Here is a 72,089-nt window from a genome sequence, read left to right as displayed (position 1 = left end):
TAAAAAAAATCATGATGCCGAGCGCATATCATTATGTCAAGATAATGGCACTAGCATTTACTTAATTTAAGAATATTTTTCAACATATTGAGCAAAAAGGTCTCCATTTTTTTCTACCAAGAAAAGTGCACTTGTTATTAGTGAGAATATACTTATTTTAAGGTATTTTTGGGTTCATTGAGGTTAGCTAATTTTACTTGTTTTGGAAAGTCTTGACAAGCCGAATTTTCTTGTTCTATTGGCAGATAATTTTGCTAAGTTCAAATAAAATACCCCTAATTTTTGTTTAGTTTTTTCTTGTTTTTGAACACTGACTTTTTGCAGTGTGTCAACCATCTCATTTTTGCTGGGAAATCCGATTTATGTCCTTCGTTCCAGGTCCCATTTTTTCCCCAGATTTTTCTCTCCATGAAAAAAAATCCTTACCAATGTCCGCTCGATGCAAGCTTCTGCAACACTCGGGGCAACACGTGTTCGGGACAGCAGCGCGCCGAATTGCATGTTATGTGATTCAATCAAATCAACAACGCGAGAGAGATGGATGCACATTAAAGGGGAACTGCACTTTTTGGGGAATTTTGCCTATTATTCACAATCTTTATGAGAAACAAGAACACTTATGTCTTTTCTCAGGATTCTGAAGACAAAAAAACAAACGCTTGCAAGATGTGGCTGATACGAGTCATGGTAGCCTTCAAAACCTTCCGTCAACTTTTTATATACACGCTGCAAATAAATATATAATGTAGTAACAGAAACCTTCATAACAACATGTGATATGTACAAACCCCGTTTCCATATGAGTTGAGGAATTGTGTTAGATGTATCTATTGTTATTACTATTATTATTATTATTTCACCTTTGGTTTATTTGTTACAAATTTTTTAATGTTATTTTAAACTATTTTTAAAGTCGAGTTTTGGTGGTAGAATAAATACTCATGTTTTCAAATTAATGAATAATCGTGTTATCAAAATAATAGTGATTATTATTTTTGCCATTATCGCCCAGCCCTACCTGATGTTGTGTATCATTTGCAAAGAAACACACATTTGTGCCAACATTATATGCTGTTAAAGTTATAATTCTGGAAATACTGCCAGATTTACACTATGGGTTCCTTGGCTCTGGCAAAGCTCTCTGGAACGTCTTGTAATTGCTGTTGTGTCTTGTCTGTGTTTGGAACGCTGGAAGCAACCGTGGAGAAAGACTGTAGCTTGGAAGCAGAACCATTTTCAAGTGGATTTTAGAAGTAGTTTGATCCTTTTTGAACTGCAAATATGCTTGGGTCGAGTTTTAATGGCAAAACCAGCATATGCAATGGACTGAATAAGACCACTCACATTTGAACATCAATCTACAGTATTTAATGAGCTTATTTCCATTAGGTAAACCACCACTCAGCTTTAGGCAAAGTTAAGTGGATTTGTACTAACTTGTTCATATTCATTACTTTAAAAAGTATCTTGAACATGTCTCAATCTGACAGATATGGTATCGCTTACCCTAACATTGACAACACCTGCATCATTGGTTGGACTGGACTGACCTTATGTTAGCTTCTTGGCTTTGTTGTAAAGCGAGTCCACCACCTTGCTCATGTTGTGAACGGTCTCCAGTGCTGCCTCGTACGTCTTGTCCACCACAGGTTCCTCAAAGACAATGAGCACGCCTTCACCTTGGTCTAAAATACCTGTCAACAGAAGCAAGGATAGTGAATATGAAAACTTGGGGTCAGGTGGCTGAAGTTGGCCTACAGCACAGGTTTTGAAAGTGTGAGGCACACTTTTCCCCCCTTGAGGGTCCCAGGGTACTTCAGGTGAGGTATGGGATGGAGTGGTGCTGTAAAATGACAGGAAAATGCAGATACGCCTTAACGCCACTAGGTGGCGACAAAGGACCAGATGACTCAGAGCCGTGTATGGAGAGAGTATGGCCAACATGTTTGAAAGTTGGCCTCAAAATGGCACTGTGTAGTCATAACTACAGACCGTGGGCCAAGTGCGGCCCACCCGCATCTTCAAATTGGCCCGCGAGACGTTGCAAGTTTAATAAAGATTTTGGCCTGTGAGATGATGCAAGTTTAATAAAGATTTGGGCCCGCGAGGTACCTCCAGCTTAATTTAAAATTTCTGTCTAAATGCCGCTAATTTGTCGCCATATTGTAGACAACGTGAGTAAATCAGGTCGATGACCAGGAAATGTACTTTGAAGCAACCACATAATTGACTTATATGACCCAATTCAAACAACTTTTCCCACTCATGGCGCAAATAAACTCCCCCCAAAAATTGGATCAAATAAAATAAAAAATCAACACACGGTCAGACATAACACACCCTGCTCACTGAACTTTGTGGATATTATGAAACAGGTTCAAAGACCACTCATACAATTCAAAATTACACCCATTTAAATTCAATGCAAAACACTTTCTCCACACTTATACTGTTTGCCGCATTTTAGCTGCTTGATATTTCTGACTGATTACAAAACTTTAGTAAACAAGGTAGGAGTCAAACTTTCACATACTCTTAATATCCACATATATATATTAGGGCTGCAACTAACGATTAATTTGATAATCGATTAATCTGTCGATTATTACTTCGATTAATCGATTAATAATCGGATAAAATAGACAAACTACATTTCTATCCTATCCAATATTTTATTGAGAAAAAAAACAGCATACCGGCACCATACTTATTTTTATTATTGTTTCTCAGCTGTTTGTAAATGTTGCAGTTTATAAATAAAGGTTTAGTAAAAAAAACAAAAAACAAACAAACAAACAAAAAAAATGTATTAAAAAAAAACAACAACAAAAAAAACCTCTGCGCATGCGCATAGCATAGATCCAACAAATCGATGACTAAATTAATCGGCAACTATTTTAATAATCGATTTTAATCGATTAGTTGTTGCAGCCCTAATATATATATATATATATATATATATATATATATATATATATATATATATATATATATATATATATATATATATATATATATATATATATATATATATATACACACTTTTGTGTTTATTATTGCAGCAATATGGTTATTAAAGTTAAGGATTTTTGTGATTTCTGGTCGTTTGTGAGCGCACCAATGTGACCTGTGTGTGTGTGCAGTGCAGTTCAGCTTCTTAATAAAGAGAAAGTTGTACCGATCTCCTCCTTGTTATGTTTGTTTCATATACAGTACTGTATAGCCGTGGTCCCCAACCACCGGTCCGGGGTCCGGCACCGGTCCTTGACGCATTTGCTACCGGGCCGCACAGAGACATTAAATAATTTACAACCGACCGCCTTTTCTCCTACATAACTTTAACCAGTCCCACCAGACACACCAATAAGCTTGATCATAGATGTATTATACAACTCCTGATAGGAAGTCGCCATTTGCTAAATGTGTTACATCTTTTTTACATGGGACAATGCACATTAATAAACAGACAAAATGTAAAGGTGCCAAATCATAGCCTAAAGCTAGGTTCCATCTGCAGTCTGCGGCAGGTTGATGACCTACAATGAGGGCAGGTCAGGAACAAAGTGACCACAGTAGTTAAATTGCATAAAGCAGATGGAGAAGTGCTAAACTGTTGCATATAATAATTTTACTGTAGGAATAAAATAAACATATCCTTTGGCCTAGTAAGTTAAAGTGCTGGTTTTACTGCACATAGTCATATTACACAATAGTTAGCGCAACAGTTAACAAATGTATTGAAGCATTGAAAATTGGACCAAAAAAAGCTAACATTGCTATAACTACATATAAAATATGGCACAATTTTGCTAACATTCAAAGATTAGCTTCCATACGAATGGCCCATCAAATCTTAAATAACACTGCACCAGCGCCACTTAAGCACTTTGTCCAGTTTACATCTGCTGTGACGAGTAAAAACACACAGGCCTCCACCAGGAGGCAGTGTAGCATACCGAGATTTAAAAACTATTTTGCACAATCAGACTTTTCATATAAAGCGATAAAGGAATGGAAGAACAACAACAAACTTGAAAAATCAAACAGATTACTCTTCATTCACTGTTGAACTTAAAAAGTGGCTTTGGGGCAATCAAAGCTGCTCACACGGTCACTGAGGTGGGCACTATGTTTGACCCACATGTCAACTTAATGTGTATTATATTTATGCATGAGAGCACTTTGTTGTAAGCTGTGAGTTGTGTCTGTTAAAATCGTGGTTGTTTTTACAAATGATGACAGATGCGAACAAGAGCATGTATTGTCTATGTGTAATGATGTAAATGTGGGGTGGTTGTAATGTATAAGTATGTGTCAATGAAAGGGCATTTTATGACTTTTCTTAATTTGATTACATGCTATAGTATAATTTTATTGTTATAAATTTATTTCATGTTTTTGTATATTTTTAATTTAGGTAACATGGGACTGCAGATGGAAATGAGCTATTTAGTTATAGTCTGGTGCAGAACATATCTGTCTTTGAGCTTAATGTCTCTGTGCATTGTCCCTTCAAATAAAGATTAAGCTAAACAAAATACCAATACATAACTTTTATAATGGAAATAGAAATGCACATAAATCTATTGGAACTAATGGCAAGTATTTCTAGCTTTATTTAATATCCATGCTCTTGTCCTTGAATGTGATGTATCACCTATAAAACCATCAGATACTAAAGCCAAAAAAAAAGCCTACTACTAGCAAAAATGAGTAAAAAACTAAAGTCAATGGAGAGCTTTTTTGCAAAGGGAAAAGGTCAGGGGTTTCCCACTAATTCAACGTTATTGTGACTTTTTTCATGCATTAATTTTTCATGCACAGCCCTTGATTGATTGATTGATGCACGAATTTACTATATCTATCTGCCACACGTGGAAGGCCGGTCCTTGAAAACAAAGCCTACATTAAACCGGTCCCTGGTGCAAAAAAGTTTGGGGACCTCTGCTGTTTAGCACATTATATTGCGTTCAAAGTGTACAACCCTTCACTAAAACATGAAATGTTGTTGAGGCTGGAACCCATAATCATATTTAAATTGTTGCTTATGGAGAAATTATACAAACTTTACGATTCACAAACCCCGTTGAAGAACCGTTCGTAAATCGAGGCTCCACTGTACAAAAATCTGAAACCTCGAAAATGTATCAGATAATTCCTATTATTCAAAAGAGAAGCTTCCGCCATTAAAGACAGGCAGTTACAGTAAAAGGGTTCTGCTTGTGTGTGTGTGGGGTAGTCATTTTTAATAAATAATTGGAGCTTTATCATTCCTAACTGGAAAGAGCCTCAGTAACATACCATGAAACTTTTCGTCCAGAATCATCTGTGATAATTTCTTCTCGACATCTCCCTAGAAGAAAGACCCTGTCAGATTCTGCTCATTTCACTGCACACACTAAAGGAAATTCTGCATATTAGTCATGATCAAGCATGTTACACACGTTAAAGGACAACTACCTTGGAGAGTTTAATGAGGGAGGAAATGTGTGCTATCTGGTAGAGAAAAGACAAAATAGATTTTAAATCCGGCTCATCAGATTGACTGAGATGATCAAATTATGCAAATGAAAACAAACAAAATGAAACTGAAAATGACTTTGATCTGTTGTGAAATGCTCACCTGCACCCTGGAGAAAGGTTCAATGACCCTGATGAGGTTCTGCTCCAGCAAGTTGTCGTAAAGTTTGGTGAGATGGGTTCGGATAATAGGATCCTCCCTCAGTTCTGCTTTGTAATCGGTGAGTGCCTGTGGAAGGACGGGGTCAGAATATTACACACATTATGTTCTCGACTGGCTCAGTAAGGTGCCCAAGCAGAGAATAAGCTAAACCAGGGGTCTGCAACCTGTGGCTCTTTCATGCCTCTGTCCTGGCTCCCTTTGGCTTGCCTTTGACACACAATTTCCATAAATAATGGTAATTTAATTTTAATTAATTATATTTTAATGTTACAGTTGTTATTTTGGAGACTTTTGTGATCTTGTAATATAAACAAAATGGAACGTATTTTAATATATGGTCGATTGAGATGTATGTCACAACCAACGTTCCCTGAAAGGTGCGCGCCTGTGCAATTGCGCACTGCTCAAGCGTCCTCTGCGCACGGCAAATCTATGCCACGCACAAAATGAAATAAAAAAATAAGCGCATAACAATTTTCGACACGACACGGACACAACAGAGAAAACAGTTTTCTTCATCATTGTTCAAATATTGTAACAACGTCTGTGGAGACGCTTTGAGGACATGAATTCCATCCATCACTTTACTGAGCAAAACTCTTTATTGTCGGCCATAAACACATCACCAAAACATTAGTAAAAAAAATTATATCTAGCAAAAGTGGTCACTTTCTGCAGTACAAACCAGACAAAAAGCAACTTTGTTATATCAACAGCAGCCGCTCGCTCTTTCTCACCTGCGCCAACACATGCACATATGGCACTTAGCCAGTGAAGCGTTTACAGCCACACAAAAAGTCGGACAACTCCAACACCACACATAAAGTGTAATTCCAGGTCGTTACACTATGATTTACCAATCAAATGTGTGCTTATTCTAGTGTCATTTATTAGGAATCTTAATTTATAAATAGTAATCATGAAATGCTGTTAGTATATTAAATAAATACTAATAAAAATATACTTTTTACAAACAGGAAGTTGCAAGAATGTACACATGATCCCCTGCTTACATCTCATTGTGCAACATGTGAATGTTTTAATGGGAACTAAATGCAATGTCAGAAAGGGGTACAAATTATTTCCAAAGCAGGACCTCCACCCAGACAAACAATACAAGTACACAGTTCATGAAAAACAATATTTTTTGTTATTGTCATTGTAAGTAGGCCTAAACAGTTATATTATAAAAAAAAAACTCATGGAAATGACTGCTGTCATTTGATTATAATAATAAGAGAATGTTGTCTGTCTATCTGTGTTGGCCCTGCGATGGGGTGGGGACTTGTCCAGGGTGTACCCCGCCCTCCGCCCGAATGCAGCTGAGATAGGCTCCAGCACCCCCCGCGACCCCGTAACGGACAAGCGGTAGAAAATGGATGGATGGATGGAGATTTAACTTGTTATTTAGTCAGGTTTGGGACAGGTGTGCTGCTGGTGTAGCCACAGTGTGCACGTCTGATGTTGCTCACATGGGCTCCACTGAATGCTCAGGGAGTTTTTGCGTTTGCTCACACACATGAAAAATTAGAGGGAACATTGGTCACAACCCCCACGTGTCATCTTTTGTTGCCAAGCCATTGTATTGTTTTTAGCGGTCAACATCCGGTAAGCTAGCAATTGACAGAAAATACAACATTTAATGCTTCATGGAAAGATACATTTGCCTTCATTGTTGACGAGGTTGGTTCATATGTGTGCTTAATATGTGTGTAGAAAATAGCAAACAACAAAAAAAACAAATGTTCCAAGACATTTCCAGAACAAACACACAGCATTTGCGAAAAAATACCCAACTGGAGATGACCGAAAAAGAGCAGTTTTGGAAAGCAGATCAGAGCAGAAAAATTTGTTGAGTCGTTTTCTGTCTAGTGTTTGATTTCATAAATGCTATTTCATATGTGTAGTGAAACTATAAGTGGCGTTATCGTCATTTTAGGGATCAAACGAGGTTTGCGGCTCTCGGTGGGTTTTATTTTGTGGGAAATAGGCTCAAATGGCTCTTTGAATGGCAAAAGTTGCCGCCCCTTGAGCTAAACGTTGTCTGTATGTGTATCTACTAACCTTTTCAAAGTCTGCAAGTGACCGATTCTTGCTAGCCAACGCCACACATTTCAGAGAATCTGTCTGTCGAAAAAGAATAAAGTTGCATACAGTGGATGAACTGAAATGAACAAAGTTAAGACCCTTTTAGTAACCCTGTATAAATCATTTCCCCCCCAATTTTTTTAATGATGGCACAGAAGTATTGAGGCATTATGAAACAAGGAGTGACACTGCCTCTTTCAATGTTTGTGTTACATTAACACAAAAACATGTGACCAATACTGCATATCAGGAAGCGTATCTTTCAGCTCACAGGTGACAGAAGAGTGACGTGCCACATTTGACCATCACCAATGGAACGAAGAAAAGGGGAATATTCCAAAGTGTAATTTTAATCTTACAGAACCTCCAAAGACATGCATCTGGGTTGATTGGCAACACAAAAAAATTGGCCCTAGTGTGTGAATGTGAGTGTGAATGTTGTCTGTCTATCTGTGTTGGCCCTGCGATGAGGTGGCGACTTGTAAAGGGTGTACCCCGCCTACCGCCCGTGTGCAGCTGAGATAGGCTCCAGCACCCCCCGCGACCCCAAAAGGGACAAGCGGTAGAAAATGGATGGATGGAACTAAATACGGTAAATGTTCTTTTTCTGGCTCATTGACCAGAGTTGCACGTTTCACATTCCTTTCTGCGCAGCGATTTGTTTGAAAAGAACATTTATAAAGTAACTTGGCTAACTATTACATTTATTTGCAGGTGGAATGTACTAACTTCTTTAATCTAGAAGATGACAACAACACAGTGTCAGTGCAGCATCAGCACAGGTAGTGAGTGTGCCTCACACTCACATTGGCGTCATTTATCTAACATGACTGAAATTCTTTAATACTTTAAAGGTTTTGATTTTTTTTTTTTTTCCTTTTACATTTGTAAGCCATTTTTTCCACAGTATTACATTTTACTATTTTAACAAAAAACTCATAAAGTATAAATTATGAAGTGCGTAGTAGAATGTTGCTATAACCAAAAAATATCAATAGCATTGGATAGTGATTTTGATGCATTTTGACTGTTTTATATTTATTTAATAAAAACTCACAATTAGGACAATTGGTACCAAAGCATGTCCCTTCAGAAAAATGTAAAGTATATTATTTTTTTCTCACTTTCAAAATATGTATATTTTACTTAGCTTCCGGCGTAATTGGAAAGATAAAGTTTTTATTAATTAAAAAAATTACTTTTTATTATTTTTGAGTATTTTTTCATAATAACAGTAAGCTTTTGGAGCTCTCCTGTCCCAAGCACAGGGTCAAAAAGACTGTCAAAAAGGGCATCCGATAATAAATATTTAAAATATAAATGAATAAGTTAAAAATAATAATTACATAAAATATGTAATACATAATATATAAATTTTGGTAGCAGCAAAGCTACAATAACTTTAACAACAACAAACATCAGGGAGGTGCCCAACCACAACAAACCACAAGTACCAAAATAAACATTGCAACATGTCTCTATGATAGAGTACTTGAAAATTGAGCATTATCTTTAGAGCAAGGGAACAATTAATACAGCTCTTGTACAGTATTGTATTACCGTAATAACAGGTTTTTCCTTTTTCGATGGCCGGGTCAAACTTATTCGGCTTCGTAGTCTGTCACGTGCAGTTCAACGTGCGGACGAAAAAAACAAATTTAACCAACTCAGAAGCGATGACGCGGTTTGGCCGGCAGGGATAGCACAGCCTGTCAGGTAAGTTGTGTCCGCATTTAAATTGTATTTAATAGTTGAAAAAGAGGGGAAATTACATTACTGGTGTCCCTAACACTGAAAAATGGCCTTGACGGAAGGAAAGATGTGCGAGGGAATTAAAGTTAAGTGTGGGTGCTCACTGGAAAAATCCATAAATGAGCCACAACTTGTACAAAGCACAAGGTTCAAAGCGTTGGAAAAAAGTAGGGGCTTATAGACGGGAAAATGTGGTCATTTGTGCAAGTGTATTTAATAATGTGGCTGATCTGAAATTATACCCCAACCTTGCTTAACCATAAACCGATAACAATTTAGCCAACATTAATTTAAATAAATATTAAATGTCTTCTCAGAAATGAAGAAAGGGTTACCTGTCTGCCAGCATACCGCAGAACAAGCTTGCCACTGATGAGAGCCTGGACATCCTCTGGTCTGAAACCAAAAACATTAGAATTGGAACGTGACCGTTTACAGTAGCAGTTGTTGTTTAACGACAGTGGCACCTCGATTTACAATCACCTCTATATGAAAACTTTTCGATTTACAAACTTTTCGATCAAGTCAAATATGGCTCTTTGTGCGAACCATGTCTCTGTGGACAAACGCTTCATTCAGGCGCCTGCAGGCAAGAAAACAGGGCGAAACATTGCTGTGTAGGAGAAATCACATCTCAACAATTCAGCATGTGTGCCTTTTGACCAGTTTAGTCCATTTTGTTAACTCAATAAGAATCCCAAAAACTCAACAGACCAGCGTGGAAAGCAGGAGGGAAGCGCTGTAGAGTTAAAAAAAAAAAAAAGACTATTTGGAAAAAGAGTACATTCATGGCACTCACAAGCATGACCGCGGCACAGAACAGAACGTAACCACATCAAGTCTTAATTGTGATGAAGGCGGACTTTTCTGGGAAAAGACACCAGAACAGAATTATATCACAGCAGAGGAGAAGACACAATCTCTTCTCTTGTTCCAGAACTGACCCTAGCACTTCCAAAGCACAAACACACTCCTACCCCTTCCCTTTCCCTCCCTCTGTCTGCTCCTTTCTTGTCAGTTCTCTGCCGTTGTTAATGTGTGTGCATTTTACTTTTTTGAATGTTTATTATTGTAGCAATATGGTTGTTGAAGTTAAGGATTTTTGTGATTTAGTTTTTGAGAGTGCGCCATAGTTTAGTTTAGTTTAGTCTTTATTTGAAGGGACAATGTACAGAAACATTAAGCTCAAAGACAGATATGTTCTGTACCAGATTATAGCTAAATAGCTAATTTCCATCTGCAGTCCCTGGCTACCTAAATTAAAGGGATACAAAAATCATGCAATAAAATTATGACAATAAAATCATACACAAGTATTAAGAAAAAAGTCATAAAATGCCCTTTCATGGACACATACTTAATATACAATACAACCACACCTCATTTACATCATCACACAAAGACAATACATGCTTTTGTTCACATCTGTCATTTGTAAAAACAACCATGATTTTAACAGACACACCTCACAATTTACAATAAAAAATGCTCTCATGGATAAATATAATACACATTAGGTTGATGTGTCAAACATAATGCCCATCTTAGTGACCGTGTGAGCAGCTTTGATTGCTCCAAAGCCACTTTTTAACTTCAATTGTGAATGAAGAGTAATCTGTTAGACTTTTCAAGTTTGTTGTGAGGTCGTTCCATTCCTTTATGGCTTTATATGAAAAGTAGTGACTTGTGTGTGTGTGTGCGCGTGTTGGCAGGGCAGAGCATACAGCAGCTTGTTGTTGTTTTTTGTTTTTGTTTTGTTTTTTCCATCCATCCATCCATCCATTTTTTCTTTTTTTAAATGAATTTATTAATCAATCCAACAAAACAACACGCAACAATACCACAACAATGCAATCCAATTCCAAAACCAAACCCGACCCAGCAACATTCAGAATAGCAATAAACAGAGCAATTGAGAGCAATTGAGGAGACACAAACATGACACGGAACAATCCAAAAGTAGTGAAACAAAAATGAATATTATCAACAACAGTATCAATATTAGTAACAATTTCAAAATAGCAGTGATTAAAAATCACTCATTTATATTATCATCAAAAACATTAATAAAAAAATTAAAAATGAACAATAGTGTCACAGTGGCTCACACTTGCATCGCATCTCATAAGCTTGACAACACACTGTGTCCAATAGTTTCCACAAAGATATAATAAGTCATATTTTGGTTAATTTAATAGTTAAAACAAATTTAAATAATGGATCCCATATTCCAATATATGACTCATTATTATCTAAACTAAATGCAGTTTTTTCTACTGATATCATCTCCATAGCTTGTGTGTACCAGTCAGAATGTGTTTGACTTTCAACATCTATCAATTTTTTTTTTTTTAATATTACCCTTTTTGTTATTATGCATATTGAAAGAAATGCATTTTTACTCTTTGATGTTGTTGTTTTGACCTTCTTTATTACTCAGAAAGTAGATTCATCACTACCTTGTTATGTTTGTTTGAAATAGAGTACTGTATAGCACGTCATATTGTGTTCATAGTGTAAAAACCTTCACTAAAAATGTGACTTTTGTCAAGGCTGTAACCCATTCTTCATATTTGTTTAAATTCAAAATTGTTTCATATGGTAACTTTGCTTCACTATACAAACTTCTCTATTACGGTAATGAACCATAGTTAAGAACCAATCAGGTTTGTAAATCAAGGTTCCACTGTACACTACTTTTAGCAGTTTCCCCACATACAGTACAGGCCAAAAATGTGGACACCTTCTCATTCAATGTGTTTTCTTTATTTTCATGACTATTTACATTGTAGATTGTCACTGAAGGCATCAAAACTATGAATGAACACATGTGGAGTTATGTACTTAACAAAAAACAGGTTAAAATAACTGAAAACATGTTTTATATTCTAGTTTCTTCAAAATAGCCACCCATTGCGCTGATTACTGCTTTGCACACACTTGGCATTCTCTCGATGAGCTTCAAGAGGTAGTCACCTGAAATGGTTTTCACTTCACAGGTGTGCTTGAAGCTCATCGAGAGAATGCCAAGAGTGTGCAAAGCAGTAATCAGAGCAAAGGGTGGCTATTTAGAATATAAAACATGTTTTCAGTTATTTCACCTTTTTTTGTGAAGTACATAACTCCACATGTGTTCATTCATAGTTGTGATGCCTTCAGTGACAATCTACAATGTAAATAGTCATGAAAATAAAGAAAATGCATTGAAATGAGAAGGTATGTCCAAACTTTTGGCCTGTACTGTACGTGAAGACAATATGCAAAGCATGTTGCTGAATTTAAATGTGTCCAACCTAGCACTGCACTACTTACGCGTTGAGCATGATTTTGCAGAGCAGCATGTACTTGAGTCCTGTAATGGCTCGGGGACTGTTGATGGAGTCAAAGCCCTCAAAGGTTTCATAAAAGTAGGAATAAGCCGTCTTCCAGTCTTTCTCCCCAGCAGCGTGAATGATCCCTTGAAATACACATATTAATATTAGGCAAACAGCAATGAAAGACAGTAGAAAGCATCTTGGCATTGTTAATTTCACAAATCACCGTCTCCAGTAGCTTTTTCTTGACTGGTAAATCTAACTTAAATACACAACTTAGGTGGATGCTGCTTAATAGTGATTCATTTTGGTTTCTTCTGCTTTTTACCTGACTGCATATCTAAAGCTGCTTGTAGTTTTGGCGGACAGTAGATGGCGTTGGCGGTTGTCCTGGCTGAGGTGAGCGCAGCTCGAGCCTTCGGCAGGTTACTGAGGGCGTGATATGTTTTACTCTCCAACAGCTGGACCTCCACCAGCAGGGCTTTGTCATCCATTTTCTTCAGCTCCTGCAGCAACTGGGAGCCTGGAGGTGGAAAATAAACATAATACATAACAAAATCACAAAAAGTGCCACAGTTCTGCATAGGAAAAAGCTTGCAAACATACTGTAGGGTAAAGACGGTAGATTTTAGGGAAACAATATACGACACTCACCGAGTTGTAGGGCTTCTTGGTATGACTTTGTGTCGAAATAGAGTGAAATAAGCCGACCCTATGGAGAAAAGAAAATAGCGGAATTGTGTATTTAAGACCAAAACATAAAGCAACACGTTTCAAAGTGCTGCACAGCACGACAGTAAACTAGAAATGCATTGTAACAGATAACCACATATGGCAAAAATAATATACACAATTATTTTGATTGTTATTGTAATCACGATTAATTACACGATTATTCATTAATTTGAAAATATGAGTATTTATTGTACCACCAAAACTCTACTTTAAAAAGCGTTAAAAAAACAGATCTAAATTAGTAAAGTACAATAATAATAACAATAGCAATAACAATACATTTAAATAACAATAGCAACACAAAAAAAACAATAAAATTCTTTTTTTTTTCCTTTTTACACTTATTTTACCACCATAGTGGTGCGCTTTTTGTGTTAAAATACAATTCAATTAAATGCAAACATCCTCACATTTATTGGTGCAATACATCTTAGGACAACTTTGACCAGTATTTTAGGTCAAAGCATTATAATTGTCTAAATATATCAATAAGTGTACATTATGCTTGTGTACGGTAGTTTTTTGAAACGTTTATTTTGTTAGTGCAGCGAATGTGGCGCACCACGCTATTATCGTGAAGAGGGAAGTGTGCTGTGCTGTTGTTCTCAGTTGGTCAAGTAAAAAGCCAAATGTTACAATAATTTTATCTAAGTTATCACAAAAACTTTGTGTTGAAATGAGTTCCCAGCGAGAAGACCAAAAGCTGTCTTTGAAACCTACCAAGAAGAAGGATTGTAAAACTCCACTGTGTAAGGGGGGAAGCAACATGAAGATGTTTCTGTTTTATTTCATGTATTGTAATCAACAGAAAGATATTGTTTTAACCCCAGGACTACAAAGCGGAGAGAAGGCAGGATCTGCCCAAGTTCCAGACGACCTCTTTTTGAACCTCCTTTTTCCGCTATTTTACGAACCTCTTTTTGAACTCTTTTACGACCTTTTCGTGAACTGTTTACGACCTTTTCTTTTGAACTGTTGTAATCAAAGGCGATGGCTGTTTACGACCTCGTCCCTTAGAAGCAGCTGTTGCCATGTGGTCAGAGAAAGTCCAAATAAAGTGGGAGGCGTACATCTTTCGCCAGAGCGTGCTGGAAGACTGTTCAAAGAGTACATATCAGGAGTCTCTCCTCAAATTGAGCCAAATTTAATTCTGTCTCTGTTTAGTTCTTTGCTTCTTGTCTTGTTTAATAGATGTCATCGGCGTTTAAACCTGACACCGAATCACTTGAGGATGTAAAAATCGATCAATCAATCAAAGTTACTTTTATAGCCCTTAATCACAAATGCCTCAAAGAATGCACAAACCACAATGACATCCTCGGCTCTGATCCCACATCAGGGCAAGACAAAAACTCAGCCCAATGGGACAATGAGAAACCTTGGAAGGGACCGCAGATGTGGGGAGGTAAATGGAAGTTCCACCGTTGGTGGAACTTCAGCGAGCCACCTCATTGAGAGATCAGACCAGCTCCTTATTTTAAGGCACTTATGGTCCAGTTTTGCACACATTTTCATTAACTTAATGAATGTGGGAATTAATTTGACTGTTTCTAATTCCAAATGAATTGTTTAAAAGTTTCATGTGATTAACGCTTATTCAGTGACACAAAAATAAATGTAAAACTGCATCAATGTACATAAATTAAAGATGCATCAGCAATTAATTTTCAATCGAATCGTAGCTCCTGAATCGTAATCGAATCGTGAGGTGGCCAAAGATTCCCACCTCTAGTTGCTATTGACATTTAACAATATTTCAGCTAGTTCCTTATTTTCTTTTATTACATACAATTGTTTGAGAAAATCAAAGTTAATGGTACACAATAACTAAACAAAAGTAAGAACTACTATCTACAACTAATTTATTTTAACCTAAAAGTATTTGTGTCCAGGGAATAATTCTCTTAAGTTTGTAAACATTAACAAAAATAACAACAAAATTAAAAAAAAAATTGAATAAATATCCATCTAATTACTCTTGCATCCGTTATATAGTGATGCTATTTGTGGTATTGATTGAGCCGCCCTCCTCTTACATGTCATGTAGTGACTGTGACAATGCTTACACACCAACAGTTATTGTACAATCCTCCGTTTAACTCATATTAATATACTTCTTAAACTTCACCAAGCACTTATTTCTTTGTGTTGTTTCAAGCTAGGTTAGCTTAGCTTTTGGCATGCCTGCTCCTGGCTTGCTCTCGCTGTTTAGCCTCGTCCTACAGTGATAATGGTACTTGATACTTCATTGGTGTAGCATAATATTGTTTTTAATATTGTTTTTAACATGGCTGTACAGCACTTTGGAAACATTCTTGTTGTGTAAATGTGCTATATAAATAAAGTGGATTGGATTGGATTGATAATGATACTTTTTTAGTTTAGTTAGTTAGTTTATTATTTCTTTGGTCAATGGTCAACAAAATAAACAAACAGTTTTACATAAACAAACAGTTGTTTAGGCTGAAGTTGAACACTTATTGCGCCTAACCCTATAAACAAAGTCAAATACAAGATGAGCTTCCAAAAATTATAAAATTTCCTTTTCACGACATATTATAAAAACACATTGTACACAACATAAATACTGTTCAATTATATACACAGTAAAGGCATGTGAAATATCCTTGTACACATGTACAAGGATAATTGCACCAATTATATACTATATACAAACAATTATACTTCCATTATTATTTATATCCCACATTTAGTTTTTAATTAACATTAATCATAGTATTAACTACTGTGTTGATTCAAGAGTGATATATTTTTCCAAGACATTGGTCTTAAAGTGTTTTTTAAATGTGTGAATGGAACTGGAACATTTTAAGGAATCATCCAAGCTGTTCCACAGTTGAACCCCCCTGACAGAAACACATCTACTTTTTAAGCTTGTTCTTATGTTTGCTTTCTGAAAGACAGCTGAACCTCTGAGGTCATAAGTACTCTCCCTAGGTTTGAACCTCTCCTGTAGGAACTAATGCAGTTTATTTTCCGTAATAAAAGGGGCCAACTATTAATTTAAGGGAACAGCTCCACACTGTGTATGGAGACACATAATTAGCTTAATTGCTGGCCGCTTAGTCAAAAAAATGGTGTCAGTTAAACGGGATCCGTGTTTGTGGTTGGCATTAAAAATACACAAATCAGCAGTGGCCAATCACAAACTTTTTCATGAAAATCGTCCGACATTGATCTCTAATCCCCAGAAAAAAAATATTATCACACATCCATTACCAAAGATTTGTTAATAGTAATAACTAATCATACAAACTTGTTTTAAATCAATGCAATTTTAGCCTTTTTCTTTTAAAATAGAGTCAATTATATGAGGACATCATCTGCCTCAGCCACGACCCCGCTGCCATGAATACATTACGGTTCTGTGGGAAACACTATTTGGTTTGCTTGTCATGTTATTTACTCAATATTTTTACCTCCCTCAAGGTTATTCCTCTCTCCTAGAGTGTCAATTACTATCACATGAATATGCATAAAAGCCAAATATGCAAATTAGACAATGAGGTCAGTTAGCGAGAGGGTCTTCCATCGCATTAAAAATATATTTCAACATCAATGATAAAGGTTTTAAAGGTTGTTTCAACTGATGGATCGACTAACCGCTCAATCCTACTTTCTCTCGCTTTATTTGAGTTTTTCTCACCTCCAGAGCTTGTCGGAGGAATGTCCTCTTCTCAGCCTTGGCCCATTCTATGCACTCCAAGCAGAGCTCTACTTCCTGACCTGTGGCAGCATCCATGTCCAGGAACAGGTCGAGCAAGGAGCGGACCAATCGGGCGGCTTTGGCCTTAGAGATGGAGTTGAGGAATGGTCGCACATACTTCAAGAGACCACCAAGCTCTGAAGGCAGAATGAAAATGATGAACTGTCAATAGTACGGGTAAAATAAGAGGTTTAAAGGTTGCATTTCTTAAAAAAGCTTCTGTTAAGTTGTTGTGTGGTTTAACTGTAGACAAGCAATCACATTACAGGCTGATTTGTGGACCATGTTTAACGGCTACTTCAACTAATTCAAATGAACGCTATCAATTTTGCCAAGAAGAGTGGTCAAATATTGTGACAGATTTATGCTCGAAGCTTGTTAATGGCTACAAAAAGCTTTTGGTTGAGGTGAAACTTGCTAAAGAAAGATGATTTAAAAAAAATCATCTTGTGGATTTCAAATCCTCCATTAAGAATATTTCCAATATTTAAAGGAATATTTGCAAAAACATAGTGACTCATTTAAAAACATTAGTGATGCTCGATACCACTGAGTTTCTTTCCGATCCGGAGTCAAATTCAGGCTTGTGTCGGCGATACCGATTCAATAACGATAGTTTGTGTAAATCTACTTAATGTGTCTGGTAAAATTGAAAAAGTAGTGTATTTCAAATATCGCTGCTCTTGGGGAATTATCTTCAAATTATATAAAATCACACATACCCGGTATACACATATATACACGCACACACATACATAAATATATACAGATACATATACTGTATACACACATTTTCATATCTATACACACACACATATATGTACACATATATATTCATACACACACACGTACATATATATATATATATATATATATATATATATATATATATATATATATATATATATATACATATATATATATATATATATATACATATATATATATATATATATATACATATATATATATATATATATACACATATATATATATATATATACATACATACATACATAATAATTATTATATACATATATATATATATATATATATACACACATACATACATATATATATACACACACACACATATATATTCTATATATACGTATACACACACATGTATATATATATATATACATATATGCATGCATGCGCGCGCACACACACACACACACACACACACACACACACACACACACACACACACACACACACACACACACACACACACACACACACACACACACACACACACACACACACACACACACACACACACACACACACACACACACACACACACACACATACGACGTGACGACAACGGGGGGACCGGTACTTTTTAGAGGCGGTATATTACCGAATATGATTCATTAGTATTGCGTACTATACTAATACCGGTATACCGTACAACCCTAATACACACACATACATATAAACACACACACACATTTGTATACACATACATATACTGTATGTATACACACATATATATACATAAATATATATATATATATATATATATATATATATATATATATATATATATATATATATATATATATATATATATATATATATATATATATATATATATATATATATATATATTCTCCCACCAATCACTTTACATTTAGACATTATTCAAATAACTTATCAAAAGTATCGATATTTTGATTTGAGAAACAACATTAAAGCCTGAAGATTTGGTATCGGCAATATAACAAGGTTAACAAGGGATAACAAGGCTATCTATTTCGAGAGCGGAACTTCCAACCTTCCAGTCAGAAGGTTTCCCATTGTATGAATTATGAACATGAGTAAATGATCACACAATGATCTAATCAAACAACACATTTCTTTTGTAACTCCAGTGGTGCTTACCTGTAGCTTGTCCTGTCTTGGCCAGCAGTCCACCCAGCTCCAGGATGCTTTGCTCTTTAACACGCAGGGCCTCCTCATCGCTAGCCTGGATGTCCCTTTTCACTGCAGCACACACAAACATGGTCATATTTCAATGAATTCAATGACATTGAAAAAGAAAGTTACATCAGAATTACTTGGGACTAAGGTAAGCTAAATGGTCCTAATGATAACCGCTGTAGAACTCCTGACGATTAGCATTACCATTTTAAAATAACATTTTCAAAAAAATCTTGATTGATAACCACCCTTTCATAAAGTCACAGACTATTATTTGTTTTGTACACAATTGTAGTAGTTTGGAAATGCTCAAAACTCTATGCATTTCAGTATTTTATGATTCTTGAACAATGAATTGAACTATGGATTGTCCTAACTGATATCTTCTGCAGTACTGTTAGTGAATCTTTAATCAATTCTTTCCATCATATCTCTGCAGCAGCAGCGTCGCCAGACAGATTTCACTGGGGCATTTCACGTGCCCCAGTAAAAATTTCACCAATTAAAAAAAAAATCACTTCAGAGTGCAAGCAACATACGCTGTAAAAAATTACGGCAGTAGATTTTTACAGCGAAAAAACTAGTAGCTCAGTTGCTACAATTTTACCGTAAAAAATTGGTGGTACAGTTTATTTTATTATTATTATTAGTCAGTGTAAAAATCACTGTACATTTTATTGTAAAATTATGGCAGCTAAATTGCCAGTTTTTTTACCGTTTAATCTATGGTAATTTTTTACAGTAAATTACTGTAAATTTACAAACTGCAACAGTTTATTTTTACTGTAAAATTCTGGCGGCTAAGTTCACAGTTTTTTTACAGTAAAATCTATGGTAGTTTTTTTTTTTACAGCAAATTACTGTAAATTTACAAACGTCAACAGTTTCTTTTTACTGTAAAATTCTGGCAACTAAGTTGCCAGTTTTTTTTACAGTAAAATCTATGGTAATTTTTACAGCAAATTACTGTAAATTTAAAAACGGCAACAGTTTTTTACTGTAAAATTCTGGCGGCTAAATTGCCAGGTTTTTTTAAAGTAAAATCTATGGTAATTTTTTTAAGTAAATTACTGTAAATTTACAAACTGCAACAGTTTATTTTTACTGTAAAATTCTGGCGGCTAAGTTGCCAGTTTTTTTACAGTAAAATCTATGGAAGTTTTTTTTTTTTTACAGCAAATTACTGTAAATTTACAAACGCCAACAGTTTCTTTTTACTGTAAAATTCTGGCGGCTAAGTTGCCAGTTTTTTTTTACAGTAAAATCTATGGAATATTTTTTTTACAGCAAATTACTGTAAATTTACAAACGCCAACAGTTTCTTTTTACTGTAAAATTCTGGCGGCTAAGTTGCCAGTTTTTTTTTACAGTAAAATCTATGGAACATTTTTTTTACAGCAAATTACTGTAAATTTAGAAACGGCAACAATTTCTTTTTACTGTAAAATTCTGGCGGCTAAGTTGCCTTTTTTTTTTTACCGTAAAATCTATGGTAATTTTTTTACAGCAAATAACTGTAAATTTAAAACGGCAACAGTTTCTTTTTACTGTAAAATTTTGCAAGCCAAGTTGCCTGTTTTTTTTCTTTTTTACCATAAAATCAATGGTAATTTTTTACAGCAAATTACTGTAAATTTAAAAACGGCAACAGTTTCTTTTCACTGTAAAATTCTGACGGCTAAGTTGCCAATTTTTTTTACAGCAAATTACTGTAAATTTACAAACGGCAACAGTTTCTTTTTACTGTAAAATTCTAGCGGCTAAGTTGCCATTTTTTTTAACAGTAAAATCTATGGTAATTTTTTTTTACAGCAAATTACTGTAAATTTAAAAACGGCAACGGTTTATTTTTACTGTAAAATTCTGGAGACTGAGCTGCCAGTTTTTTCCCCCCAGAAAATTCCTAAGTCTGACAAGATAAATACACCAAACATCAGATGTCCACTGATTTTCAGGAATATACAAAATAAGACTAATAGTAAAGGAACAAGTACAATCCTTAGCTTTCTGGAATAGTCGCCCCCAAAACATCCATCCATCCATCCATCCATCCATTTTCTACTGCTTGTCCCTTTCGTGGCCGCGTGGGGTGCTGGAGCCCATCTCAGCTGTTTTGTATTTATTTTTTTATCTCATTGAATAGCTTTTCTCTACACGGTAACTGGTGTATGGAAGCATTACAGGGCCATCGGCGGTCACTCGAACGAGTATGACGATCCTCCTGGTAGGGGTGTATCCCTTTATGGAGGATGCCTGTGCGTGACTTTGTTTTACGTGGGGACACTGGTGCACAGACAGTCACCACACGATCCTTGACAGAATCGGGTCAGAGTCCAGTGGAATGGAGTCCAAGACGACTGGGGACCCTTTTCTGCTGCAGCCTTCTTCCGCCATCGCAGCCGTTGTGGTAGTTCTTAAATCTACCGTCTTCCGCCTGCTCCGCCGTTGAGGTATTCACCGTATCCCTGGCTAGGGGACAGTCAGGTACTAGGCCTTTGCCAAGGGCCACCTGGGGTAACAGTAGTAAAGGGGTTAACCTCCTAGTGCCCCAAGACCCCATAGAGGAGCCTCCACTGCCGGATGCACTTTAATGTCATGCCCAGGACACAAGGGGTATGAAGTGACAGGGTATGGAGTGACTTTCATTCAATATGGAATATTTATTGCCACTTTATGTTGTATTGATATGTAGTTTCCAGCTAATTTATTATCTATTATAAAATCCTAAATAACTGTGGTTTCTTGTACTATACCGGGGGTCAGCAACCTGCGGCTCTTTAGCGCCGCCCTAGTGGCTCACTGGACCTCTTTAAGAGATGTGCGAAAATGGAAAAAGATGAAGAAAAAAATATATTTTTAGTTTTAATGTATTTTCTGTAGGGAATGACACAAACCTTCCTAGTTGTTAGAAATCCCACTTTTTATGTTATACATGTTTCCCTGATGAGAGTATTTGGCAAGCACCGTTTTGTCTTACTAATTTCAGCGATCCTTGAACTCATCGTAGTTTGTTTATTTCTCCAACGTTGCCACAGAAAGACGTGTTTTATGCCACTCCTTCTTTGTCTCATTTTGTCCACCAAACGTTTTATACTGTGCGTGAATGCACAAAAGGTGAGCTTTGTTGATTTTATTGATTTGCTGGAGTGCTTATCAGGCATATTTGGTCAGTCCACGACTGCAAGCTAATCAATGCTAACATGCTGTTTATGCTAGTTGTATGTACAGTACATATTGCATCATCATGTTTGTGTGCCATGTTGTTCCAGACCACAGCAAACTTTACCCAGTTTGCAAAGATTGTAATAAATCCATTAGAAGAAGACAGCTTGTCGTTTCCTTTAACTTGACACACACATCTATAGCTTTTGGCCATTCTGAGCCAGTCATTTCCAGAAGTTATCTCATCCTGTGAGAAGCCTCCATTTTAATAATGATTTCCAATGTTGCAAAAATCTGTAGAATAAAAATTAAAATACAACATTTCTGTCAATGAAGATTTGCGTCAGCCTTTGATAGTAGACTAATATAGCTGATATAGACACATACATGGTGTGTTGTCTTCATTATAACACTTATATAAGGCTTTTAATTTTTTTGCAGCTCCAGACAGATTTTTTATTTTTTGGTCCAATATGACTCTTTCAACATGTTGGGTTGCCGACCCCTGTACTATACCAACGTCTACTCCATCTATTTGTGTTTTAGTTCTTAGTTTGTTTTTTCGCATATTTGTGGACATAAACAAAGATACACTTATCACGACGGAATTGCTCCAGCACAACCCCGCCATCCCAAGAGGGACAAGCGGTAGAAAATGGATGGATGGATGTAGGGCTGGGCGATATATCGCGGGTTTGTCTCTGTGCGATATAGAAAATGACTATCGTGATATTCGAGTATACATTCTCACACAGTTGCTTTTAGCTGCAGGCATTACACTACAGGCTCTTCTCACTCTTTCTTGTTTCTCCTTCTCACAGAGACTTAAACGAGCGCACCTTCTTACATACGTCACATACGTATACGCCCTCGCGGAGCAGAGAGGTAGCAGCATGGCTAAAGTTAGCTGTGGTGCGAGTGGTAATACGAGAGAAAGAAGGTGCGAATCAGGTAACAAATGAAGGAAAAATTAATTCCTAAGAAAAACAGCACGGGGTCCATCGTCTGGCGGTGGTTTGGCTTCAAGCGGGAAGATGTCGAACAGACAACCGTCATTTGTCAAGTGTGGTGTGAAAGCGTTGCAACAAAAAGTAGCATTACTGCTAATATGTAGCATCATTTGAAAAGTCACCCGCTCGAGAACGAAGAGTGCTTGAAACTCCGCATGTCAACATCTCTGTTCGGTGCCACACCAACAAAATGCCGAGGCAACCATTTCCACATCAACACTGTATGAAAAAAATAGTCAACAACATAAGGAGATAACGTCCGCAGAAACCTACCACATAGCGAAGGACGAATACTATTTGATTTCCTATTATGCAGCTAATTTTCATTTGACAGTTATTAAAATATCTTGTGTGACATCATGCACAAAAGTGCACTTTATTTGTTTTTAACTATTGTAGCGGCTTTCTGTACAAAAAGTGCACTTTAATTTAGTGTTGTTTTGATATGTCATCTTAGTGACATCATGCACAAAAGTGCACTCATAGCTTGTTTTAAAATGTCTCTGACAATCTTGCACTTTCTGTTTTGGAAATGACATGAATGTTTGTGCCACTGCTTAATAACTGTTTAATAAATACACTTTTGGTCAATTAACTTAGTTGTGATTTCCCTCTCTGCATGAAAGTTTAAAATGAGCATATATTAATGCAGTATGAAGAAGAATGTTTTAATGTAGACACATAGAATCATCACACTGCTGTGATTATATGCATCAAATGTTCATTCAAGGCTAAGGGAAAATATCGAGATATATATCGTGTATCGTGATATGGCTTCAAAATATCGACATATTAAAAAAAGGCCATATCGCCCAGCCCTAGTTCCACATTGACAAAACATCGAACAACATTCAGGTATTTACATGTAACTTACACATTTTGTGTAATTATAACAATAATAGAACATTATAAAATACATTATTTACATAATCGACCCTGTTACACTTGTACTATACCAGGGGTCGGCAACCCAAAATGTTGAAAGAGCCATATTGGACCAAAAATACAAAAACAAATCTGTCTGGAGCCGCAAAAAATTAAAAGCCATATTACATGTGTCATGAGATATACATTTAATTAAGAGGACTTAAAGGAAACTAAATGAGCTCAAATATAGCTACAAATGAGGCATAATGATGCAATATGTACATATCGCTAGCCGAAATAGCATGTTAGCATCGATTAGCTTGCAGTCATGCAGTGACCAAATATGTCTGATTAGCACTTCACACAAGTCAATAACACCAACAAAACTCACCTTTGTGCACTCATGCACAACGTTAAAAGTTTGGTGGACAAAATGAGACGGAAAAAGAAGTGGCATAAAACACGTCCTAGAAAGTCGGAGAAAGTTATACATGTAAACAAACTATACGGTGAGTTCAAGGACCGCCAAAATTAGTAGGACAAAACGGCGCTCGCCAAATACTCGAATCGGTGAAGCATGTTTAATATAAACAGTGTGATTTATAACAATTAGGGAGGTTTGTGTCATGTTTGTCCTCATACTAAAACAAACAAATAGATTTTTTTCCCCCTCATCTTTTTCCATTCTTCATACATTTTTGAAAAATCTCCAGAGAGCCACTAGGGCGGCGCTAAAGAGCCGCATGCGGCTCTAGAGCCGCGGGTTGCCGACCCCCGTACTATACCAACGTCTACTCCATCTATTTGTGTTTTAGTGCTTAGTTAGGTTTTTCACATAATTGTGGACATAAACAAAGATACACTTATCACGACGGAATTGCTCCAGCACAACCCCGCCACCCCAACAGGGACAAGCGGTAGAAAAATGGATGGATGGAATTGATCCGATACTGACACAACCGTTGGTATCGAACCACTGACGTTTGTATCGACCCGCACACACTTTCTGTGAACACTTGACACATATACGAAAAAGTCATTAATATCAACACTGACTGAGATAAATGGGCCAATTAACCTACCTTATCCTGTAATATAATATTTATTTCAAGTATCATATTTGCCGGTATGATGCTAGCCGGCTAGCAGCTGTTGCTGACTCACTGTGTACAAAGCATGGACACCAGCCATGCTAACTCAACTAAACTAACTGACCAATAACTAAATATCACATTTATTAGCGCTCATGGCGGGACATATTTACCAATTGAATGTAGGATATCGATGGAGGCGTTTCGGTCCGAGCCAAGTAGGGACTGTGCTCTCTGGAACTCGGCTACTGCCGCGGCTGCCATCTTTCTTGTACCTGCCCGGACAACCTCCACTCATTGACGGAACAACATCCAACACACCATACCTGCTCCTGACTCATTTTCTTCTTCTTTTTCACTTTTACAGCCCCACAGGCGGCATGACAGGCGCACTAGCGCCACCTACCGGACTGGAGTATGGTAGTACTGATGAAAGTCCGGCGTTAAGTGTCATTTGTAGCTGTCTGTTGAAAAGCTCTATGGAGATGATGATGTCATTTTCCAGCATGATCTGGCACCTGCCCACAGTGCCAAAACCACCAGTAACTGGTGTACTGACCATGGCAATAATGTCCTTAATTGGCCTGCCAACTCCCCTGACCTGAACCCCATAGAGAATTTGTGGGGTATTGTGAAGAAGAAGCTGAAATACACCAGACCCAATAATGCAAATGAGCTAAAGGCCGCTATTAAAGCATCCTGGGCATCCATAACACCTCAGCATTGCCACAGGCTGATTGCCTCCATGCCACGCCGCATTGATGCAGTAATCCGTGCAAAAGGATTCCCAACCAAGTACTGAGTGCATTAATTGACATTCTCAAATGTTTGATTTTGTTTTGCTGTTATAAATCTTTTTTTTTTTACTTGGTCTGAAGAAATATTCACATTTTTTGAGACGCGATTTCTGAGTTTTCTTAAGCTGTATGCCATAATCAGCAATATTAAAATAATAAAAGGCTTGCAATATTTCAGTTGATGTGTAATGAATCTAGAATGTATGACATTTTTGTTTTTTTAATTGCATTACAAAAAATAAGACTATCACAATATTCTAATTTTCTGAGCAGTCCTGTATATATATGTGTATGTATAAATATATGTGTATGTATGTATGTATATATATATACACTACCGTTCAAAAGTTTGGGGTCACCCCAACAATTTTGTGGAATAGCCTTCATTTCTAAGAACAAGAATAGACTGTCGAGTTTCAGATGAAAGTTCTCTTTTTCTGGCCATTTTGAGCGTTTAATTGACCCCACAAATGTGATGCTCCAGAAACTCTATCTGCTCAAAGGAAGGTCAGTTTTGTAGCTTCTGTAACGAGCTAAACTGTTTTCAGATGTGTGAACATGATTGCACAAGGGTTTTCTAATCATCAATTAGCCTTCTGAGCCAATGAGCAAACACATTGTACCATTAGAACACTGGAGTGATAGTTGCTGGAAATGGGCCTCTATACACCTATGTAGACATTGCACCAAAAAACAGACATTTGCAGCTAGAATAGTCATTTACCACATTAGCAATGTATAGAGTGTATTTCTTTAAAGTTAAGACTAGTTTAAAGTTATCTTCATTGAAAAGTACAGTGCTTTTCCTTCAAAAATAAGGACATTTCAATGTGACCCCAAACTTTTGAACGGTAGTGTATATATATATATATATATATATATATATATATATATATATATATATATATATATATACACATACATACATACATACATACACACACACACACACACACACACACACACACACACATATGTATATATATATATATATATATATATATATATATTTATACTATATTTATATAGTGTGTGTGTATATATATATATATATATATATATATATATATATATATATATATATATATATATATATATATATATATATATATATGCACATCACTGCTTGAGTTGCATGTTATGAGCCTATGTCATATTTTAGTTTCACCTTGGAAATTTAAATGCTGGTAATAAACAAACTTAGTCCGATATTCAAATCTTTGAGTTTTACCTGTATATGACTTTTATCAGTGGTTCTCAAACTGTTTTCACCGAGTTCCATCTCAGAAAACCCTTGGCTTTCCAAGTACCACCACAATGGCCAACATTAAAATACAGTAGCATAGTAGGCCTAAGTATTCATTAAAAACAAGGCAGAGGTTTTATTGAACAAATATGTTTAATATTTTTGTTACTGTAACATCACAAACAGTTTGAACAGTTACTGTGTTTGAATATTTCATTAGGGGATTATTTGGCGTACTACAGTTTGAGACTCACTGACTTTTTCCTCAATCCAACATGCTTTCAAATGATGTATAGAAACCTTGCTGTGCATTTGCTACACCCTCATGTAGAACTGGCGGGTTATAAAACAATGATATTTCAAAATAAAATCGCAAGTACTTTTTTAAAAAATAGTTTATTTGAATATACATATAGGCGACTATAAATAACAAATTGCCGTCTTCTGGCAGTCATGGTCACAGGACGACTGAGAGGTAGTCACAAACCTGAAAGAAGAGTAACAAAATGTGATAGCAACAGAGTTGTGTAGGCTCCAGCTGCTAAAACCAAGAACATAGCATGTTACGTTGTAACTAGGGATGGCTGATACGGCCTGAAATCTATACCGCGATATACAGTACAGGCCAAAAGTTTGGACACACCTTCTCATTCAATGCATTTTCTTTATTTTCATGACTATTTACATTGTAGATTGTCACTGAAGGCATCCCAACTATCAATGAACACATGTGGAGATATGTACTTAACAAAAAAAGGGGAAATAACTGAAAACATGTTTTATATTCTCCTTTCTTCAAAATAGCCACCATTTGCTCTGATTACTGCTTTGTACACTCTTGGCATTCTCTCGATGAGCTTCACGCACACCTGTGAAGCATACTTGCCAACCCTCCTGAAATTTCCGGGAGACTCCCGAATTTCAGTGCCTCTCCCGAAAATCTCCCGGGGCAACCATTCTCCCGAATTTGTCGCGATTTCCAGCCGGACTTAAGGCACGCCCCCTGCAGGTCTGTGCGGACCAGAGTGAGGACAGCCTGTCGTGACGTCCGCTTGGCCAACCAAAAAGTAACCACAGAACACTATATCGTATAGTGTTCTGTGGTTACTTTTTGGTTGGCCAACGGTTTACGTTGTATTGCGCACCCTGACGGCAAGTGTGGGAGTCGGTCGGTTCTGAAGTATGAAGTAAAGAGACGTAACTTCGTCACCTCGCCTGGTTATTGACTCCAACCCAGAATATTACACTGCCCATACCTATGCTCCTTCAAAGGCTGTGCTACTGGCTGCAAAGCATTGCACTTTCAAATACAACAACGAGTAGAGATGTCCGATAATATCGGCCTGCCGATATTATCGGCCGATAAATGCGTTAGAATGTAATATCGGAAATTATCAATATCGTTTGTTTTTTTTAATTAAATCAACATAAAAAACACAAGATACACTTACAATTAGTGCACCAACCCAAAAAACCTCCCTCCTCATTCACACAAAAGGGTTGTTTCTTTCTGTTATTAATATTCTGGTTCCTACATTATATATCAATATATATCAATACAGTCTGCAAGGGATACAGTCCGTAAGCACACATGATTGTGCGTGCTGCTGGTCCACTAATAGTACTAACCTTTAACAGTTAATTGTACTCATTTTCATTAATTACTAGTTTCTATGTAACTGTTTTTATATTGTTTTACTTTCTTTTTTATTCAAGAAAATGTTTTTAATTTATTTATCTTATTTTATTTTATTAATTAAAAAAAAAAAGTACCTTATCTTCACCATACCTGGTTGTCCAAATTAGGCATAATAATGTGTTAATTCCACGACTGTATGTATCGGTTGATATCGGTATCGGTTGATATCGGTATCGGTAATTAAAGAGTTGGACAATATCGGAATATCGGATATCGGCAAAAAGCCATTATCGGACATCCCTAGTAGAGAGGAGTGTTATGTGTGTATATGTGTAATAAATGAACACTGAAATTCAAGTATTTTATTTATATGTATATATATATATATATATATATATATATATATATATATATATATATATATATATATATATATAAGAAATACTTGAATTTCAGTGAATTCTAGCTATAAATATACTCCTCCCCCCTTAACCCCCCCCAAATCTCCCGAATTTGGAGGTTGGCAAGTATGCTGTGAAGTGAAAACCATTTCAGGTGACTACCTCTTGAAGCTCATCGAGAGAATGCCAAGAGTGTGCAAAGCAGTAATCAGCGTAAAGGGTGGATATTTTGAAGAAACTAGAATATAAAACATGTTTTCAGTTATTTCACCTTTTTTTGTTAAGTACATAACTCCACATGTGTTCATTCATAGTTTTGATGCCTTCAGTGACAATCTACAATGTAAATAGACATGAAAATGAAGAAAACACATTGAATGAGAAGGTGTGTCCAAACTTTTGGCCTGTACTGCATGAACACCTAAGCACTTATCAACATAATCAAAACTGAAGCTTTTTACAAGTACATGTGTCATGCATTGTGGCTCATAATGCAAATGACAATGAATTCATCTAGCAGCGCCCTGTATAACCCATCGCTACAGAATAGATAGACAGCAGTCCTTTGGGAAACACTGGGCCTAAAAACCTATTCTATGTATGCTGGGCGTTGCTATGCAGTATGCACGTTACTGGCTCTCTGCAAGTCAGTTAAGTTGCACAGAATGGCAAGAAACATGACACAAGATGTCATTTTTTCCCCATTTTCTGGTCTTTGAAATGACAAACTGTTCAGCCCCGCGTGTGGACTCGGTGGCCACACTCTCTTGGGGTACAGGGTGTCTTGACTCTTTTGCATATATGTAAACATTTTGTTTGAATAATTTTATCTAAGTTATCACAAAAACTTTGTGTTTCAACGAGTTCCCAGCGAGAAGCAAAAACATGTCTTTGAACCTTCCAAGAAGAAGGCTTGTAAAACTCCACTGTGTAGGGGGGAAGCAACATGAAGGTGTTCTGTTTTCTTTCATGTATTGTAATCAACAAATATATTGTTTTTAACCCAAGGACTACAAAGCGGAGAGAAGGCAGGATCTGCCCAAGTTTGAAGTCTTTTACGAACCTCTTTTTTGAAGTCTTTTATGAACTTTCTTTGAACTGTTTTACGACCTTTTCTGTGAAGTGTTCTGTAACCAAAGGCAACGCTGTTTACGACCCACGTCCCTTAAGAAGCAGCTGTTGCCATGTGGTCAAATAAAGGAGGAGGCGTACAATCTTTCGCCAGAGCGTGCTGGATGGAGACTGTACAAGAGTACAGCCCAGACATTTCTCCTCAAGTTGAGCCAAATTTAATTCCGTCTTTGTTTAATTCCTTGCTTCTTGTCTCGTTTAATAGATGTCATCAGTGTTTGAACCTGACGCATTTACACTCAAGAATCTTTGAAGTTGTGTGTGCGTGTCAAAGTTTACACTTGACATTGTTGTACCTTGCAGCTCACCAGCAGGCTGGGAGGAGCGTCTGTGTTTGACGCCAATGAGAAAACGGGGTTGTGGAGACAATCTTCCATGTGCTCTGTGACTCTGGATTCCAAAAGACGCTGCAGGACATCTGGCGTAACGTTCTTCCCCTAAGCAGCAAGAAATGGCAACATCCTTTCAGCAAAATGCAACTCAGCATGATGGTGTTACAACATTAATTCAAATATTTCCTACTATTGGCTTGGATTACAATCCTTTAGTGTCGGCCTTTAAAGGGGAACTCCACTTTTTTTTTTTTAATTCTAAAAGCTGCATTCATCCTGCGTATATTCAGCTTCAAAAAGACAAGGTTGCGAATCCTCATTTGTCTAAAAATAGTCGTATTTGTTGTTTGTTACCAAGAACTGCCATGATTGGAAGACACACACGCCTTGTTTACGGAAGTCAGACACACGTTGCCAGAAGTCCGAAGTGCCCTGCTATGGAAACGGAAATAAATGCGCCAAAGAACTAGCTCCAGCAATGATTAAAATGACCAAAATATGATATATATTGAACATATTACATATTGTTATGAAGGTGTCTATTACTACATATACATATATATATATATATATATATATATATATATATATATATATATATATATATATATATATATATATATATATATATATATATATATATATATATATATATATATATATATATATATTAGGGCTGCAACTAATGATTAATTTGATAATCGATTAATCTGTCGATTATTACTTCGATTAATCGATTAATAATCGGATAAAAGAGACAAACTACATTTCTATCCTTTCCAGTATTTTATTGAAAAAAATAACAGCATACTGGCACCATACTTATTTTGATTATTGTTTCTCAGCTGTTTGTACATGTTGCAGATTATAAATAAAGGTTTATTAAATTTTTTTTTTAAATTGCCTCTGCGCATGCGCATAAATAAATGATAAATGGGTTATACTTGTATAGTGCTTTTCTATCTTCAAGGTACTCAAAGCGCTTTGACAGTATTTCCACATTCACCCACACATTCAAACACTGATGGCGGGAGCTGCCATGCAAGGCGCTAACCAGCAGCCATCAGGAGCAAGGGTGAAGTGTCTTGCCCAAGGACACAACGGACGTGACTAGGAAGGTCGAAGGTGGGGATTGAACCCCAGCAACCAGCAACACTCCGATTGCTGACACGGCCACTCTACCAACTTCGCCACGCCGTCCCATAGCAAAGCATAGATCCAACAAATCAAAGACTAAATTAATCGCCAACTATTTTTATAATCGATTTTAATCGATTAGTTGTTGCAGCCCTAATATATATATATACTGGTGTCTGTTACTATATATATATATATATATATATATATATATATATATATATATATATATATATATATATATATATATAGTAACAGACACGTTCATAACAATATGTAATATACTGTATATATATATATATATATACAGTGGGGCAAAAAAGTATTTAGTCAGCCACCCATTGATTGTCAATGGGTGGCTGACTAAATACTTTTTTGCCCCACTGTAAATATATATATATATATATATATATATATATATATATATATATATATATATATATATACAAATCAATATATATATATATATATATATATATATATATATATATATATATATATATATATATATATATATATATATATATATATATATATATATATATATACAGTGGGGCAAAAAAGTATTTAGTCAGCCACCCATTGACAATCAATGGGTGGCTGACTAAATACTTTTTTGCCCCACTGTATATATATATATATATATACAGTATATTACATATTGTTATGAACGTGTCTGTTACTATATATATATATATATATATATATATATATATATATATATATATATATATATATATATATATATATATATATATATATATATATATATATATATATATATATATATAGTAACAGACACCAGTATATATATATATTAGGGCTGCAACAACTAATCGATTAAAATCGATTATAAAAATAGTTGGCGATTAATTTAGTCTTTGATTTGTTGGATCTATGCTTTGCTATGGGACGGCGTGGCGAAGTTGGTAGAGTGGCCGTGTCAGCAATCGGAGTGTTGCTGGTTGCTGGGGTTCAATCCCCACCTTCGACCTTCCTAGTCACGTCCGTTGTGTCCTTGGGCAAGACACTTCACCCTTGCTGTATGTATGTATATATATATATATATATATATATATATATATATATATATATATATATATATATATATATATATATATATATATATATATATATATATATATATATATATATATATATATATACATACATACTTGCAGTGTGTTTATAAAACATATTACATATTGTTATGAAGGTGTCTGTTACTACATTATATATGTATATATACTTGTAGTGTGTATATAAAACGTTGATAGAGGTTTTGAAGTGGTTTTAGAGGGCTTTGAAAGCGACAACGGTGACTCCCATTACTCGCATCTTCCAACCGTTTTTTATCATCTTTAAAATAAAAATAATATTTCGACATCTACAAAGCAATTAGCTACCGGCTGCCACCTACTGATATGGAAGAGTATAACACGGTTACTCTGCCGAGCTCTAGACAGCACCGACACTCAACAACAACACATCATTTGCAGACTATAATTACTGGTTTGAAAAAAATATTTTTAACCAAAATAGGTGAAATTAGATAATCTTCCATGGCACACCAGATTGTATCTCGCGGTACACAGTGGTTTAAAAACACTGGACTAGAGGATATAGAATAGCTAAACATGCTGCACAACACACCGTAGGATACAGAGAAGCATAGCAAACCGCTAAACTAACGTTAGCAGGGGTGGGCGGACGATACAAACAGCTACAGTAAGGATATGAAGTGTAGCATCAGTATAAGGTCTACAGCTAGAAGATCAATATTTGTATTCACGGGCATCTCTCCTACTAAATTGTCGTATGAGGTGTGTTAGGAAGCGGCATCACACAGACAGTCCCATTATAGAGTATTAATGAGAATGGGCAAACAGGTAGACAAATACATTTGTGGCAGTGCAAATGTAATGAATGTATGGGAAAGAGCCTTCAAACCTTTGTATCGATGCACATTCCACAGGGGCAGGAGATGCAATGGCTGTTTATGTTCAAGTAGTTCCTAGCAAACACAGGCTGATCATGTCAACAACCTGTTAAATCCTCCAACAAGCACAATTTTGTCGTGGTACTCACGCATTGCACAGGGGGCAAATAATATGAGTATCTTCCATGCCTTCGACAACGGATGATATGTACTGCTCCTCGAATTGCTGGTTCCGTTCATACTCCTCAATAATTGACATTTCTGGAGTACAGGGGGGGAAACGGTTCAGCTTACATTTGTATTTACAGAACAGCACGTTTGGATGAAAGCGTGGAATATTACCGTGAGACAAGAGCTCCTGCTGGATTTCCTCCAACACTGCCAGTTCATCAGACTCCTTCATGACACTGTACATCTGTTGATGGCAGAAAAACTACAGCTTAGAGTAGCACAGATTTCCCCACAACTACATTTTTTTATTTTTTTTGTCATAAAAAAATACAATCATGTGTGCTTACGGACTGTATCCCTGCAGACTGTATTGATATATATTGATATACAATGTAGGAACCAGAATATTAATAACAGAAAGAAACAACCCTTTTGTGTGAATGAGTGTGAATTAGTGTAAAAAATGGGGGAGGAAGGTTTTTGGAGTTGGTGCACTAATCGTAAGTGTATCTTGTGTTTTTTATGTTGATTTAAAAAAAAACAAAAAAAAAACAATTTTTTTTATTTCTTGTGGTTGGGGACCACTGCTTTACGAAACCTTCTTAGCAAAAATGTGTTTAAGAAATTTGAATATTATAGAAGAAGACACGAAAAGTCAGACACTCTTTTTAATTTTTATTGCCAATCTTATGCCGACAACCGGTTCAATTCAAACAAGTATTTCTTCCCGTCCGTCTTCCGTGGTTCACACCCAGACACACAACAACTCTTCCTCATTCTCTGCCAATCCCCTTCTCAGGCACGGATGATGTGTTCAATACCATGGAAACAATGAACGTCGTACCACCCAAACGTACACATTAACACCAGCAGGTCGTTATGATTGGATATAGTTCATTATTTGCGCACTATTGACTAGTGAAGCACTGAAAATTTGGCCGCCGAAAAATGACATTGATCGCAGTGCTGCCGAAACCAGATGTTGTGATAACGTAAGCAATACACAGTGATTATAATCAGAGGAAAGTTACATTTTAAACAAAAATATTTAAATTTTTACTCTTGGTCCTTATTTTTGATTGGACATAAAAATATAAATAATTATCGATATCGACCGATACAAAACACTTATATGAAGATATAGTTTTCAGGCCTACCGCCCAACCTAGTGCAGTATCAGTATATAAACAATACTAAAGTGATTAGATCAATACTTTTCTTTTTGTTGGTAATAAAATAACATATTTTGGTCGCTTTTGTTTTTGTTTACAACCTCAAGAGACTATGTCTCTGGATACAGGAAGGCTCTAAAGGCAAAACCCAAAAGATTCAAAAGGAAGCCAATAGTAGTTTTTGCTTTGTTTAGTTATTGTCTACTTGCCACTTTATTTTGTTAAAAAATGTGTATGTAGCATTCAATACCAGAAATTTAATAAATCATTTGATTTACAACAATACTAGAACATTCTAAATGTAATGGTTGGGGTTAAATCACCAAAAGGTTTCCCGGGCGCGGCGCCGCTGCTGCCCACTGCTGCCCACTGCTCCCCAAGGGGATGGGTCAAATGCAGAGGACAAATTTCACCACATCTAGTGTGTGTGTGACAATCATTGGTACTTTAATCTTTAATCTTAATCTTAATAAAATAAGCTTTAGAATTTTTTTTTGGTTTACTTTAGTTACTCGATATCAAAGATTTTAGGTTCTGTAAACTATTGTCAAAGTATCGGATCTGGACTCCAAATCGGATCAGACCTGAAGCCAAAAAACTGGATCAGCACTGAAATTCGTGAGTCTACCAGGAAAATCGGGAGGGTTGGCAAGAATAAATATAGTGTATCTGCCTTAGGCCACCTAGAAGGCCTTACTGACCACAGCTCGTGATCTGACTGGCTATCGCGACTGTGTCAAATGTTTGTGTCCGCAACGCCCGCATTGTTGATTCTGAAAGCCTCAGGCAGATTTGGTACAGCATGGCAACATAGGCTAGCTGAATTCTGATTGAATAAAAACTCTATAACCTAAAAACAACAGCGCTGGAAGGAGCATACTCGGACATGAAGAGAATATGAACCCTTTTAGATATTTAGGGAAAGTAAATGAAAAAATACTTATATCTTTAATTATAAACCAAGCAAAACTATACCTCAATGAAAATGCACTCTGTACTCTATACTGCACCTTGGTAGTCCCATACCTTACATACTGTGTTGAAGTATGGGGGAATACTTACCACAACACAATTCATCCTCTGATCATATTACAGAAAAGAGCAGTGCAGATCATTCACAACGTTGGTTATTTAGAACATACTCATAATCTGTTTATGCAATCAAAGTTGCTCAAATTTGATGACCTTGTTAAATATAATACATTAATAATCTTATATAAAGCACTTAACAAATTATTGCCGCCTAATCTACAACGTTTTTTTTATAAGACGAGTGCAGCCTCATAACTTGAGAGGCTTTGGATATTTCTAATTGCCGAGAGCTCAAACCACTCGTAAACGTTTTTGTGTGTCTGTATGCGGAGTAAAACTATGGAACAAACTGGACTTACAACACAAGCAATGCCAAACTATTAATGGATTTAAACTATTATACAAACATGGGGTCTGGTTCAAATATAGAGATGAGGGTCTTTAATTTGACCTGCTGCTGTACTCTGTCTCAAAGTGATAACATGTGCTCAATGTTTCCTTACCATTATTGCTATGTTGTCTATTACCATTATTGCTATGTTGTCTATTACCATTGTTGGTATATTCATTTTTTCTACATTGTTGATACAAATGATTGTTACAGTGTAATAATTATTGTTACCTGTGGTAATGCCACTATGATACAACATCTGTATTATAATCCTTGAACAAAGTAAGAGTGAAACTCATGTGAATAATCACTGAATGGAGAACTGGGGGTGGGATTAAATAAATTATCTTCTTCCCACTCACTTTCAGGCAAAACTGGACAATCATGCATTACATACCAGTGATGGGTCCAGCAACACTGATGCATCGGCGCATGCGTCGAGCTCATAGAGCAAAAGCCTGTGTCTGTGCGCGTACCGCTTTTAGAAAGTCACGTGACCGATCATGAGCTGTTTCGGTCACGTGACCGATACGCGAACTGTGTCGCCTCCTCTGTGCCCTGTGAGCGGGTCTTTTCTACAGTCGGAGAAATAATAACTAAGAAGAGAAATCGTCTAAAATGTAATACGTTGGAAAAACTGTTTTTTTTTAATAAAAATGTGTAAAAAAATAAATAAATAAAAATCCCAGTTTACAAGCATCCTCATTCTCAACACATTCTCTTAGATTTCCATGTTATGATACATGTTCACATTATTTATTGACTATCTAAAAAAGATAAAAATATATTTTTATTTAAATGAAGATATGAAATAATCCTAAATGAAATACAATGACTTGGTTTATATCAGGGGTCACCAACGCGGTGCCCGCGGGCACCAGGTAGCCCGTAAGGACCAGATGAGTAGCCCGCTGGCCTGTTCTAAAAATAGCTCAAATAGCAGCACCTATCAGTGAGCTGCCTCTATTTTTTAAATGTTGTTTATTTACTAGCAAGCTGGTCTCGCTTTGCTCGACATTTTTAATTCTAAGAGAGACAAAACTCAAATAGAATTTGAAAATCCAAGAAAATATTTTAAAGACTTGGTCTTCACTAACTGACAAAGAAACAGATAAAAGATTTGGTGTCCAGTTCAACGTGTGACATGATTTATTTAAAAATTTGAGAGTTGACGTTTGTATTTTACATTAGTTATTATTTGTACAAACATGGTGCAAAGTAATTCATGATTTGTTAAAAAAATGTTAGTGGCTAGCTAGTTAAAATGGGATATTGTGATTTCACAAGACTGTCTTAGAAGTGATCATTTGAAAATGTTCAATTTGAAAAATGTGCACTTAGAGAAAATATAAAAATAAAGTGTTGCATATTGATATTTATCTGTTTCTCTATATATTTATTGTGAGAAATCATTAAGATGATCAGTGTTTCCACAAAGATAAATATCATTAATTATTAATAATAACAGAGTTAAAGGTAAATTGAGCAAATTGGCTATTTCTGGCAATTTATTTAAGTGTGTATCAAACTGGTAGCCCTTCGCATTAATCAGTACCCAAGAAGTAGCTCTTGGTTTCAAAAAGGTTGGTGACCCCTGGTTTATATTATTGTATATACTAGGTCAGTGTTTTTCAACCTTTTCTGAGCCGAGGCACATTTTTGTGCCGTAAGGACCAGATGAGTAGCCCGCTGGCCTGTTCTAAAAATAGCTCAAATAGCAGCACCTATCAGTGAGCTGCCTCTATTTTTTAAATGTTATTTATTTACTAGCAAGCTGGTCTCGCTTTGCTCGACATTTTTAATTCTAAGAGAGACAAAACTCAAATAGAATTTGAAAATCCAAGAAAATATTTTAAAGACTTGGTCTTCACTAACTGACGAAGAAACAGATAACAGATTTGGTGTCCAGTTCAACGTGTAACATGATTTATTTAAACATTTGAGAGTTGACGTTTGTATTTTACATGAGTTATTATTTGTACAAACATGGTGCAAAGTAATTCATGATTTGTTAAAAAAATGTTAGTGGCTAGCTAGTTAAAATGGGATATTGTGATTTCACAAGACTGTCTTAGAAGTGATCATTTGAAAATGTTCAATTTGAAAAATGTGCACTTAGAGAAAATATAAAAATAAAGTGTTGCATATTGATATTTATCTGTTTCTCTATATATTTATTGTGAGAAATCATTAAGATGATCAGTGTTTCCACAAAGATAAATATCATTAATTATTAATAATAACATAGAGTTAAAGGTAAATTGAGCAAATTGGCTATTTCTGGCAATTTATTTAAGTATGTATCAAACTGGTAGCCCTTCGCATTAATCAGTACCCAAGAAGTAGCTCTTGGTTTCAAAAAGGTTGGTTTATATTATTGTATATACTAGGTCAGTGTTTTTCAACCTTTTCTGAGCCGAGGCACATTTTTGTCATTAATAAAATTCTGAGGCACACCACCAGCAGAAAACATTAAAAAATGAAACTCAGCAGCCGATATTGACAATAAAAAGTCGTTCTCGCAATGGTTGAATATGAATTTAAACCATAACCAAACATGCATCACTATAGTTCTTGTCTCAAAGTAGGTGTACTGTCACGACCTGTCACATCACGACGTGACTTATTTTGAGTTTTTTGGTGTTTTCCTGCGTTTTAGTTATTGTCTTGCGCTCCTATTTTGGTGGCTTTTCCTCTTTTGTTGGTATTTTCCCGTAGCAGTTTCATGTCTTCCTTGAACGCAATTCCCCGCAACTGCTTTGTTTTCGCGATCAAGACTATTGAAGTTGTGCGGACGCTATCCTTCTTTGTGGGGACATTGTCGATTGTCATGTCATGTACATGTACTTTGTGGACGCTGTCTTTGCTCCACACTCTGTAAGTCTTTGCTGTCGTCCAGCATTCTGTTTTTGTTTACTTTGCAGCCAATTCAGTTTTAGTTCCGTTTTGCACAGCCATCCCTAAGCTTCAATAGCTTTTCTTAGCGGCACTCGCCTTGTTTATTTTTGGTTTAAGCATATTGTGATCACGACAAACCATGTTCCCGGCATCTACAAAGCAATTAGCTACCTGTTGCCACCTACTGATATGGAAGAGTATTACACGGTTACTCTGTCGAGCTCGAGACAGCACAGACACTCAAGAATGGCACAGTGGTTGAAAAACACCGTACTAGGTCATAAAATCAGTGTCAGTTGAGTCGGTCCATAGGTTGCCTGTAGGGATTTTTAATGTCCAGCAGATGTCAGTATTTAGTGACACAGTATCGACACAGTATCAATACAGTTTTGCAATGTGTCGAAACGCTTCATGACGCCTCATCAACCCATCACTATTACATACTGTACATTACCTTTTGCACTACATTAATTTATATTACTATATGTTGTCAACTTTGTACTTTTTTATGTCATTGCCTGAAATAAATAAATAAATAAATAAATGGGAAAAAAATAAAAAATGATCATGATTTCTGGTTATGTTCTGACGGCACACCACTGGGTTTTAATGTATTTTTGCGTTTGCCCCTACAGGCCACCGTACTCGCATACCTCTGCGATGCCATCTGGGCCCCACAAGGACGGTAGTCTCCGGTCTTCTGACTGCAGAGCTGTCCATTCCTCCTCCATAACCTCTTGTACCATCAGGGAAGTCCTGGAGCCGCCGCACTTCGGACTCTCGCCCATGTTACGATACTTGTCAAGCAACCTCGACCGGCTCCCCTTGAGCCTTTCCACACACCGCTAATAAACACAGTGAAACGCTCATTATTTGTCAACATGGCTACATCGATACATAGCGCTTCTATGCTAACTGTTATTGTATCTAAATGTCCCACCTGGCGATATGTTTCCCTCCATGGCGGCGTCGTTGCTTTATAAAGCAAACGGTGCTTCTGCAATGAATCCATTTTATAGTCTAGTGAAGAAAATAAGACGAACGCCACGAATGTAAACACCGCCGCGGCGGCCGTCCAGCAAAAACAAAACCGCTTCCGGTTTTAAGACAATGCACCGGAAGTGAATGTTTTGCGCAGCATCGAGCGCTACTGCCTACTGGCGCTCACGAGACGCGGGGCCGCCATTTTGGAGTGGTGATCCGCTCCACTCAGTGCAATTCATTTGGCAGGAGCAATGAACTGTCAGCGCATTTAATTCATCTTACCTCACTGAATACCACTGATTTTCACGCGCTTTTTTGTCATACGTGTAGCTATGATAAAGGACACATGTTTTGGCGTGTTTTATTATTCATAGTTATCTTAACAGTAATAGAATATTCCTATAAGTGTACAGCTCCACTAATGGACATTGGAGTGTATTGCTAGAAACATAATTTTATATGGGACTTTATTGTATTATATGTATAGTGCTAGAAACATAATTTTATATGGGACTTTATTGTATTATATGTATAGTACATGTTCCAAAAAGAAAAAAGCATAAAACACCACCAGAATTAGAGATATTACAAGTCAAAGTGATGAAGCTTAGTGTTACGCTCATGACTTGGTGTAACTAAACATTACCCTATAAGATGAAGGCAATTGCATTTTATTGATATTTGAAATGTATTCAATGTTTATAAATGAATATTTAAATATACTAAATGTAAAAAAGGGAATAAATATTCAAAATAAGATCATTAAATTAAATCTAGTTTGGTTACGCCATCATGAGCGCAACACAAGGTTGTAAAAGTTTCAACTACAATTCTAAATAAGATGTCAAAAGCAAACTGAAATCAAATACACACAGCTTAAAGATTGATCCATACCTATTTAAATTTAGTAATACATAAATATGAGGACTTATCAAAATATAAAAGAAATATACCTGAACAGAACGCTCATGATGGTTACACCAAAAAAGTAACGCTATGAATCGTGTTTTTCCAAGTTTTTGGGGCATTTTTATGCTATTTCCAAGCATCTCTTTTTTTATTATCGTTGATTTTAAATGGTCAAACTAATGCATATTATATATGCATGCCCTAGTAAACAAAACAAAAAAGTCATATTTATTTTGATTGTTACATTTTGAAGTACATTTGTGCAGGTGGGTGCGAATGTACCCATTACCAGAGCTGTACACATATGCTATAAGTGACATGGGAATATAATCCCAGAGAAGGGGGGAAAAAACGGTCAGCTATTTTTAAATTGAAGAAACAATATGACTAGGTTATATATACATGCATATATCCTACATAAACTATGTATGAATACATTAGATATCTATATAACTTAGGGACCTATAGACTGTATCTCTGTTGCTGCAGCAGCAGAGAGTTTATTCTGTCCTGACAAATTGTATTGATATTTTAATAATAATAATAATAATAATAGATTTTATTTGTAAAAAGCACTTTATATTGAGTAAACAATCTCAAAGTGCTACAGTGTATTAAAAACAATAAAAAAAATAAAAAGATATTAGATACATAAATAAAAAATAAAAACTAGAACAGCCAAATAGCTATAACTAGTATGCATATATCTAAAAAAAGGCTTTTTTTTTTTTTTTTTTTTTTTAAAGAAGGGCTTTTAAGACTTTTTAAAAGCATCCACAGTCTGTAGTGCCCTCAGGTGGTCAGGGAGAGCGTTCCACAGACTGGGAGCGGCGGAGCAGAAAGCCGGTCTCCCATTGTTCGTAGCTTTGTCCTCTGAGGTTGGAGGAGGAGAGCACCTTTTGTATTACATTCTTCCCTTAAATGATCATGTTTACAGTGATTGTTTTATATGTATTTTTTATGTATGTCGCTTTGGATAAAAGCGTCTGCCAAATACTTAAACATAAACATATATAAACACCTGGAAGTCTTTGTATCAGCTAAAACCACCAATCTGTTCACTGGATTCAGAATAAAACCAAATTCTGTCTTACCCAACAATGTTAGTATATGAATATTGTTACTTGAAGACTTATACATTTTTAAATGTAATTAATTTCATTGACAAGCAATTCTATTATGGTCATACTCTTGTTTGCTAGCGGCTACGATTTCAGTACTATTGAAGATCTTTGCTCCTTCTCAACTCTGTGGTATTATTCTTTTCACAAAATACAACCAATAGTACGTTAATGTTAAATCTTACTTGTGAAAAGTAATCCCCCGATTCCTATTTTCAACAGTCCGCTCATTTGAGCGGGAAAACGCTGAACACCATCTTTGTTTTCTACCTGTCAACTGTCAGTTTAGGCTGCTCGCCGGCTCCTCATCACCACTTCAAGATGGCGGACGAATTTCTCGCGTCACAGCAGCCAATGCTGCGTCTACTTATAAGATGTCTATGATTGTGGGTAATAGTGTTTGCATGCTCTGTAATGTTTTTTGACTTTTTCGGTTCGCTGCAAAATAAAATAAACATGACACTTGAGGAAAAAAGTCATTGAATGCTTGATTGTGTTTGAATAAAGTGGCGTTCATTTCTCTAAACGTGAGTGTTAGTTCATATAAACCTTCAGGTGTCAAGCTTAAATCTGGTCTAGTCTGGTCCGTTTCGAATGTTTAAGGAGACGTATATCTTTAATTCTGTAATTAAGAATGGGCTAATAACAGAATTATCTTGACTTTCAACACACTGCACACAAGCAAATGAAGGGCATACTTAGACTACAGCCATACATGTCACTCTAAGGGTGGCAGTATGAACAATACCTACACTGTCATAAACATGTGCCATATAGTGAAACCACACTAAACAACAACGACAAACACATTTTGGAAGAATATTTGCACCGCAACACAACATAAACACAACAGAACAAACTCCCAGAATTGCCTGCGGCACCAACTCTTCCGGGACGCTACAATATAAACAAACGCCATGGGTGGATCTACACCTAACATCCACTGTAATGATACCAAGTACAATAGCGTATCTAGTCAATACTACTATGATTACATCGATATTCTTTAACATCACAAAATCTTCTTTCGTTTTTTTTAAAATTCATATGATGTTTATAAACTCAGAAAATATGTCCCTGGACACACGAGGACTTTGAATATGACCAATGTATGATCCTGTAACTACTTGGTATCGGATTGATACCCAAATGTGTGGTATCATCCAAAACTAATGTAAAGTATCCAAACAACAGAAGAATAAGTGATGATTACATTTTAACAGAAGTGTAGATAGAACATGTTAAAAGAGAAAATCAATCAATCAATGTTTATTTACACTACCGTTCAAAAGTTTGGGGTCACATTGAAATGTCCTTATTTTTGAAGGAAAAGCACTGTACTTTTCAATGAAGATAACTTTAAACTAGTCTTAACTTTAAAGAAATACACTCTATACATTGCTAATGTGGTAAATGACTATTCTAGCTGCAAATGTCTGTTTTTTGGTGCAATACCTGCATAGGTGTATAGAGGCCCATTTCCAGCAACTATCACTCCAGTGTTCTAATGGTACAATGTGTTTGCTCATTGGCTCAGAAGGCTAATTGATGATTAGAAAACCCTTGTGCAATCATGTTCACACATCTGAAAACAGTTTAGCTCGTTACAGAAGCTACAAAACTGACCTTCCTTTGAGCAGATTAAGTTTCTGGAGCATCACATTTGTGGGGTCAATTAAACGCTCAAAATGGCCAGAAAAAGAGAACTTTCATCTGAAACTCGACAGTCTATTCTTGTTCTTAGAAATGAAGGCTATTCCACAAAATTGTTTGGGTGACCCCAAACTTTTGAACGGTAGTGTATATAGCCCTAAATCACAAGTGTCTCAAAGGGCTGCACAAGCCACGACGACATCCTCGGTTCAGAGCCCACATAAGGGCAAGGAATAACTCACAATCCCAATAGGACGTCGATGTGAATGACTATGAGAAACCTTGGAGAGGATGTGGGTGACACCCCCCTCTCCCTTAGACCGTGTAGTATTTTATACGTAAGTAGTAAAACCTTCAAGTCACATCTTAAGTGCACAGGAAGCCAATCCAATCCAATCCACTTTATTTATATAGCACATTTAAACAACAAAATGTTTCCAAAGTGCTGCACAACAATATTAAAAACAACATTCAAATATTATAGTTAGCTACACCAATGACTGAATAAAAACAAAAAATAAATACAAAAAAAACAAAAACAAAAAACAAAAACAAAAACAATATAAAATAAATATGATTAAAAATGATTTTAAAAACCAATTAAAACAGCCAGTGCAGGTGAGTCAGTATAGGCGTAATATGATCAAACTTTCCATATAGAATGGATCTGACTATCATTTAAAAAGGTTTCCCTTTAGGGCAGTGGTTCCCAACCACCGGGCCGCGGCCCGGTACCGGTCCATGGATCGATTGGTACCGGGCCGCACAAGAAATAAAATAAAACTTCTTTTTTTTTAAATTTATTTTTTATTTATTAAATCAACATAAAAAACACAAGATACACTTAAAATTAGTGCACCAACCCAAAAAACCTCCCTCCCCCATTTACACTCATTCGCACAAGAGGGTTGTTTCTTTCTGTTATTAATATTCTGGTTCCTACATTATATATCAATATATATCAATACAGTCTGCAAGGGATACAGTCCGTAAGCACACATGATTGTATTTTTTTATGGCAAAAAAAAATAAAATTAAAAAAATCCCCCCGGTACGTGAGACAAATTACAAAAATTACAAAAAGGTTGGGGACCACTGCTTTCGGGGACCTGATTTTTGGCCCCATACCGTCAGAGGTCCCCTAAAGGTGACTGTGTAAACCAGGGGTGTCCAAACTTTTTACACTGAGGGCCGCATTCTGAAAAATCAAAGCAAGCAGGGGCCATTTTGATATTTTTTTATTTTAAAAACCAATACAATATATGTATAAAAAATATACATTTAGGCCTCCACTCAGGCTTGATCCCAGGGACCCCAAAGGGTTGTGGTCAAAAAAATATAAAAAATGTGCCATTATTCAGTATTATTATTTTTATTATTATTCAAGTTTTAAATCTCTAGATCAACATTAGGTCTATCTGTCAATATAACGGTTTTAAAGATTTAAGTTGTATGCTCTTGTTGTCAAAGAAAACACTGTTTTTTTAATGGAAAAAATACAAAATATGCAATATTTTCACACAATAAAATTTTTAAGTGGAATATTTGAGATTATATAATAATTGGAGCCTTTAAAAGGTCAATAACTCATAACAACATTGATTTTAATTCATTATTATTTTTTGAGCAGTGACACTAAAAAACAAATCACACTAAAATTATTGGGGATCCAAATAATTATAGTGTTAAAAAATAAATTGTTTTTTGTTTTTTTTTACTGTTTACTTTTAACACAATAATCTCGAGATCAACTTCCGATCTATCCGTCAATTATATGTTTTATTGTTGTTTATTTTTTTCGTTTGAGGCCCTTCTTTATAAAAAAAACAGCTCAGTTTTTATATGGCAAACACAAAATATGCAACATTTTCCCCAAAAATATCTCAGATGTGATGTAATTGGAGCCTTGAATAGGTCAATAATTCATAATGACATTGATTTTGATTCATTATTATTTTTTAAAAGAAAGAAACAGCCTGCATGGCAGCTTTGTGTTATTAGAGTAAACATTGCGACATTTTCTTGTGACATTTCACCTGTTTGCTCTTTTATACCACTTATCATGTTTTTAAAGTACACTTCATTCATTAACGGTGTTACAAAAAAGATCAGTTAGAATAATACATAATGTTGGATATAGAGAACATACAAACCCTTTATTTATTGAATCAAAAATACTGAAATTCCACGACATAGTGAATTTGTAAACAGCTAAAATTATGCACAAAGCAAACTATAACCTGCTACCCAAGAATATACAACAATTCTTCTCAAAAAAAGAGGAGAAATATAATCTTAGAGAAAAACGTAATTTAAAACATTTGTTTGCACGTACAACACTTAAGACCTTCAGTATATCAGTATGTGGAATTAAATTATGGAATGGATTAAGCAAAGCAATCAAACAATGTACTAATATGATACACCTCAAGAAACTCTTCAAACTTAAAGTGTTTACAAAGTACAAAGAAGAAGAACCATGACAAACATTCTCAATTTATTTCATCCATCCATTCATTCATTCTTAATGTAATCTTACTTATCTCATCATATGAAATATGACTTACTTCACCAATTATTATTATTAAATTCTTACAATTATTTATTTATTTATTTTTATTGTGATTACTTATGGAGTTTATTGTGAATAAATTGTGAACAGGAAGTGAACAAAAAGTTTTTAGCAACTGTTATGTAAAGAAAAGGGGTTAGGATTAAATAAGCTCTGCTTCTTCCTACTCCTTTTCGAACATGTTGAAAAGGGAAACTGGAAATTGTGATGTATCATGTTTAGAGATGTCCGATAGTATCGGTCTGCCGATATTATCGGCCGATAAATGCGTTAAAATGTAATATCGGAAATTATCGGTATCGTTTTTTTAATTATCAGTATCGTTTTATTTATTTATTTTTTTATTTTATTTTTTTTAATTAAATCCACATAAAAAACACAAGATACACTTATAATTAGTGCACCAACCCACCCCATTCACACTCATTCACACAAAAGGGTTGTTTCTTTCTGTTATTATTATTCTGGTTCCTACATTATATATCAATATATATCAATACAGTCTGCAAGGGATACAGTCCGTAAGCACACATGATTGTGCGTGCTGCTGGTCCACTAATAGTACTAACCTTTAACAGTTAATTTTACTCATTTTCATTAATTACTAGTTTCTATGTAACAGTTTTTATATTGTTTTACTTTCTTTTTTATTCAAGAAAATGTTTTTAATTTATTTATCTTATTTTATTTGATTAATTTTTTAAAAAAGTACCTTATCTTCACCATACCTGGTTGTCCAAATTAGGCATAATAATGTGTTAATTCCACGACGGTTGATATCGGTATCGGTTGATATCGGTATCGGTAATTAAAGAGTTGGACAATATCGGCATATCGGATATCGGCAAAAAGCCATTATCGGACATCCCTAATCATGTTGTATGCATGCATGTTTGAAATAAACTCAAACCCAATTTTTTTCAATCGTATTTTTCAAATGTGCCGTAAGGTCGTTTAAAAAATGATCTGCGGGCCACAAATGGCCCCTGGGCCACACTTTGGACACCCCTGGTGTAAACAGAGCGATGTCCCCATTAAGTAAGCATTGCCAGAACACACACACACACACACACACACACACACACACACACACACACACACACACACACACACACACACACACACACACACACACACACACACACACACACACACACACACACACAGGGCCGGCCCGTGGCATAGGCCGTATAGGCAAATGCTAAGGGCGCCGTCCATCAGGGGGCGCCACGCCAGTGCCACAAATGTTGGAAGAGAAAAAAAAAAAGTTGGTATGTATTTCTAAATACATAAAATAATCCCACGTTAATTAAAATGCAAAGTAAAGCCTATTTAATAGAAATATTATTTGTTACAACATTACGCCCCCTCCTCCCCCGGCACGGTGCGCCCCCTCCCTTCCCGTATCATGACTCTTTTTGGACGTCACCACATAAAAAAAATCAACACAAGATGTCAAAACGGCCAAAACTGTCAGGCGCCCAGGGGAGAAAAGAAGAGGAGAAACGAGAAAAAGACAGAGGTAGCAGGTAGGTAACGTTAGCCTACATTAAATTATTTGTCTGTTACAGAATGTGATAGTAACCTGTCTTTTTAGCATTAAGCTAATGTTACATAATTCGGCATTTGCTAATCAATAAATAGCTAGTTCTGTTTTAACGTCGGGTTAATATTGTGGAGGGGGCTAAATTGTTATGGAAAATAATAATGTAACGTTAGGTAATTACAGTACTCCCTGGTGTACAGTAATTTGTAAGTCATTCTGGTTAATGCAATATTAAAAAGCACAAATAGAGAACTCTGTAGGATCCCCTTTTTTTGTAATATAGTTGCTAAAGTCATACTGGTTTGATATCTTGTTTTGTGCAGTGCCTTATTTATAATGTATTTTTAATTTATTTTATGCAACTTGTTGACACGTTTTATTTTGTGTTCATGCATGTAAAAAATATTGCATTTCATCTATTCATTTTTTATTTTTTGTATTCATTTATTTATCCATATTTTTTTTTTAATCTTGTTAACTATTCTGATTGTTAATTTGCTTTCTTTAAGTAAAAAAAAAAAGGTCAAAGACAACGCTATTCGGTTTCTTGTGAGTATATACACTTCACTGCCGATGTGGGGGGGGCGCCACCTAAAATCTTGCCTATAGGGCGCCAGATTGGTTAGGGCCGGGCCTGCACACACACATTATATATATATATATATATATATATATATATATATATATATATATATATATATATATATATATATATATATATATATATATATATATATATATATATATACATAAAGCCAGAAGTGGATTGGTCCACACAGACGTACAACAACCAATCCCCTTCCTCACACTCATCTGCTCGGCCGGGGTTCAGCACCACGGACAGCGGCAGAGTTCCGATTGGCCGGAGCCAGGCGAGGTCCAACGGCGCGCCATGCAGCGGCGGCAGCATCCTCCCGCCAGCCAATCAGGAGGCGCCATTCCCTCCCTGCATCCAACCCGAATAACTGTAGACACCCGCATCACGATCATCACCTCTCTCTCCTCGTTCTCGCAGCTTTGCGTCGCCAAGTGTATAAGCTCCCCCGTCTCTATATTTGGACGCCAGTGGCCATTTTTCTCCCCGCTTTTCTTTGTGTTTTGCACATTTTTTTTTTATTTTTTTTTGGACCGCGATGTGAGCATCACCGCGATTGTGTGGGTATAGATGTTGGTTTTTTTTGGGAATGGAAGATACCTTCCTGCTGCACGCCTCGCCTTTTCCGACCGCGTTTCAATCCCCCATGAAACCCGTTTTTGAAATGAAGATCGGGAGGAAGCTTTAGCCTGCAGCGGGGGGGTTGGTGGTGCTGGAGAGGTGGGGGGGGACCCGGATTGCGTTCGGGGGCCTGTGCACGGACCGGAGCTGCGTGGAAAACCGATTTGACCGCGTTTTCCTTCTCTGCGATGCACGGACCCTGCAAGGAGAGCTGATTAGTTGCCAGGTAGGAAAAAGGTTGCATTTTGCAAAAAATAAATAAAATATATATATATATATATATGTGTGTGTATATACATATATACATAACAACATACACCCACCAGGTTATATTCGTGCATATTTTTGCCAGTACAAGCAATGGAATCAAATATGTGTGGCTATTTAAAGCACACCTACGTACAAATGTGCAGCATTTTGAGGATGCCTTGTGCTTGAGAGAAAAAAAGAAAAAAAAAGAAGAGGTGGGCTTCCATTTTGAAGCTAAGATGGACGCTTGCGCACATTTCTCTCTCTCTGGGCCTGTCTTGGCTCTTATATAACACTGATGAGCACTGCGGGTCTGGGCTGAAGCCATTAGCATAGAGGTGTTGCAGGTGCATGGATTCATGCCGGGCAAACAGGGGGGGGGGTAATCATCATGTGAAGGAATGCCGGCCAAATATAAACAGGTGCTATCTGGATTAAACCTGCGGGATGTCAATCAGAATTGGAAATGAGAGGTGGGAGTGACACAGGGCAGAGATAATAGGATGCATTGTTTTCTGTACGTGTGTTAGGGCTGGGAGTCTTTGGGCGCCGCACGATTCGAGTCGATTCTTAAGGGTAACGAGTCGATTCTTAAGGGTAACGAGTCGATTCTTAAGGGTAACGAGTCAATTCTTAAAGGCCTACTGAAATGAATTTTTTTTATTTAAACGGGGATAGCAGATCCATTCTATGTGTCATACTTGATCATTTTGCGATATTGCCATATTTTTGTTGAAAGGATTTAGTAGAGAACATCGACGATAAAGTTCGCAACTTTTGGTCGCTGATTAAAAAAAAGCCTTGCCTGTACAGGAAGTAGCGTGACGTCACAGGTTGAAGGGCTCCTCACATTTACCCATTGTTTACACCAGCAGCGAGAGCGATTCGGACCGAGAAAGCGACGATTACCCCATTAATTTGAGTGAGGATGAAAGATTCGTGGATGAGGGACGTGAGAGTGAAGGACTAGAGTGCAGTGCAGGACGTATGTTTTTTTTGCTATGACCGTAACTTAGGTAAAAGGGCTCATTGGATTCCACACTCTCTCCTTTTTCTATTGTGGATCACGAATTTGTATTTTAAACCACCTCGGATACTATATCCTCTTGGAAAGGAGAGTCGAGAACGCGAAATGGACATTCACAGTGACTTTTATCTCCACGACAATACATCGGCGAAGCACTTTAGCCACGGAGCTAACGTGATAGCATCGGGCTAAACTGCAGATAAAAACAAAATAAATAAACCCCTGACTGGAAGGATAGACAGAAAATCAACAATACTATTAAACCATGGACATGTAACTACACGGTTAATGCTTTCCAGCCTGGCGAAGCTCAACAATGCTGTTGCTAATGAAGCCATTGAAGCTAACTTAGCAACGGGACCTCACAGAGCTATGCTAAAAACATTAGCTGTCCACCTACGCCAGCCAGCCCTCATCTGCTCATCAACACCCGTGCTCACCTGCGTTCCAGCGATCGACGGAGCGACGAAGGACTTCACCCGATCATCGATGCGGTCGGCGGCTAGCGTCGGCTAGCGTCGGCTAGCGTCGGCTAGCGTCGGCTAGCGTCGGCTAGCGTCGGCTAGCGTCGGCTAGCGCGTCTGCTATCCAAGTCAAAGTCCTCCTGGTTGTGTTGCTGCAGCCAGCCGCTAATACACCGATCCCACCTACAACTTCCTTCTTTGCCGTCTTCATTGTTCATTAAACAAATTGCAAAAGATTCACCAACACAGATGTCCAGAATACTGTGGAATTTTGCGATGAAAACAGAGCTTTTTGTATTGGATTCAATGGAGTCCGAATACTTCCGTTTCAACGAGTGATGTCACGCGCATACGTCATCACACATAGACGTTTTCAACTGGAAGTTTCCCGGGAAATTTAAAATTGCACTTTATAAGTTAACCCGGCCGTATTGGCATGTGTTGCAATGTTAAGATTTCATCATTGATATTTAAGTAGTAGTGGGTTTCAGTAGGTCTTTAAGGGTAACAAGTCGATTCTTAAGGGTAACGAGTCGATTCTTAAGGGTAACGAGTCGATTCTTAAGGGTAACGAGTCGATTCTTTAGGGTAACGAGTCGATTCTTAAAAGTAACGAGTCGATTCTTAAGGGTAATGAGTCGATTTAGAATCAATACTTTAGGGCAGACCTGGGCAAATTAAGGCCAAATTAAGCTTTTCAATCTGGCCCGCCGGACATTCCCAAACTTTTTTTTTTTTTTAGATATTTAAGATGGAAACTGTAGCTGCCATTATGTGATGTTTTCAAATGACCGTAAGTCTTGAACAGGCCTGGGCAATTATTTTGACTCGGGAGGGTTACATTTAGAGAAAAAAACGTGTCTGGAGGCCCAGTACATCTATTTTTAGGAACACTAATACAAAACGTTTTTAGCAAAAATGCTAAAAACGTTATGACAGACCGCCTTAAAAAAACGGAATAGAATTTTACATTTTTTTACTGAATGAGACACCCAGAACGTACATGAAAATAAAGAATGTGGGATTTACAATATTAACTATGATGGATAAAACACTGAATATTGACAACACATGAACGTCACACCCCCTCTCCAGCCACATATTTTACAATCAACAAAAATGCAACAAACATTGAAATATGTACGCGAAAGTAAAAAAAAAAAGCCCACCTACAATCTGATACATCTGATGTATCACTACATTTTAGAACATTGTTGTAAAAATCTCCTTCCATGTCAGTCCCTGACACCCGCATTTCAGGCTGGCCACTCTGAAAAACACTCTGTGGAAACGCTCCCCACCCACTCTGCTTGGTGCCTGGTCTGAGCTGCTGAGACTTAGATGACCATAGTAACTAATTAGATGACGATAGTAACTAATTAGATGACCATAGTAACTAGTATATCATGCAAAAGCACAGATTCCAACCATTGAAATACTTTGTATAGTTCAAGAGCAAACCTGGGCAAACCGGGGGCCACATACGGCCTGTTAAGCTTTTCAATCTGGCCCGCCGGTCATTCCCAAATATTTTTTTTAGCTCTTTAAGATGGAAACTGTAGCTGCCATTATGATGTGCAGTGATGTTTTCACATTACCGTAAGTCTTGAACAGGCCTGGGCAATTATTATGACTCGGGTGTTAGGAAGTGTTGGTGACAAACCCCTAGATGCAGTGATGGCAGGCTTGATGCAGGAAAATGTCCAAAATGTATGGGAAACACAAACCAGGAACCAGGATAACAGGTTACAGGATACCATAAAAACAGGTGACAGCACACAGGAACCAGGATAACAGGTTACAGGATACCAGAAAAACAGGTGACAGCACACAGGAACCAGGAAACAGGCAAACAGGAAACAGCGAACAGGAACCAGGAACTAGGAGACAGCACACTGTAAACAGCTATCAATACTCCAGCTCTGACTGGAGGGTGAGGCAGGTATATATAGTAGCCTGATTGGCAATTGCCACCAGGTGTGCCAGACTGCTAATCAGGGACAGGTGAGGGAAAGACCCGCTCAGGGAGACGGGCAGGAACCGGAACCAAAATAAGAGTGCTGACAGGAAATAAAACAAACACAGAGGAAAAACCAAAACATAACTACACTGTCAGTCACAAGCCTGACATTAGGGGCCAAATTTAGAGAAAAAAATGTGTCTATCTAATGTGTATATTTTTAGGAACACTAATATAAAACCTCACAATAATGTCTGATTGAACGCTAAAAACGTTATGACAGACTGCCTTAAAAAAACGGAATGGAATTTTAAATTTTTTTGACTGAATGAGACACCCAGAATGTACATGAAAATAAAGAATGTGGGATTTACAATATTAACTATGATGGATAAAACACTGAATATTGACAACATATGAACGTCACACCCCCTCTCCAGCCACATATTTTACAATCAACAAAAATGCAACAAACAATGAAATATGGACGCAAAAGGTAAAAAAAAAAAAAAGCCCAGCTACAATCTGATATATCTGATATATCACTAAACTTTAGAACTTTGTTGTAAAAATCTCAGTCATGTCTGTCCCTGACACCCGCATTTCAGGCTGGCCGCTCTGGAAACACTCTGTGGAAACGCTCCCCACCCACACTGCTTGGTGCCTGGTCTGAGCTGCTGTGACTTAGATGACCATAGAAACTAATTAGATGACCATAGTAACTAATTAGATGACCATAGTAACTAGTATATCATGTAAAAGCGTGGATTCCAACCATGGAAATACTTTGTATAGTTCAAGGCCAGACCTGGGCAAATTAAGGCCTTGGGACCTCAATTTGTCTGGCCCGCCGGACATTACCAAATAATTTTTTTAGCTCTTTAAGATGGAAACTGTAGCTGCCAGTATAATGTGCAGTGATGTTTTCAAATGACTGTCAGTCTTCAACAGCCCTGGGCAGTTATTTTGACTCGGGGGGCCAAAGTTAGAGAAAAAAATGTATCTGGGGGCCGGTGTATCTATTTTTAGAAACACTAATACAAAACCTCACAATAATGTCTGATTGAACGCTAAAAACGTTATGACAGACCGCCTTAAAAAACGGAATGGAATTTTAAATTTTTTTACTGAATGAGACACCCAGAATGTACATAAAAATAACGATAAAATACTGAATATTGATTGAAAAGTTTAACGAGACACTTGTGGCCCCCTGGGCCTTAATTTGCCCAGGTCTGGCCTTGAACTATACAAAGTATTTCAATGGTTGTAATTTGCTCTTTTGCATTCTATACTAGTTACTATGGTCATCTAATTAGTTACTATGGTAATCTAATTAGTTACTATGGTCATCTAATTAGTTACTATGGTCATCTAATTAGTTTCTATGGTCATGTCATTAGTTACTATGGTCATCTAATTAGTTACTATGGTCATGTAAGTCCCAGCAGCTCAGACCAGGCACCAAGCAGTGTGGGTGGCCTGAAATGCGGGTGTCCGGGACAGACTTAAAATAAAGTTTAGTAATATATCAGATATATCAGATTGTAGGTTGTTTTTTTTTACCCTTCGCATTCATATTTCGCTGTCTTTGTTGCATTTTTGTTGATTGTAAAATATGTGGATAGAGAGGGGGTGTGACGTTCATATGTTGTCAATATTCAGTGTTTTATCCTTCATAGTTAATATTGTGAATCCCACATTCTTTATTTTCATGTACATTCTGGGTGACTCATTCAGTAAAAAAATTGAGAATTCCATTCCATTTTTAACGCGGCCCGTTAAGCTTAATAATATTGGGTTTTTTTACACTCACATGTTGCGGTTAATAGTATTCTATCTTCATTTGTCGTTATTTATAGGTTCTGAATAAATGGTGTGATAATGTTCATCGGTCAAACAGGTGGAATTTAGTCCGGCATCTTTCAAAATGCTCTAATTGGTGTTGATTTTTAATCTATCAAGATAAAAAAACGATATCAAAATCAAATTACAGGGTGGTATTTATGTAGTTTACTAATTTTCCTCAACTGTTGTACTAACATCATGTGGTTTATTTTGTACATATGTAGCATCATCCAGAAAGATACAAAGAATTGCTATAGCGACATCCAGTGGACACATTTAGAACAGCAGCTTTTTTTATTCAAGGATTTCAGCTCATTTTTATACTTAGCAAACTCTAAGTACTCTATATATACTGTATATACGGGCCACACAAATGATGTGGTAAGCCGTTTAAAATGATGTGGCAGACCACATAAAATAATGTGGCGGGCAACATTGTTAATGCTTTGAAACCAGTTATTTAAATTTTTATTTCTTATTATAGCCAAAAACACTTAAAATGATGTGGCGGGCCAACTTAAGTGATATGACAAGCCAACGTGAAAACCAGTTATTTAAGTCTTTATTTGTTATCACAGAATAAAACATTTATAATAATGTGGCGGGCCAATTTAAATGATGTGGCGGGCCACATTGTTAATGCTTTGAAATCGTAAGCCGATGTGAAAACCAGTTATTTAAGTTTTTATTTCTTATTACAAAAAAAAACACTTAAAATGATGTGGCGGCCCACATAAATGAAATGGCGGGCCATGTAAATAAAGTAGTGGACCACATAAAATGATGTGGCGGGCCACATAAATGAAGTGGTGGACCACATAAAATAAAGTGGCGGACCACATAAAATGATGTGGCGGACCACATCAAATTATGTGGCGGGCCACATAAATTAAATGGCAAGCCTTTTAAAATTATATGGCAGGCCACATAAATGAAGTGGCAGATCACATTAATATTGTGGTGGACCACATAAAATAATGTGGCGGGCCACATTGTTAATGCTTTGAAATCGTAAGCCGATGTGAAAACCAGTTATTTAAGTTTTTATTTCTTATTACAACAAAAAACACTTAAAATGATGTGGCGGGCCACTTTAAATGATGTTGCGGCCCACATAAATGAAATGGCGGGCCACGTAAATAAAGTGGTGGACCACATAAAATGATGTGGCGGACCACCTAAAATGATGAGGCGGGCCACGTAAATGAAGTGGCAGACCACATAAAATGATGTGGCGGACCACATAAAATGATGAGGCGGGCCACGTAAATGAAGTGGCAGACCACATAAAATGATGTGGCGGACCACATAAAATGATGAGGCGGGCCATGTAAATGAAGTGGCAGACCACATAAAATGATGTGGCGGACCACATAAAATGATGAGGCGGGCCACGTAAATGAAGTGGCAGACCACATAAAATGAAGTGGCGGACCACATAAAATGATGAGGCGGGCCACGTAAATGAAGTGGCAGACCACATAAAATGAAGTGGCGGACCACATAAAATAATGTGGTGGACCACATAAAATGATGAGGCAGGCCCGTAAATGAAGTGGCAGACCACATAAAATGATGTGGCGGACCACATAAAATAATGTGGCGGGCCACATAAATAAAGTGGTAGACCACATAAAATGATGTGGCGGACCACGTAAAATGATGAGGCGGGCCACGTAAATGAAGTGGCGGACCACATAAAATGATGTGGCGGACCACATAAAATGATGAGGCGGTCCACATAAATGAAGTGGCAGACCACATAAAATTATGTGGCGGACCACATAAAATGATGAGGCGGGCCATGTAAATGAAGTGGCAGACCACATAAAATGATGTGGCGGACCACATAAAATAATGTGGTGGACCACATAAAATGATGAGGCAGGCCCGTAAATGAAGTGGCAGACCACATAAAATGATGTGGCGGACCACATAAAATAATGTGGCGGGCCACATAAATAAAGTGGTAGACCACATAAAATGATTTGGCGGGCCACATAAAGGAATTGGTAAGCCATTTAAATTGATGCGGCGGGCCACATAAAATGATGCGGCGGGCCACATAAAACGATGTGGCGGGCCACATAAATGAAATGGCAAGCCTTTTAAAATTATGTGGCAGGCCATACAAATTGAAATGATGTGGCGGGCCACATTGTTAATGCTTTGAAATCGTAAGCCAATGTGAAAACCAGTTATTTAAGTTTGTATTTCATATTTCCCACCAAAAACACTTAAAATTATGTGGCGGGTCACATAAATGTTATGGCAGGCCACATATATATGAAGTGGCGGGCCACGTAAATAAAGTGGTGGACCACATAAAATGATGTGGCGGGCCACAGAAATGAATTGACAAGCCATTTAAAATGATGCGGTGGACCACATAAAATGATGTGGCGGGCCACATAAATGAATTGGCAAGCCATTTTAAATGATGCAGTGGACCACATGAAATTATGTGGCGTACCACATTAAATGATGTGGCGGACCACAAAATAAAGTGGTGGACCACAAAAAAATAATGTGAATGGCCACATAAATGAAATGGCAAGTCTTATAAAATGACGTGGCAGGCCGCATAAATGAAGTGGCAGATCACATTAATATTGTGGTGGACCACATAAAATGATGTGGCGGGCCACATTGTTAATGCTTTGAAATCGTAAGCCAACATGAAACCCAGTTGTTTAAGTCTATATTTCTGATCACAACCAAAAACATTTAAGATGAAGTGGTGCACTACGTAAATAATGTGGCTTGCCATTCAAAATAATGTAGCGGGCCACATAAATAACGTGGCGGACCACATAAAATGATGTAGCGGGCCACATTAATAATGCTCTGAAATTGTAAGCCAACGTGACAAGCACTTCATGTGTTTTTTCAACAAGAAAATACATGAGATGACGTAGCGATATAGCGGTACAGCGTACATGAAACTAGAAAATTCCCGCGGAAATTTTGATGGGCCTGCTATCTGTGCCCTGGACCTCTGGCCGGAAGCCGCCATACTTATTAGATGGTGCCGAGTGTCTGAATTTGTGAGTTTTAGGTGTAACTGTACAAAAAGAGCCACAGAGCAAGCCTAAAACAGTAGCATGTTAACATAAAAATGCTAACACTTAGCATGTGTGCTAACGATAGCATGATAACAATCAGCATGTTTCATATACCAAGTTACACGACTCAAAGGTATATGGCTGCGGAAATTTGAAAAAAAGTGTAAAAATAGAGGAAAAAGTTAGCAAGCCTAAGTGAGCTTGCTAGCATGCTATTGTTTGCATGCTAACAGTTAACAAGTGTCACATACCAAGTTATATGACTTGGCTAAACAGTCGCAAAAGTAGCTAAGAATTATAGCAACCTAATGGTAACATGCTAGCATGCTAACATTAACATGCTAACAGTTAACAAGTGTCACATAGAGTGCTACGTGAAAGTACGGCTGAGCTACAAAAGGAGGTAATCTTGCCTTTTTGGCGCGTTCTGCTGGAAATATCCGCCATTATAAAAGGTGCGTACCCATTCTAGTGGCCCATTTTTTCCGTTTATTTGTGAATAGCGTTTACCATGGTAGCACGAAATGGTCCCAATTTAAAGTACCGCCATCGGCGCGAACAGCCCCTTTTCGAGGGTATAGCATATGTGGGGGGTTCGTTGGCCGGTTCGTCTCGTGTTACGTGTAAGAGAAACGTGCGGAACAAGAATAATAAAGTTGGAAGTATGTGCAATAATAATATGGGCTGCTTGCAGCATGTGAATGGGCGCTGGCATTGCAGCAGGCCCTTAATAATAATACGGGCTGCTTGCATTGCCAGCGCCCATTCACTGCTGCTTGCAGCATGTGAACGGGCACTGGCATTGCAGCAGGCCCATAATAATTATACGGGCTGCTTGCATTGCCAGCGCCCATTCACTGCTGCTTGCAGCATGTGAACGGGCGCTGGCATTGCAGCAGGCCCATAATAATAATACGGGCTGCTTGCATTGCCAGCGCCCATTCACTGCTGCTTGCAGCATGTGAACGGGCGCTGGCAATGCAGCAGGCCCTTAATAATAATACGGGCTGCTTGCATTGCCAGCGCCCATTCACTGCTGCTTGCAGCATGTGAACGGGCGCTGGCATTGCAGCAGGCCCTTAATAATAATACGGGCTGCTTGCATTGCCAGCGCCCATTCACTGCTGCTTGCAGCATGTGAACGGGCGCTGGCATTGCAGCAGGCCCTTAATAATAATACGGGCTGCTTGCATTGCCAGCGCCCAATCACTGCTGCTTGCAGCATGTGAACGGACGCTGGCATTGCAGCAGGCCCTTAATAATAATACGGGCTGCTTGCATTGCCAGCGCCCATTCACTGCTGCTTGCAGCATGTGAACGGGCGCTGGCATTGCAGCAGGCCCATAATAATAATACGGGCTGCTTGTATTGCCAGCGCCCATTCACTGCTGCTTGCAGCATGTGAACGGGCGCTGGCAATGCAGCAGGCCCTTAATAATAATACGGGCTGCTTGCATTGCCAGCGCCCAATCACTGCTGCTTGCAGCATGTGAACGGACGCTGGCATTGCAGCAGGCCCTTAATAATAATACGGGCTGCTTGCATTGCCAGCGCCCATTCACTGCTGCTTGCAGCATGTGAACGGGCGCTGGCATTGCAGCAGGCCCTTAATAATAATACGGGCTGCTTGCATTTCCAGCGCCCATTCACTGCTGCTTGCAGCATGTGAACGGGCGCTGGCATTGCCGCAGGCCCTTAATAATAATACGGGCTGCTTGCATTGCCAGCGCCCATTCACTGCTGCTTGCAGCATGTGAACGGGCGCTGGCATTGCAGCAGGCCCTTAATAATAATACGGGCTGCTTGCATTGCCAGCGCCCAATCACTGCTGCTTGCAGCATGTGAACGGACGCTGGCATTGCAGCAGGCCCTTAATAATAATACGGGCTGCTTGCATTGCCAGCGCCCATTCACTGCTGCTTGCAGCATGTGAACGGGCGCTGGCATTGCAGCAGGCCCATAATAATAATACGGGCTGCTTGTATTGCCAGCGCCCATTCACTGCTGCTTGCAGCATGTGAACGGGCGCTGGCATTGCAGCAGGCCCTTAATAATAATACGGGCTGCTTGCATTGCCAGCGCCCATTCACTGTTGCTTGCAGCATGTGAACGGGCGCTGGCAATGCAGCAGGCCCTTAATAACAATACGGGCTGCTTGCATTGCCAGCGCCCATTCACTGCTGCTTGCAGCATGTGAACGGGCGCTGGCAATGCAGCAGGCCCTTAATAATAATACGGGCTTCTTGCATTGCCAGCGCCCATTCACTGTTGCTTGCAGCATGTGAACGGGCGCTGGCATTGCAGCAGGCCCTTAATAATAATACGGGCTTCTTGCATTGCCAGCGCCCATTCACTGCTGCTTGCAGCATGTGAACGGGCGCTGGCAATGCAGCAGGCCCATAATAATAATACGGGCTGCTTGCATTGCCAGCGCCCATTCACTGCTGCTTGCAGCATGTGAACGGGCGCTGGCAATGCAGCAGGCCCTTAATAATAATACGGGCTTCTTGCATTGCCAGCGCCCATTCACTGTTGCTTGCAGCATGTGAACGGGCGCTGGCATTGCAGCAGGCCCTTAATAATAATACGGGCTTCTTGCATTGCCAGCGCCCATTCACTGCTGCTTGCAGCATGTGAACGGGCGCTGGCAATGCAGCAGGCCCTTAATAATAATACGGGCTGCTTGCATTGCCAGCGCCCATTCACTGCTGCTTGCAGCATGTGAACGGGCGCTGGCATTGCAGCAGGCCCATAATAATAATATGGGCTGACTTATTGCAACAAAAACTAATCAGAAGCGCTAATAAGGGATATTATAGAAGCGCATGTCATTGTTTACATCCAGAGCAGCCATCTTTGAAACAAATTTGGGGGTCGTTGAGCATGCTCCGGCTTTCCGGGGCAAAAATCCGAACCTCGAGGGGCGTTCAAGTTGAAGTCCCGACTAGGAGGTCGGAAATTCCGACTTCCCAGAGACAATGGAACGCACCATAAGCCCCCGCTTGCAAACATGAGCGAAATGCTTGTGGAAAAATCCAATCTGTCGCTGTAAAAATCGACACATTTTAGCATGCTTGTTTAAATCTGGAGGGGATGGAAACTGCTCCGTTGTCATGGCAACTGGGGCGTCCGTGAGTCACAATGGATGCAGGGAAAATTCCTGGATTCACAGCTCAGAAGGAAAATGGAGGATTGCTATTTTTGTGCCTTAGTAATAACGCGTTCATAATTTGTCTTTTGTTGTGGAAATATATCAGGACTTGTCTCTGCTCACAGATTCACAGATTTCCCTTTCGCTGTTCCTGACCAACGCCGCGCCGACCCTCGCCGGGCACCATGGGTACCGTGCTGTCCCTCTCCCCCAGCTACCGCAAGGCCGCCCTGTTCGAGGACGGCCCGGCCACGGTGGGCCACTACACGGCCGTGCAGAACAGCAAGAACTCGAAGGACACCGCCGTCGGCGCCGCCAAGTCCCTCAAGCGTCCCTCCATCATCAGCGTGCTGCCATGGAAACGCATCGTGGCCGTGTCGGCGAAGAGGAAGGGCTCCAAGAAGCTGCAGTCCGACGCCGGCGACGGCGGGAAAGGATGCTCTCCAGACGAGGACGCCGTGGTGGCCTCTGAGTCCAACAGTTTGAAGCTGAAGAAGTCCCAGTCCTGCGCCAACCTCTCCTCTTACGCTTCCGGCCAGGATCCCTCGGCCATCACCACGACTACCTCTTCCCACCTGCCCACCTCCAAGACCCTCATCAATGTAGCTACAGTAGCTGCCAAAAAGAATTCCCTAACAGGCTGCGGGATCCAGACTTCGACTGCGGTCGGCACACCAAAGCGTGTCATTGTCCAGGTAACCTCACCTGCTTACTTTAGTAACAATGTTGTCACTTGTCATATTGTTGAAATGTCAATAATAATTCTATTTCTTTGACATAACAAAAGCAATTTACTGTTACTGCAGAGCTGTGAATTTACGGTTAAATACAATAAAACTACGTGCTGTAACTTGACAATCCTAAATTTATAGTTAATTACAACTAACTTATATATACATACTGTACACACACACACACACACACACACACACACACACACACACACACACACACACATACTGTATATATATATATATATATATATATATATATATATATATATATTTATACGGTATATATATATATATATATATATATATATATATATATATATATATATATATATATATATATATATATATATATATATATATATATATTAGATATGTCCGATAATATCGGCCTGTAATATCGGAAATTATCAGTATCGTTTTTTTTCATTATCTGTATCGGTTTTTTCTTTTTTTTATTAAATCAACATAAAAACAAGATACACTTACAATTAGTGCACCAGCCCAAAAAACCTCCCTCCCCCATTCACACTCATTCACACAAAAGGGTTGTTTCTTTCTGTTATTAATATTCTGGTTCCTACATTATATATCAATATACAGTAAGACACATGAGGGTAATGGGGAACAGGTAGAAACAATCAGGGATCCGGGATGGCGTCAGACTGATGACACAAAAGGAAGGGCAAGTGACCTGAAACAAGAGGAGAGTTACTTTTCAAACTAAAACATGCAATTCACAAGACAGAAAAAACCAAGACAAGACATCCCTCACCGCGGTGTGACAATATATATCCATCCATCCATCCATTTTCTACCGCTTGTCCCGCAGGGGGTGCTGAGGCCTAGAAGTATATATATATATATATAAAAATCTATATATATATATACATAGGCTCTGTGTTTTTTCCTGACCACGTATATTCCGCTCTACCCCGGTATTGAGCACTGTATAACGGATAAACCACAGAAACCTTGACTATATATAAATATATATATATATATATATATATATATATATATATATATATATATATATATATATATATATATATATATATATATATATATATATATATATATATATATATATATATATATATATATATATATATATATATATACATATATATATGCATACACATACATATATATGCATATATACATATATATACATACATATATACATATATACATACATATATATATTGATATATATATGTATATATACATGTATATACATATATACAGTATACACATACATATATATGCATATATACATACATATATACATACATATATACATACACACATGTATATATACAGTATATATATATAGTCAAGGTTTCTGTGGTTTATCCATTATACAGTTCTCAATACCGGGGTAGAGCGGAATATACGTGGTCAGGAAAAAACACAGAGGCTATTTCATCCCTACAAGCAGTGTAGGGATGAAATGTAACTTACTTCACCAATTATTATTTATTCATTTATTTTTATTGTGATTACTTATGGAGTATATTGTGGATAAATTGAGAACAGGAAGTGAACAAAAGTTTTAGAAACTGTTATGTAAAAGAAAACGGGGTAGTATTAAATAAGCTCTGCTTCTTCCAACTCCTTTTCGAACATGTTGAAAAGAGAAACTGGAAATTGTGATGTATCATGTTGTATGCTTGCATGTTCGAAATAAACTCAAGCCTGTTTCGCAGGTTTCCCTGCTCTTCAGGGGATTTTTTCTGAAGAGCATGGAATGGGATGAAATACCCACTGTGTTTTTTCCTGACCTAACGGATATATATGTTTTTTAGGCCAAAAACAGGGCTCGTACTTTACCGTCAAAACATTATATATAAATTTGGGGACCCGAACACGAAATTTCAAAATTGACTCGTTCGGGCCCTCTTGAAAAATACTTCTAGGCTCGAGCATCCCCCCGCGGGACAAGCGGTAGAAAATGGATGGATTGATGGAGAAATATATATAAAGAAATGTAATATTATTTTCCCATTTCGATGGCATTTTTAAAGCACTTGACAAGAGTCAGGTCCGTCAAAACATTCCCTATATTTGGGGGCCCGAACACGAAATTTCAAAATTTACTCTCCAATTTTTTCTAATTTTCTTGAAAATTAGAAAAAAATGTCCCTGCCACCAGATGTCCTTCAAGAAACTCACTGTAGATGTCTACCACGTAAAAGCCTCAAGAACCCATATTAGAAAAACAACAGGAAGTCCACCATTTTGGTTTCCGCAGGCCATTTTTAGGCCAAAAACAGGGGCCGTACTTTATGGAACTCCTCCTAGGGACTTTGACCAAATTAGTTGTGGTTAAAATGACAGATACTGAACTGATGGGCAGTGATAAATTGCGTCACGTCATAAGATGTGGGCGTGGCATTGTGCCAAACTTTAATTTGATGGCTCGTCACAAAACCTTCAATATTTACAATTCGGCTCAGATCTTGAAAATAATTTGATCAACTATGATGACACCTTGACGTTCTGGATGGGTAAGTACCTTTTAGTACCCACTCGCCATCAACCACCAAACTGTCATTACTTGACTTTAAATGATCACGTCTCCTTCCAAAAGGATATAAACCTTTGAGGTCGGAACATTAGACATTGATATCAACACCAATATTGCCCCCTTGTGGCGGAAAATGATAATAGTCACAACTTCTTTCCACATGCTCCGATAATCCTGATTTTTTGATGGCGGGTCGGGACATTGGGAAGGACGTGGCCGCATCCATCGACTTGCGTCAATCCCGAGTTGCACGGGGGTCTGAGGGCCCTTTAATTTTCTTTATTTTACTTTCTTGAGGTTTGTATTGCTGGTTGGAGGCCAACTCGTCCCTCCACCGGCATTCAACTGCCCGTCGGTGCATCTAACTGCTGATTGGTCAGCTGTTTCATACTGTCAATCATTGTCACGTTAGCATTCAATACCAAGAAAACTGCATTTGCTAAAAAGTGCAGGGAGCATGCCACCCCAATTACATCCCCGGTTACCATGGTCTTCATAATCCTTCACCAATTCCTAGATCTTTGCGGTCTCTTCTGACTTTCTGAAGCCTTTTTGTGCACCTCAGGCCTCTACCAGCGAACTGATGCGCAGCCTGGGCGAATTCCTGTGCCGCCGCTGCTACCGACTGAAGCGTCTCTCTCCCACCGACCCGGTCCTGTGGCTGCGCAGCGTGGACCGTTCCCTCCTCCTTCAGGGCTGGCAGGACCAGGGCTTCATCACCCCCGCCAACGTGGTCTTCCTCTACATGCTGTGCCGCGACGTGGTCTCCTCCGAGGTAGCCTCGGAGCGCGAGCTGCAGGCGTCGCTGCTCACATGCCTCTACCTGTCCTATTCCTACATGGGCAACGAGATCTCCTACCCGCTCAAGCCCTTCTTGGTCGAGGCCGAGAAGGAGGCCTTCTGGGACCGCTGCCTGGAGATCATCAACCGCATGAGCGGCAAGATGCTCCAGATCAACACCGACCCGCACTTCTTCACCCAGGTGTTTGCCGACCTGAAGAATGAGAGCAAGAAAGAAGAGGAGAAGACCAAACTCTTTATAGGCCTTGATCGGTAAAACCAAGTGGGAGTTAGAAGAACGGATCGAGGGTGTTAATATGTCCGGACTACTTTGAAACAGTGGTGTTGTCTGGCGTCTCTAATGTTTTATGCTTCTGACACAATGGCAGCACTTATTATTATTGACAAAAAAAGATCAAACATTATCTGCTAAGTGGATTTAATTAGTCTGTGAAGACTACAGGTAAGATCGTACACCGACTCAGTCAGGGGTGTCCAGATTGTTCCATCAACTGATACGTTTTGTACATAAAAGTTGCTAAAACTAACCTGAACAAGGGACTCATGAGTGTAATACCTAGATTGTCAGTCATCCAGGGTCAAGGTAGTCCGCAAAAGTTGAATCTGGAGAAAATCGCGCCATCTACTTTCGTCCACCTTGAATCGAACGACTCGTTTCTCCAACAACACCCCGATTGTGACCACACTTGCCTTGGACATAAACACCGGTACCTCGACTTAAGTGTGTTTCTGAGATAAGAGCCGTCTCTCGGCTACTTGCTATGCTTTAAATTGCAAGTTAAAACTTGAGTTACAAGCCTCCCCGCCAACCCAGCAGGCACAAGACATTGATACGACGTCGATTATACGTACATGTCCTTTCAAACGGACTTTGAAACAACGTTGCAAAATAGTCGCATCCGTAAATTGAGACGACGTTGATGTCCAACGTTGGATCCACGTTGTTGGTTGGGGAATGACCAAAATCCGATGGTCCAATTAACATCACAACCTGACGTTGAATAAACGTCCCCAAAAAGCCTTTTGTTTCAACGTTGTATTTGTGTTGTAGAATTTTGGTTGGTAAAACGACCAAAATTCAACGGTCAAATCAACGCCAGAACCCAACATTGATTAAACGTCATCAAAAAGCATGTTGTTTCAACGTTGTATTCGTGTTGTAGAATTTTGGTTGGTAAAATTACCAAAATTCAACGGTCAAATCAACGTCAGAACCCAACATTGATTAAACGTTGTATTTGTGTTGTAGAATTTTGGTTGGTAAAATGACCGAAATTCAACGGTCAAATCAACGTCAAAACACAACATTGATGAAACGTTGCCAAAAAGCATGTTGTTTCAACGTTGTATTTGTGTTGTAGAATTTTGGTTGGCAAAACGGCCAAACTTCAACGGTCACATAAACGTCAGAACCCAACATTGATTAAACGTCATCAAAAAGCATGTTGTTTCAACGTTGTATTCGTGTTGTAGAATTTTGGTTGGTAAAATTACCAAAATTCAACGGTCAAATCTACGTCAAAACCCAACATTGATTAAACGTTGTATTTATGTTGTGGAACTTTGGTTGGTAAAATGACCGAAATTCAACGGTCAATCAACGTCAGAGTCCAACATTGATTAAACGTTGTCAAAAAGCATGTTGTTTCAACGTTGCATTTGTGTTGTAGAATTTTGGTTGGTAAAATGACCAAAATTCGACGGTCACATCAACGTCAAAACCCAATTTTGATTAAACGTTGTATTCGTGTTGTAGAATTTTGGTTGGTAAAATGACCAAAATTCAACGGTCACATCAACGTCAAAACCCAACATTGACTAAACGTTGACAAAAAGCCTGTTGTTTCAACGTTGCATTTGTGTTGTAGAATTTTGGTTGGTAAAATGACCAAAATTTAACAGTCACATCAACGTCAAAACCCAACATAGATTAAACGTTGTATTTGTGTTGTAGAATTTTAACTGGTAAAATGGCCGAAATTCAACGGTCAAATCAACGTCAAAACCCAACATTGATTAAACGTTGTATTTGTGTTGTAGAACTTGGTTGGTAAAATGACTTATTACCATGAATTGATTACGTGGACCCCGACTTAAACAAGTTAAAAAACGTATTCGGGCGTTACCATTTAGTGGTCAATTGTACGGAATATGTACTGAACTGTGCAATCTACTAATAAAAGTTTCAATCAATCAATCAATGACCAAAATTCAACGGTCAAATCAACGGCAGAACCCAACATTGATTAAACGTCATCAAAAAGCATGTTGTTTCAACGTTGTATTCGTGTTGTAGAATTTTGGTTGGCAAAACGACCAAACTTCAACGGTCACATCAACGTCAGAACCCAACATTGATTAAACGTCGCCAACAAGCATGTTGTTTCAACGTTACGTTTGAGTTGCTCAACAACAGGACCTAATTCAACAAGTTCTCGACGTTGTTTCAATGTCTTGTTCCTGCTGGGATTAGTTGGCATGGCGAACGCCACAGTGAAGACTGTAAGATCCGGACCAAAACGTCTGGTCTTACTCGCTCGCATTAGCTTATAGCTAGATATGGACATAACTTCAATTCCAGCCATTGGAACAAAGAAAGTGAGAGAAGAAGAAGTGGATGAAATACATTTGGTCGAACAAATAAATCATCGAAAACAATTAGTGGACATTTATCCATGAAAATATGAAGAAGCTGCATGGAGATACAAGTAAAAGGTCAATTCTGTAGATTATTCTTACATTTCTTCATACAACTATTGTAGTTGTTCGTAGTACATTCTATTATTCTAGTATAGTTTTTCCGATTCGATTGATTTCAATTCACTCCAATGAGGTACAAGCGTTTTGAGTTAAGAGCAATTCAGCTTGTAAGTTGAGGCACTACTATATAGGGAAACTAGTCTTTTGGTCTTCAACAAACAAGAAGAGTCCAGTGCCTCGATTCAACCTTTGCGGGTGTAATCTCATTAGTAACAGATTTTACTTTAGAAATAATTTGAGGGCCAATAAAAAGAGGGCCCCGGGTTGATAACGCACTTTGGACACCCCTGGACTGTTGCATTTTTTTCTGGCCCAATTTGGCGTCAACAAAGACGTTACAGGCTGCGTTGTTTCAGTGAGCTCAGAATGCGATGGTGTTGACACATACTTGCCAACCCTCCCCATTTTCCCGGGAGACTCCCGAATATCAGTGACCCTTCCGAAAATCTCCCGGGGCAACCATTCACCCGAATTTCTACCGATTTCCAACCGTACAACAAAGGCACTGCCTATAGCGTCCGCTTTTCCTTCATACATACAGCGTGCCGGCCCAGTCACATGATATATGCGGCTTTTACACAAACATAAGTCAATGCAAGGCATACTTGATCAACAGCCATGCAGGTCACACTGAGGGTGACCGTATAAACAACTTTAACACCGTTACAAATGTGCGCCACACTGTGAACCCGCACCAAACAAGAATGACAAACACATTTCGGGAGAACATCCGCACCGTAACACAACATAAACACAACAGAACAAATACCCGGAATCCCTTACAGCACTAACTCTTGCGGGACGCTACAATATACACCCCCACTACCACCAAACCCCGCCCCCTCAACCACGCCCCCATCTCCCGAATTCGGAGGTGTCAAGGTTGGCAAGTATGTGTTGACGTAGCAGGGATTTTTGTGACTGAGAGATTAGAAACACCAGACAACACGCAGTTGTACGAGTCCAGCTGAGTAGTACACGTAATCGTGGAGTCCCAGGATACCACGTTGCATGAGGTCACTTCATGAGTCACCCCCACATGGCCGCCTGCTTATTGCCAACTCCACTTCACCTTAGTCCTATTGTCATTTTGAAGATGATTGCACTCATCAACACTGAAGCCCACTGTTGACGCTTATAAAGCTTATGATCCAAAACAACAAGTTAGATATAGTGATAGTAGTCGGCTTATTTTTAAGGTGTTCTTTTTATGGTAGGAGTTGAAGCTGCTTGGAGTTTCTACAGCATAAGAGCACATGTTACAGTGGAACCCGTTTAAGTCTGTGCCGTTTATGTCGACAGCCCGTCTATGTGGACTAACTCATCGAGTCCTGGTCCACAGTTTTTCTTGTTGGTAGGGTTGCAGCTATCGATCTATTGATTGGTTTGCTTGATTAAACACACTGTATCCTCTATAAGGACAAATATTTTGAATCAGGGGTCGCCAAACCACCAGCGTCCAAAATCCGGCCCACAATTAAAACATTTTATTTATTTATTTATTAGGGACAGAGTCCCTTTGGGACAGAGGACCCTATTGTATTTCTAGCGTTTTATTATTATTATTATTATTATGATTATACCGCCGCCTCTTTGAGCTGTAATTTGACCCCCTTAACATGCTTCAAAATTTACCATATTGGACACACACATCAGGACTGGCGAAAATTGCGATCTAATAAAAAAAAAAAAAAAACCCAAAACTCAAAATTGCGCTCTAGCGCCCCCTAGGAAGAAAACACAGACAAAACGGCCTCTAACTCCCAGTAGGAATGTCGTAGAGACATGAAACAAAAACCTCTATGTAGGTCTCACTTAGACCTAGATTTCATACACTGACTATACCCCCAGCAAGAATTAACAGGAAGTTTGCAATTCCCCCTTCAAAACAAAAGTTGAGTAAAAACCGTCACCTTTTTTCAAACGTTATCTCCTCTAAGCGCGTTTGTCGTGTCGGCTTCAAATTAGCACAGGAGAGAGATTGAACCCTTCTGATTAAAAGTTAATGAAAGTCGGTCCCGTCCATCGCTGCTAGCAGCTTTAATATTTTTTTTTAAAATTCTGTTTTTTTAAATCTGTCCTTTCTAGCCCATCCATCAATCCACTTTCTACTGCTTGTTACTCTCGGGGGCTACTAGCCAAAATCGTTTGGGAAACGTAAAATAGACCCTATAGAGTCTATTAGAGTTTTTAAACATTCGTGCACATATGACTTTTTTTTGTTCAGTGTAAGGAAAAGGCAGTTTGACTAATCTGCAATGAGACAGATTATATATATATATATATATATATATATATATATATATATATATATATATATATATATATATATATATATATATATATATATATATATATATATATATATATATATATATATATATATATATATATATATATATATATATATATACACATATATACAGTATAAATAAATAAATATATATATATATATATATATATACATACATATATACAGTATAAATATATATATATATATATATATATATATATATATATATATATATATATATATATATATATATATATATATATATATATATATATATATATATATATATATATATATATATATATATATATATATATATATATATGTCTTAATTAGATTATCCAAAAAATAGTGCTCGATACCGTGGTAGAGCGTAATATGTATGTGTGGGAAAAAAAATCACAAGACTATTTCATCTCTACAGGCCTGTTTCATGAGGGGTTTTCCTCAATCCTCAGGAGATCTCCTGAAGATTGAGGAAAACCCCTCATGAAACAGGCCTGTAGAGATGAAATAGTCTTGTGATTTTTTTCCCACACATACATATCTATATATATATATATATATATATATATATATATATATATAGATATGTATGTATATGTACAGTATATGTATAGCCCAGCCCCTGGCCAAATTTTTTTAACCCAATGCAGCCCACGGGTCAAAAAGTTTGGGGACCGCTGCTTTAGGGCCACACGATTTGATTCGACTCCATTATAGGGGATAACGATTCGATTCAGAATCGATTCTCAATTCAAAACCATTCTCGATTCAAAATCAAAGCCTTTTTTTAATAACACTGGGTGCCAGTTCTACGATTAACTACTGTATATTCCTCCATAAAATAGAAAAACCGCTCTAATACATTTCTATATTCCTGAAAAGAAAACTGGTTTTGTACGCATATGAAACATTCCAGTTACTCCATTTGGTCTTGATTGTACACATTTGTTACACTCATTAAACGATCAATTAAAACAACAGATTATAAATTAAATAAATTTTTTTAATCAAATTAATCGTTGCAACCCTACTTCTCATTACTAAAAAGTCAACTTTGTTGATATAAAATTTGGGACCCAAAGGAGTCATTTCTGCCCCCCAAAAAATGGTACTCTCATGTCGACATTTGAACTTTGCCAAACTAACACAACGAGGCCATTTTATAGGTTTTTCTTTTAAGTTGCTGTCCACTGTGAGAAGGATTTACACTTGAACCAAATATTTATTGTCACTGTAGTCAAGACTTACAACCAAATGACATCGCATTAAAGGCCTACTGAAATGAAATGTTTTTATTCAAACGGGGATAGCAGGTCCATTCTATGTGTCATACTTGATCATTTCGCGATATTGCCATATTTTTGCTGAAAGGATTTAAGAGAACATTGACGATAATGTTCGCAACTTTTGGTCGCTGATAAAAAAAGCCTTGCCTGTACAGGAAGTAGCGTGACGTCACAGGTTGAAAGGCTCCTCACATTTCCCCATTGTTTACACCAGCAGCGAGAGCGATTCGGACCAAGAAAGTGACGATTACCCCATTAATTTGAGCCAGG

General features: G+C 37.7%; 3 protein-coding genes across 4 annotated transcripts in view; 1 reads left to right on the top strand and 2 right to left on the bottom strand.

Annotated features, from left to right (window-relative positions):
• LOC133642699 (26S proteasome non-ATPase regulatory subunit 11A-like) overlaps nt 1-25,736 on the bottom strand; it is a 28,799-nt gene extending 3,063 nt beyond the window's left edge. Inside the window, exons 1-12 of one of the 2 annotated variants that reach the window (XM_062037054.1) lie at nt 25,532-25,736; nt 19,190-19,291; nt 17,240-17,436; nt 13,492-13,549; nt 13,166-13,360; nt 12,836-12,980; nt 9,859-9,919; nt 7,748-7,810; nt 5,624-5,749; nt 5,461-5,496; nt 5,302-5,353; nt 1,551-1,694 (exon numbers count right to left, since the gene is read on the bottom strand). In XM_062037054.1, the coding sequence (XP_061893038.1) occupies nt 1,552-1,694; nt 5,302-5,353; nt 5,461-5,496; nt 5,624-5,749; nt 7,748-7,810; nt 9,859-9,919; nt 12,836-12,980; nt 13,166-13,360; nt 13,492-13,549; nt 17,240-17,436; nt 19,190-19,291; nt 25,532-25,622 (1,269 nt within the window). In that variant the 5' untranslated portion in view covers nt 25,623-25,736 and the 3' untranslated portion in view covers nt 1,551. The remainder of the gene's footprint in view (nt 1-1,550; nt 1,695-5,301; nt 5,354-5,460; nt 5,497-5,623; nt 5,750-7,747; nt 7,811-9,858; nt 9,920-12,835; nt 12,981-13,165; nt 13,361-13,491; nt 13,550-17,239; nt 17,437-19,189; nt 19,292-25,531) is intronic. The other variant, XM_062037053.1, reaches the window with a different exon arrangement.
• A 1,990-nt stretch (nt 25,737-27,726) lies between these two features.
• rpain (RPA interacting protein) lies at nt 27,727-40,741 on the bottom strand. The gene is made up of 7 exons (XM_062036297.1): nt 40,585-40,741; nt 40,298-40,489; nt 34,323-34,395; nt 34,130-34,241; nt 33,992-34,055; nt 30,869-31,009; nt 27,727-27,888 (listed from the first exon to the last, which is right to left on the bottom strand). The coding sequence occupies exons 1-7, from the start codon at nt 40,654-40,656 to the stop codon at nt 27,859-27,861; spliced, it is 684 nt and encodes a 227-aa protein (XP_061892281.1). The 5' UTR covers nt 40,657-40,741; the 3' UTR covers nt 27,727-27,858.
• Nucleotides 40,742-49,768: 9,027 nt separating this feature from the next.
• Nucleotides 49,769-68,360, top strand: LOC133642171 (cyclin-dependent kinase 5 activator 1-like). The gene is made up of 3 exons (XM_062036238.1): nt 49,769-49,871; nt 61,535-62,104; nt 65,239-68,360. The coding sequence occupies exons 2-3, from the start codon at nt 61,595-61,597 to the stop codon at nt 65,728-65,730; spliced, it is 1,002 nt and encodes a 333-aa protein (XP_061892222.1). The 5' UTR covers nt 49,769-49,871; nt 61,535-61,594; the 3' UTR covers nt 65,731-68,360.
• The last annotated feature ends 3,729 nt before the right edge of the window (nt 68,361-72,089 follow it).

Source organism: Entelurus aequoreus, linkage group LG25 (assembly GCF_033978785.1).
Source record: "Entelurus aequoreus isolate RoL-2023_Sb linkage group LG25, RoL_Eaeq_v1.1, whole genome shotgun sequence".
Lineage (NCBI taxonomy): Eukaryota > Metazoa > Chordata > Actinopteri > Syngnathiformes > Syngnathidae > Entelurus > Entelurus aequoreus.
Note: the sequence above shows the minus strand (reverse complement) of the source record. Positions and strands in the feature narration are given on the sequence as shown.

Bases quoted from the DNA above. Each gene is read 5' to 3' on its own strand.
- rpain (XM_062036297.1), bottom strand. From the start codon at position 40,656: ATGGATTCATTGCAGAAGCACCGTTTGCTTTATAAAGCAACGACGCCG. The intron at 34,242-34,322 runs GTAATATTCCAC...CCTGTACTCCAG, and splicing joins GCAGGAGCTCTTGTCTCACG to AAATGTCAATTATTGAGGAG. The intron at 34,056-34,129 runs GTGAGTACCACG...TGTGTTTGCTAG, and splicing joins ATTTGCCCCCTGTGCAATGC to GAACTACTTGAACATAAACA.
- LOC133642171 (XM_062036238.1), top strand. From the start codon at position 61,595: ATGGGTACCGTGCTGTCCCTCTCCCCCAGCTACCGCAAGGCCGCCCTG. The intron at 62,105-65,238 runs GTAACCTCACCT...TGTGCACCTCAG, and splicing joins CAAAGCGTGTCATTGTCCAG to GCCTCTACCAGCGAACTGAT.